General features: G+C 38.2%; 2 protein-coding genes and 1 long non-coding RNA gene across 9 annotated transcripts in view; 2 read left to right on the top strand and 1 right to left on the bottom strand.

The window, feature by feature from the left end:
* TMEM196 (transmembrane protein 196) overlaps positions 1–28,249 on the top strand; it is a 128,000-nt gene extending 99,751 nt beyond the window's left edge. For 3 of the 7 annotated variants that reach the window (XM_029957699.1, XM_029957684.1, XM_029957663.1), the window contains exons 2-5: positions 19,366–19,422; positions 23,661–23,915; positions 25,082–25,155; positions 28,087–28,155. In XM_029957699.1, the coding sequence (XP_029813559.1) occupies positions 23,661–23,915; positions 25,082–25,155; positions 28,087–28,093 (336 nt within the window). In that variant the 5' untranslated portion in view covers positions 19,366–19,422 and the 3' untranslated portion in view covers positions 28,094–28,155. Of the gene's footprint in view, positions 1–19,365; positions 19,423–23,660; positions 23,916–25,081; positions 25,156–28,086 lie in introns of all 7 variants that reach the window. The other 4 variants (XM_029957678.1, XM_029957673.1, XM_029957691.1 and 1 more) reach the window with 2 other exon arrangements.
* A 15,761-nt stretch (positions 28,250–44,010) lies between these two features.
* TWISTNB (TWIST neighbor) lies at positions 44,011–71,176 on the top strand. Its single transcript, XM_029929787.1, has 4 exons — positions 44,011–44,290; positions 64,454–64,595; positions 68,276–68,484; positions 69,468–71,176. The coding sequence occupies exons 1-4, from the start codon at positions 44,037–44,039 to the stop codon at positions 69,865–69,867; spliced, it is 1,005 nt and encodes a 334-aa protein (XP_029785647.1). The 5' UTR covers positions 44,011–44,036; the 3' UTR covers positions 69,868–71,176.
* LOC115283571 lies at positions 65,658–68,458 on the bottom strand. The gene is made up of 2 exons (XR_003905017.1): positions 68,166–68,458; positions 65,658–67,337 (listed from the first exon to the last, which is right to left on the bottom strand). It is a non-coding gene; the product is annotated as an uncharacterized LOC115283571 (long non-coding RNA).
* Positions 71,177–72,089: the final 913 nt, after the last annotated feature.

The raw sequence follows: 72,089 nt of genomic DNA, 5'->3' as shown, positions 1-72,089 counted from the left end.
TATGAAGTATGGGAATAAAAACTGCATGTATTGCTTTATACAACAAATAATTATTGAGAACCTACTGATTGATAAGTGCTGTGACCAAAGACCTCCCTCTTCCGTTCCAACAATGTAATAAGTAGGAACCATTCTAAGTATACCAGTTGGGAGTAGGGTACTGGTGGTAGTTATAAATAGGAAAAAAATAGTCCCTTCCTTAAAACACTTCACGTCTAGTGATACAGGTAATAAACACAAAAATACCTATGAGTCAGAATGTAGCAAAGTCCATAAAATGATGTACAAATGGTACTATGAGAAGTCCGAGAAAAAGATGAAATCACATCTGGTCAGAAAACTTGAGATGGGCCCTGGAGAATAGGTAAGAGTTAGAACAAGGTTTTGCAAATAGAGACGTGGATTTAAGGAAAGATGGTAAGCGGAGGGTGCACAATGACCATTAAGCCCACTTTGGCTGTAGAGTATCAGCAGGAGACCCGTTTGCAAACTGGATTGGAGCTATCCACCTAGGCTCTGACGGCAAGCCATGATACTTGTTGAGTCATTTTAAAAAAAGTGTATGAGGAAGTGAAGTATTAAAAATCATGCTTAGAATGAACTTCAAATGACATTAGAGAAACAGAAGGTAGAGACACTCTCTAGAAAGCTCTTAGATAATCCAGGGGATGGCTGTTGAGGGCCTGGATGAAATAAGAGGTTCACTTTGGATGTAGAATTAACAGCACACAGTAGTTGGATTAATAGGACTGAAATGGAAAGGGGAGGGGAATCAAAAGTGGCTCTGAGTTTTAAGAAAATAGTAATCAGTGATAGAAACAGGAAAGTGATACATGGAAGCAGATTTGAAAGTCATTTGTGAGTATATTAACCTGTTGGATCTCTTTTGTTGACTCCCATGCCTCTGGCTGTGAGCACTCTGAATTGTAAAATGATTGTGGGCTAAGCTAAAAATAGACAAAGCTTTCATGATGACCAACATCCTGTGTTATTCTCTGATCTCTTAGAACATGGACCCACTTTGGAAATGACATTTTGCTTTGAAATACCACATTCAGCGGCAAATATTATTGGCAACACTTAGAAGACTTCATTTGTATCAAATAGAAACTAATACATTTGATAATTACCTCTAAAAGGTAATCCACTTATAAGCCTTAAAGTCTTGTTCATTGCTCCTCAGTGTATCACAGCTGGAAGTTGGAGAGAATAATAGTGTCCACATCCTGAGTAAATATTGATTTGATATAGGACAATCCCCCTCCACGCAGGAGGGGACATGCGCAATATACACACGGTTTTGCCATAAGGCAAGATTCTGTGAATGAGAGACAAAACAAGGAATGAATGTCTAAAATATTTTTTATAATTCCTAATAGGAATTCAGACACTGGTCTTTACTCATCAGATACTAAAAAATATATATAATTTTATTAATAACCCCACTTGTTTATGGTTTACTGGGTAGTAAAAATTGTACCAAATGCATCATAAGCATTGTCTCAATAATCCTTTTAGTTGCACTGTAAGGTAAGTTTTAGGATACTTGTAGCAATGTGCCCATTTCACAGACGGGGAAGTTGAGATTCAGAGAACGTAAGTAGCTGCTGTGAGTCCCACTAATTTGTGGCATATCCACATTTAAAGCCCGTGTTTTCTTTACTCCAAACTCTGTACTCTTCATCATGATGCTATATTCCATCCATTTATTTTAAGCTCTGGTTGTAAAGGATAGTGCTGATTCCATATGCCAGGCCCCGGTGGGCAGTGCCCATCCACCAACCCTTTCCCAGAGTGAGAAATGTCCGGAAGCATACATACAGCTCCTCCAATGATTCAGAGGACCCAGCAGCTCGATATGGAACACTGTTGCAGATTCCTTCTGCCTGTTTATACTCTCATTCTGCTAGCTGTTGCACAACCAGCCTGTTGCATCTTGTCCGTGCAAAGGGACTGTTTTCTCTCCCAATATATGTGTTTCCTCGTCATGCCATTTAGTAGAAAAATCATGCCAACCTACTTCCTAGCTCGGCATTAGAAAACAAAATAACCATAATACCCTTTTGATATAATCAGATCCTTTCCTTGTTTCCCAAGAAATCAGGGTAAAACTTGAAATTGCATTACGGTTTTAACCATTCCCTTCATCATTTTCCAACTGTTACAGCTTTTCCTCACAGATAACTTTGGAAACAAAGCACTATTCAAGGAAATGCACATTGGGAAATTGTAATTTTAAAAATGATTTATTTATTTGTTTATAGAGCGAGAGCATGCATGAGCAGGGGTAGGGGGAGAGAGAGAGAGAGAAGAAGAGTGAGAGTGAGAGAGTGAGAGTAAGAAAGTGAGAGAGAGGGGGAGAGAGGGAGAATCCTAAGCAGGCTCCACTCTTGGTGTGGAGCATCACTTGGGGCTCCATTCCACACCCTTGGGATCATGACTGAGCCAAAATCAAGAGTCAATGCTCAACCGACTGAGCCACCAAGGTGTGCCTAAAAAATGTATTTTAAAAAGACATAAGACATGGCACCTGGGTAACTCTTTGGCTAAGCATCCGATTCTTGATTTTGGCTCAGGTCATGATCTCATGGTTCCTGAGTTCCAGCCCCACATCCAGCTTTTCCTGCTTGGGATTCTCTGTCCTTCCCCTGCTCATCCATGCTCTCTCTCTCTCAAAGTAAGTAAGTAAGTAAGTAAGTAAGTAAATAAATAAATAAATAAATAAATAAATAAAACTTTAAAATAAATTAAAAAATAAAAATATATAAAATATCATTGTTCCTCCTTCACGGATGCTGAAGCTACATTTTGGTTACAAATTGTGTAAGCCTCACTTCATTTCTGAGTGAATGATGTCATTTGTATTGAGTTCCACAAACTTGAGAACTATTCGTAAAGGAAAGGAATTGGATAATGGATGGAGTTTGTTTATAGACCTCTAAACATTGTAGAACCAATATATTTTACTGTCTCTTGTACTTTTTGAGAGTAGAAAATGGCCCCAAACTGGCAAAGATCCCCAGAGGGCCACTGCTTAAAATTACCTCCCACCAGACAGCAAACCTCCGTAGGTAAAGACTGATATGCGTTAACTTTTGAGAGATGCAAATACCTCTAGAGAGGGCAAATGTTATGAGCCAGATGTAATAATGATTAAGAACATTGACCTGGCAAGTTACTAGAAAGAGGTCTCCTGACTAAAAGAAGAAATTCTGCCAATTGATCGATTTGCTTACCAGGCAATTCCATGGTTGGCATTTTTTTTCTGAAAGAGACACAGAAAGACAAAAGAACGTTAGGAGAGAATGATTACAAAGATGGCTGAGAAACCAGGCTGTGTTTGCCCAGAGAAACCACAGGGTTAGTGGTGTGTATGCCACAAAATGTGGGCAAAAGGGTGCATATCACAGGGACAAAGGCTTCAGGCTTAATGAAAGAAAGAACTTTCTGGCAATCAGAATTATTTAAAGGTGAAAAAGCCTGCCTCTCTTGATGGAAGAGACTGATCCTAAACTGTGAAGATTCTTATCAAGTAAGAAATGCAAATAATATATTGATGTTGGGTGTGTTATGAGTCACTAACATTCTAGTTTCCACAGACTGAGCTTTGCCCCAGTAAGTAGAATTGTTTGTGAATGTTGTGTATTTGGAAGAAAGAGGATTAATGGTAGAGAGGAATCTGGAGGAGCTGTTAATGAATATAAGGTTAACTCACAAAAAGCCTTGACCTTCCCTTTCACTGAAACAGGATTTTCCAAGACAGTTAGCCCTGCTCTGGATTATTATCAAAGGTTCTCACATACTCATAAAGCAGGAAAATTGTGTTATTCCCACAGGGATACCAATGTTTTGTGTGTAAAACCCACCCAAGTTAAAGGATGGATTTTAATGGATGCCCTTTGGGGATTCTGTGACTTAATTCAAATAAATCATTCACATGGTGGGAATTAAAAGCCAGCAAGGAAAATATTTTAATGAGCTCTTTTCATAGCATATTTTATGAGTTGGTCTTCCTTCACTTCTAAGAAGGTTGCCTTTGCTGACTTATTTTCCAGCTTGTTATATTCATTAACTCTTCTAAATGTTAAAGCCATAGACCAATATGATGTAATGTGATCAGAAAAGAGAAGTTCTGTAAAGATTAAATGAAACATCCTATTATTTTATATAAGTTAACCTTAGAGAACTGGGAAAATACAAAAGAGCAAAAATGACATTAAAATGACCAGTGATCCCACCACTCAGAAGTAATCCCTATTTACATGTTGATATTATTGCCTTAGCTTTGCATGTATGAAAATAATAAATTTTGCAATATAAGGACAAAATATGCATAGTCCTACGGTTTTGTTAAAATAGTGTTATAAGCATTTCATCATGGCCTAACATATTCTAAAACAAAACATAAATTTAAGTCCTAAATTTTAGCACCTTAATTCTGTCTTTTGCTTTCAGATAGTTCCACAGAATAAGACTGATATTGTCAACACCTCCCAAAGAAAGATTTGCATTAGCTCACTTAGTAGGTGACTCCAACTTTCTACCTGACTTTAAAATTAAACAAAACGCATTTGTATCACTATAAACTCATTTCTTCTTCTTGTCTCTATGTTGGAGAGTTGAGCATCCTTAGAATTTTTGATACTACCTTTGAGCCTGAAAATTAGAAGTCTTTTGTGAGTGCTTTCTCCCTTAGAATAATAATGCCATTGTCAAAAAGACAGCAGGAGACAGTGGAGAATGCATATGCTTTGGTGTCAGAGTGATCTGGATTTGAATTCTGCTTCTGCCATTTGTTAGCTGTATACTCCATTCAAGTGTATCCTGCATGATCGCTTACACTTCTCTGCACCTCAGTTTATTCTTCTGTAAAATGAACGGTACACGTGGACTGAGAAAACATGCTTGAAGTTTCTTTATTATTATGAGCACATACTAAGTTAATACTCATTGATTGTATGTTCCCTTCTATTTACGGTTTGATAAGCCATCCTGTCTGTTATTTCTGAGCTCTGCCATTAGCCTATTTGGGCCAGCTACACAGTGGACACCTCTGAAGCTATAAGGCTGAAGGAGGAAACTGAAAAGTTTTTATTGTCATTATGTATGGTCTTCATTTAAAGGGAAATTCAAGGAACTGAATGATGTCCAAGACAATAATTAATAATAATAATAATAATAATAAATATGTTTGTTGGAAATAAATGTATTACATGAAAAGGCTAATTAACTGAAAGGAGAAAACTAGTCCCAAATAGAAATAAAGTCCATTACTTTAGTTAGATTGAAAAGCCACACTGGGAATTAATTGGTAGCTACTGCCACCAAGTGGTAGGAAAATACCTCTTTCGAGACTAGAATCTGGTAGCCTTTAGAGGGAAAAGCTCCCTTATCACAATTTAGTGATTACCTGTGGACGTGAATTTATTTCATCCCTTACCATGTGCATCATAGCCGTCCAAGATCTGATCTTCGTTCAATGGCAAATTACCTAGGATTTCTACGACCACACCACCGAAATGCCCACCTGTCAAAAGAGAAAGCTTGGGGTTTATGAGGATCTTTGTCCTGGAGCACCTTTACATACACAACGTAAAAGGAAATACACTGCGGTGAACACTGAAAAAGTTGGGGTAAAATTATTGTTGGGAAATCTTGTTAGTTCAGCCTATAAAGTTAGAAAGGTCAGTGTTTGAATACCAGTTCGGCCAAATGCCAGCGGTGTGGTGTGAAAAAAATTGTTTGAGGATCAGTTTTCTGATCAGTTGTCTCTTTTCAATAACGAGCCATTCTAACAGGCATGAGGTAGTATCTCATTATGGCTTTAATTTTCATTTCCCTAACGACATGGGGCTCAATCTCATAAACCAGAGATCATAACCTCAGCCAAAATCAAGGGTCAAGTTGCTTAACCGATTGAGCCACCTAGGCACTCCTGGGGTCTTTTTAGATGTCAGATGTGATATCTCTTCTTTCCATGTATAATTTATTTGAGTCCTTTCCCTTTTTTCCTCAGTTAGCCTAGCTAAGGGTTGTCTATTTTGTTTATCTTTTCAAAGAACCAGTGCATAGTTTGGCTCACTTTTCTATTGCTTTTCTGTTCTCTACTGCATGCCTTTCTGCTCTAATCTCTCTTATATCCTTTCTTCTGCTAACTTTGGTCTCCACACCTGGCACTGGCTTTGCTCTGGGGCAGTCGGCTCTGCCTGCCCGCTCTCTGCTGGAAGGTCACTGAGCCTTGCAGTGTCCGTGAGTTGTTACCAGCCCTCCTGGTCAGGTGGAGCCAGAAGACACTCTCCACAGCAGAGAGAGCTGTGATTCAGCTCGGCCTGGGCCTGGGCAAACTAGGCTCTCAGGCCTGCAAAACTCCTCAACTGAGTATCTGAATTGGGCATCTCTGCTCCCTGCCGAGTTCCCTGGTCAGAGTGTCCCCCTCACTTGGTTCTATAGATGTTCAGAGCTGCTGGTTGACACTTGGCACTTGGGCGCTGCAGGTACAAACTCGGTCTGCAGAGATCTGTGTGCTGGTGGTTGCAAACCTTCTCCATCACAGTCACTTCCCCAGTGGTTGAGTTTTATAGATTCCTCTGCAATCACCATGGTGTGAGGTCAGCGTAGGGGCTCCCACAGTATGACCCACAAAGCTGGTGGCGGTGGTTGTCCCTCTTGGGTTCTCTCTTCTCACTGGAGCAATGAGAGGCTCAGAGGGGACCTCACTGCATGGTCATGGGCTGGCCTGTGGGAGGGGCAGTGTGGGCAGTGAGTAGCTGCTTCTCTTACTCTTGGAGTAAGTGAGTCCTGGACCAGTGAGTCGTGGTCTCTGTGCTGCAGGGGGTGCCTCAGTCCCCCTCCCATGTCTCAGGGTCTTCTCGGCGGTGTCCTTGAACAGTTGTCAGTTGTTCTTCTCGTGAGGGGGAACACAATCAGGACACCCTGTGTCACCAGCTTGATTACATCGCTCTGAGTTTTCACTCTAGTTCTGGCTGTAGTTCCTTCCTGCTGAGGTTCCAGGCAAAGTGGGAAGTCCCCTCACTCCTGCAGATTAACTGGTGTTTTGGAAAGTGGCCTAAACCAGAAAGCCTGTATGTGGATGCCAGGTATAATTTTATACACTAGGAACCAGAAAGAGTCATCTATTATTAACCTTAAATAAAAAGAAAGGTAAAAATAGCATGGCTGTCTCTGCAGTTACAGTAAACCGTTGACCAGCGTTCTGTATCCAGTGGCATCAGTTAACCATACGTTTATACATTGTCTTGGCTAACTGATGTTCACAACAATAAATAGCCCGGGACACAGAGGAGCCTGAAAGGTCTTCTGTTTCATCAGAGATAGATTGCACAGAACCACTTCTGTCTCTGGATGCCAATTTTTTAAAAATTGATCTTGTAGTCATGTGGTAAATTAATCTCATTCAGAATGTCAGTATATTTCATAGAACCCTACTTCATTCCCTCATCAGACTTATACCAACCTGTTCTCTGCACCTTAAGGGTGGTCGCTCAGTCACTGTCCAAACATTTCCAAACCTCACTAATGTTATGAGGACATGAGAAAAATGTGTCCGGTAATGAGTGAAAATCTCCCTCGAGATAATTTCTCTCCATTATTCTTTATTATAACATTTAAATCCAGAAAGAATCGGTCATATTTTAAACTGCTCCCATTTCACAGATACACCAATGAACAGAATTTGGGGTGGTCATCATTTCACCCACTGAATATGCACCTTCTGCAGCACGAGAAGCACTTGTTTCTGTTGGGCTCAGGTAATCTCCTAGACAGGCATTTTTATGGTTTCAGCACTTTAAATAAATAAAAATAAACATTCTCAGAGTTATTTCATTTTTAAAAATCTGGATAGAAATCAGAATGAAATGCAAAAGAATCACCATTTTTAGCAAATCAAAATACTCAAAAGAATTATTCTAACTGGGAACAGAGGAACCCGTAGTGGCCCCTGACATGTTGTCTCTTAGGGTTTGGCTTCCTGTTGGAATCCCCAGTCCTGGGTCCTTCAGACGGGATGTGGGACGCACAGGGCTTGCGTGTTAGATGAGGTAGACATCGGGAAGGGGATCCTTGCCATTCATCTTACAATTTCTTTGTTCATTTTGCTCTTGTGCCATTTGGTTTTTTATCAAGTTCTTTGGAAAATGTCAGCTTGTTTCAGTTGTGTTGAGAAGATAAATAGACAGGTGGTTATCTTACTTCGATTCCAGAGGAAGGTTGAAGCTAAGGTGATAGTCATTCTTGTATAGCTGTCCTTCCCACCAGGAAGATTTCTCTCACAGGCTTTTCATTAGAAACATTTGATGACCTGGCTATTAGAAAGAATATCTTTGGAGGCACCTGGGTGGGTCAGTCAGTCAAGCATCTGACCAGAGTTCAGCTCAGGTCATGATCTCATGGTTCATGAGTGTGAGCCCCGCATCAGGCTCTGTGCTGACAGTCTGGAGCCTGCTTGAAATTCTCTCTCTCTCTCTGCCACTCCCCAGCTCTCTCACTCCCTCTCTCTCTTTCTTTCAAAGTAAAGAAATAAACTTAGAAAAAGAATATGTTTGACAGTGGATTGGAAACCCCAATATTCAGCTCTCGCTGAACTTCTGCCACTGACATGCCATATGATTTTTTTGGCTTCTTAATTCCTCTACCCACAAAGTGGAAATATTAAAGAGTGTTTTTTTAGTCTTCCCAGAAATATTGGAAGAGAGAACCCAAATAGTAAGTGTTGTGAACTCTTGAAAAAGTAAACTTTGGAAATTTGAGAATTTATCACAACAGAATACTTGAGAAAGTGTTTCCATTTGGGGTCCTTTAACAGGAACCAAATTAAAAGGACTGGAAGATGAGGGTAAAGGTCCATCTGCTAAGATATCTTGTAAACTTTCTTCCAGTAAGGTAAATAATCTTTGTGCTGAAGGATATTGATGGAGAGTGCAGTGTTTAATATTTTCTCCAAAGCCCCATTACCCAAGCGTGTCCTTTAATGTTCCGAAATTATTTCTTTTTGCTACATTATTATTTCTTCCTGTAAACTTTGTGGGTTTTTCAGTAAACCCACACCTTACCTCCAGGAAATAGAAAATCTGTCAGGCTTCATCTTTTTGCCTCATTAAGAGCTGGCACCTATTGTCTGGCTCTCCCGAATGTCTAACTTACTCTTTATTCACTGTAGTATCATGTTCTAATACTACGAAGGCAGGAAAGTGTCTGTGCAACTTCACCAGGATAATATAGTGGCTGAGTAGTGAAGAAATGAATTTGTGGGAGGCTGGAAGGAGGGCTCAAAATTATGTTAGGCTAGTCCTCTATCCAAAGAAAGCTGAAAGTCACCACATTAATAACATAAATCATTGAGACTCAGAAACCACCATTCAGAGCTGTTCTGAAACAATTCAGAAACTCGGCATCTTCCCTGGGCCCTTTATTAACTGAAGTTTATAAATCTTCTGCACCATTATTGCACTTTAATTACAATGATTCCTTCCAAAATTTAGTCCTCCAAAACCTCTCCAGATTCACTTCCCAGAATCTGATAGTTTTAACAGTTTAATTCAAGTTCTTAAAAGATCTTATTTTAGGTGTTTTAAGGCAATGAGAAATTTCTAATCAGTTCTCAATTTTGTACGTTTTCTGATGATCTCTTTGAGAACTGATTTACAAGTCTATTGACCTTGTCAAGGTTTTAGGGCTCTCTGGCAATCAAATTGAACCAGGTTACAGGAAAGATGTAATGCATGTTTGCCATCATTTAACCCCAGTTTGAAGTTAACTAAATAGGTAAGTGGAGAGAAAGTACACTTCACCCTTGAATTTCAGGTGTGTTACAAGTAGTGCTCTGCAACTCCACGGAGTTTGGAAACATATTATTCTAGATACTGTTTCCAACCTAATGGTTTTCACAGTCCAATTATGTATACTGACAGGCTTTGCCATAAATATATTCCAGAAGAAAACTGTAATTTCCTACCTGATCCAAAATATTCATTATGAAAGCTGTACCAGACTCAGAGACCTGGCTAAATAATATAAACTATAATACTAAACCACAGAGTGGGAGTAAAATTCTCTGTGTTTATTTTGCAAGGCCTTAATCAAGATTCCAGATTCTCTTAAAAAGAGGGTAGCCAGAAAACAATGGACAGAAAAAGTTGGGCAAGAAAACTTTCCTTTTATTAATGCCCTTTAAAGAAACAGTTCTGCCATTCCTTAGAGGCTCTATATGGAGCACTGATAGCCCCACCTTTGCTTCCATCTAGGTGTCCTGAACACCAGAAGTGATTTATCATCAAGGGAAACATGGGGGGCGGGGGGCGAAGGGGTGTATGTGGAGAAAAGCTTGAAAACCTTAAAAGCCTCCATTCTTTGATGGGGGAAATGAACCTGTCAAAGATAAGCCACTGAAAACTTGCCTTGCAAAGGCATAGAATGTCTACAATAGAATCCAGAGAAGGCAACATCAATTTCCTTCCCCATCCCACACGCTGTGGTTGATGGAGATAGGTCTGAAAAAAATCCCTTTACTTTTTCTGCTGGAGGGCTTCTGATAACTGTTTTAATACCTGCGAATGAAGAGACAAATATTGTCTATTAAATCCTAAAGGAAAGAGAATAAGCTTGGTTCATCACATAAGCCTAGGGAGTCTTTGAAGTCTGATATTGGACATCCATCCATTACTGCTCCCTTCAGGGCTACTACCCCCATGGTAGGGAGCCACATCTGGCCAGCTCCTGGTAGGGCCAGCTCACCAAAGGCAAGCTAGAAAACCAAATCAGTCTACAATTCTACAGCTAAGGTTCTCAAACTTTAAGGAGCAAAGCATTTATCTCAGAATTTATCCAAGATTCAGATTCTTGGATCCCATGCCACCAAAGTTTGATTCAATGGGGGCTCATAACTCTGCATGTACGGCAAGTATCCCCATGTCTCTCTGGTAAAAATGATTTATAAATGCCATTGCTTGAAAAATTTTTGTCAATGTTTTTAATCAAGGTCATTTGAGCCAAAGTAGGTTAAATCATTAAAGTAGCCAAAAGTGTATTCTCAGATTATCATGTAAGAACAAAAAGGAAAACAGCATGGGCAGCTCTTATACTCTGCTTAAATCTCAAGAATGTTAGGAGAAATCTTCCATGAAACTGGTTGGATACATATTCAGATGGAATTATTGTGTGAAACGTGTCCTCAAATGGGAAGAGATCCCTTCACTGTGAGATCTCACAAAGGATTTCAGTGAGGATTCATAAGGTCAGGATTACTATAATTGTGACATAAGCTTTAAAGTTTGATGAAGTTGTTTTTAGGGACACTTCTCTGCCTACCATAGTATTCTCTAAGGGAACACGTAAAGATGGTAGTTACCTACCTGTGGTCATGATCCTGCAGGACAGGCCATTGCTTATACTCATAAAATGAGGAAGGAGTCTCCTTCCTTTAGAATCTCTGCTTTCAGACAGAAAGTTTTGCCAGCTAGAGTACCTTGAGGGCTTGAAAGAACCCCAATATAAGAAATCAATTGATCCAATGTTTCAAAAAATTATGTTCTGATTTTTTAATGTCCTGAAGCTTTTCTGTGATACCTGTTGACTGTTTTGTTGTTTGTTTGTTTTTTTACAGTAATTGACCTTGACTAAATGAAAAGTATCTACTTTCTTCCAGGAGCAAATTTGAGAATCTTATTGGGCTAGTAGATGCATCAAGAGATGGTGTCTGTGTAAAGAATATTTAAGGTGGGGGTGGCACCTTGCTTGTTCAGTCAGTTAAGAGTCCAGCTCTTGGTTTCAGCTCAGGTCATGATGACACAGTTCATGAGTTCATGAGTTAGAGTCCCACCTCCGGCTCACTGATATCAGTGCAGAGCCCGCTTTGGACCTTCTGTCTCCCTCTCTCTCTGCCCCTCCCCTGTTCTTTCTCTTCTCTCTTCTCTCTCTCTCTCTCTCTCAAAAATAAATTTAAGAAACATTTTAAAAAATGATATTTAAAGTGATTGCACTCTAATCACTCGGACCCATTTACAGAACAGACTAGCCAATGGTAGGTAATAATATTCGGCTGCAAGCACTGACACACTGCTCAATTTCTAGTTTCACTAAGGAAAAACATCTCTACGGTGTCTGCTGAGAGAAAATAAGTCAACAGCTGGGATATATACTCAAAGGGTCCTTTCCCAAACCATGTTCTGTCTCACATAATTAAGAACACAAACCAATATAATGCTATATGACAATTACACATCAAAAAAAAACTTAAAAAGAATACAACCTTTTCTAGTTTGGGAAGTCACTTCTCATGTTGAAAAAGGATCTACTGGCGATTATCACTCAGTGTCAAGGAAATATCTTTTTCTATGACTTTTGTGTAGAAAAAGGACCACTAATGCTGACAGCTTGACATCTGAGGTTTGAGAAAGAAACTTTTGAAACCCACAAAGCTATGATTTAAAAGGTCACCACCATCCAAATTATTTTCAAATGTCACCATTGAGAAGAGAATTAACCCAATCTGACCAATCATGAGTGTTCCCGAAAAACAAAAAAGAAGTTAATCAGATTTGATTCAGTGAAAAGACTCATTGCACCCAGTTATGTGTCTTGGAATTGGCTAAATGTGATTAATTTCTTCCCCTCCCCACACATACTGTGATACATTCATCCATCCATCTACTAATTCATTCATTCGGTTTGAAATTCCATCATGTCATCCAGAAACTTCATCACAACAGCAGAGCTTTGTCTGAGGAGCTATGGCAAGGTTGGATATAAAAATAGATGATTCTCTCACCCCAACAGTACCAGTAATGGCAAATGAAATATTACATTCAATTCCATTTTTATGTACTGCGGTTCAAAACTTTGCTTCATATTTTTTTTTCTTCATTGACTTGCCCATCTTGAAGCAAAATCCCCCTTTTAAACACATTTTTTTTTTTGGCCAGGGAATTGAGAGACTATGAAAATGCTTTGCAACACAAAAGCTTTAGTTCAGCCACTATTATGAATATGTACAACTAAAATTTTTTTCTGAGTAAAAATGAAATACGGTGGTTGTTGAAGCTGCATCTATTTTAATATGTGGTAGCTTATGATTCATTATATTTAACTGAGAATAAAACCACCCATCCTGATGAGTCTAGCCAGGACATCATGTCAGAAAATCACAATCATGTCAGCAAAATATCAGGAAAAATATGAACTGTGTTGGCACACTAGCGTTTTGTGTGCAAAACTACAAAATAAGCCTTTAAGAGATTCCAGGTATCACTCTTTAACAGGTGATTGAAGTAGACTAAAATATTCAAGAACTGGTGGTAGAAAAGTAAATTATCAAACTTTTAATCCTTGTGCAAGGAGAAAGACACTGTTTAATCAGAAATAGACTTCTTTTGAATCATTCCCCCAACATTTAACATTTGTTTTCCTGGCAATTTTTCTATATATTTTAAAGAAATGCTAATTTTTGCAAAACTGTGTAAATCATTAATGATTATTAAAGTATTCAGTTCAGTTTTTAGGTCAGTTCATTATCCTGAGGGGGGAAAAGTAGCATTGTTTCTACTTTCTAGTATTCATATCTTCTGTAAGGCTAGTGAATTTCAGTGAAAATTGTTTCATCTGAGGTAGTTAAATGTTATGTGGCAAAAACTTTACTAAGCTGTTTTAAAACAAGATTGGCCATCTTTCATAATCTCATCACCCAACACTTGCTTGTTCTGGCCACTGTCTTTATCTGCTTCCATTACAACCATGGTTTCAACATTTTCCATTATATAATTTAAAATTGAGAAATTCTACAATAGCCTTTTTTACTTTTTAAAGTAAAATTAACTTTCTTGGACAGAAAAGAAATACTAATAAAGAACTCATTAACTAGCCTTTAGGTCAATTCTGAGAGAGAAACAGAGACAGAGAAAAGCAGAAGGAAAAAAGAAGTTTTCAATCATTTATTCATTTCAGGGATCTTTTATCAACCCATTCCTTCTTTACCTCATAGACTGTTTTTCCCTTCTAGTTTCCCTCTTATTAGGAAAATTGAATACATTCACATTTAGTCTGATTGCTTACACTATTGAAATTATTTATACTAACTTATTTTATAGTTTCACTTTATTTCCTTTCATTTTTTAAAAAGTTCCCAGACATCTATTGGTTCAATCTTTATTGTCAAATTATATTTTTCTCCTTATTTTTATTTTCCCAGTCTCCATATTTTAGTGTACAAATTTAAAGTTGTTCTTATCTGTCAAGATTTTTAACTCATTAGTTCCTCTCTTATTCTGGTAAATGATAAAAGTTTTAGAACACTACTTAACACCTTCTTTGTCCCCAGCTCACCATCTCTCACACCCAAGTCACCTGGGATACTCATTCTAAACAGATATGAATTTTTTCAACCAATACTTTTCAATCTAAACGATTTACTGTTCTTTATATTGTGCTTTTTCTACTACATTCCTCTCTTATCTCATATCTTTCTCAGTTTGTTTTCCTGAATGTCTAGTAATTCTTGTAGAGTGTCTCATGTGGAATAATGTTTTGGAGACTGTATTGGTTTCCTTTTGCTGCTGAAACAAATTGCCACAAACTTAGGGGCTTAAAGCAACTGAAATCAATTCTTTCATTTCTGGAGGCCAGAAATCTCAAATAGGTCTGCAGGACTAGATTCCTTCCGGAGGCCCCTGGGAGAATTCGTATCCAGCTCACAGAGACCTCCTGTATCCTGGGCCTCATGGCTCTCTCACTCACTCATCAAAGCCAGCAGTATGGACTCTTCAGAACTCTTCTTCTCTGTCTCTTTGTATCTTCTTTGAGCTTTCTTTCTCTTTTGACCTCCTTGTCTGCCTCTTAAATGACTTTGTGATTATATTTATGGCCTACCTGGACAATCCACAATAATCTCCTCATTTTCAGATTCTTAATTTAATCACATCTGCAAGTTTTTGTTGGTGGTGGTGGTGGTGGGTTTTTTTTGTTTTTTGTGGGTTTGTTTGTTTGTTTGGATGGTGTTTTTGGTTTTTGGGGGGGGGTTGCCATATAAGGTAACATTCATGGATTCTGAGGACTAGGACAAATCTTTGGAGAGCCATAAATCAGCCCACCACAGTGCGTTTGCCCATATACTCCTGTCTTTTTATTCTCTTGTGGTAATGAGAGTTTGACTATATGTACAGCTCAAAGTTCAAATGTTCTTTTTCTTTCTTTCTTTCTTTCTTTTTTCAAAATCTTGTATCTTAATATTCTTTTAGGCTGTTAGTACAAAAGGCAGAGTCATATTGGTGGGGAATTGATGTTACCATTATAGTGATTATCTTTGGCACAGATCTCTTTTTCTACTTTTCCTGGAGTTGTAGTTACAATCCATACTTGCACATACCCAGAAATGATAGGCTTTGCTACCCCTTTGCCAGGGGCTTACTTATGTGACAACCCATGTCCCCTCCTCCTGTCTCTGTAACAAATGGCATAGTTTGTGTATCCAGAGTTTTCTTCGAGAACCTTCTTCCTCTTTGAATTGCAGTTACTCCACTGCCTTGGACCTCAGCATTCTGATGGGCTTTCAAAGTTATCAATCTATATAGTTTTTCTGCTTTCTCATGTTGTTGAAGTGGGAATGGCATCATTGTTCTGTCTACATCTCAAGCAAAAGCAGAAGCCTCCCTGGACGTTCCATTAAGAAAATCCACTAAAATATGGAATGCTATTTCCATAATAGCTCCATTTCATCCTGCAATGATTCCCAACCCTAGTTATCTATTGAATTTAATCTAAATTGGAATTAAATGAATTCCACTTGGAGGGCTGACGGGTTTCATTACATAGTTGCACTTCCTATCAGTAGATCACTTCATTTATGTAACTTCAGAGTAAGAGCAAAGCAAGTGACTCTCCCTGGACTTCAACAGCCCATCTTCTCAGAAAGAAAATTATATTTTCCCTTGTAAAATTGCATATCTAATTTAGATATATTTCCAGGCATCAATTTTACTTTTTTTTAAAACAAAATTACTTTTTCACTTGTTTCATGTCCAGTGAGTGCTTTGCATTCTTAATAAAGTTCTGTTGAGCACAAACAGTATTTTGAAACATAACAAATTCCCTGTATTATAAGGTACACTTAATTTTAGACTTGTTTAGACTTTTAGACTTGAACGCTTAAATTTAAACACTTAAATTTTATAGAATTTTAGACCATTGATCATCTTGTGATCATTTTTATTATACCAAAAATTAACAATGGGTTGGGGGAGGGAAGCAATTATAGATGACCAGACGTTCACTGAACACTTCTGGTTGGACATAATGCACAGTGTACTAGCACTGAAAAATCCTTTTGAAAAGCATTCCATTGCATTTTTAGAAATAAACTTACTTAAGCCTTAGATTATATGTGTGATTTGTGACCTCCATGAGTGACATCAAGCAAGTTGCTAAGCCGGTCTGGACCTCTACTTCCCCAACCTGCAAACTGCAGAGGCTGAATTAAGTCATCTTTTAAGATCCCTTCCAGTGGTCTGACTTGGGCTACAGATAGCCAGTGAAATAAAAGATCCTTCAATGGTTTTTTTATGCATTCTTTATACTTCTTTATAAACTGTGATGACTACATTTCAGCTAAAATCCCTTAAATCCTCCTCATAAATTCCATGATTTTATATACTGCCCATTACATGGGTTTGTTTTTTCTCAGATTCCAGGTTACCTCCAGGGAATGTGGATTTTGGATACCCTGAAAGAAGTAATGATCAAGAAGTATTTACACTCCATCCCTGATTGAGAGTTCGAAAATACTGTTTGGTTCCCCTCATACTCTACCTTCCCTAGCCCTGAACTTCCTTTTCTTAGTGGACCATAGTAGGAAACAATTTTATTGCCACCTAGATCTTCTTTAAAATTTTTTTTAATATTTATTTATTTTTGATAGAGAGAGGGGAAGAGAGAGAGAGACAGATCATGAGCAAGGGTGGAGCAGAGAGAGAGGGAGACACAGAATTTGAAGCAGCTCCAGGCTCTGAGCTGTCAGCACAGAGTTTGTTGCAGGGCCTCAAACTCAGGAACTGGGACATCAGGACCTGAGCCGACACTTAACCTGCTGATCCACACAAGCACTCCTCCACCCAGATCTTCTAACCAAGTGGCTGGGTTGGAGAGCTCTGCCTAAGCCTCCTGAGGTCCCCTCAGGCTTGGCTGTGAATAAATAATGGCAATGTTTATAGATTTCAGAAGAGATCCAAGGAACACAAAACTGCACTGCTTTCAGATTATTTCAAGTATGAGTTCTGGGTGAATGGACTTTCAGGGTGAGTAATGGGTTAGCCAGGGAAGCAAGGAGAAGGGCATGCTGGGGCTTCGATCTGAAGCTTGGAAGCACTGAGAAGTACGGAATTGGTCCAAACCTAGAATGGTTTGAGCACAGCCTTGATAGATGTGAGACAGGATTATCAGTAAGAAAGAGACCACATGAGGACAAATTCATCTAGACCGAGGACACAACGGGGAGTGACAAATGGCTACTCAAAAGTGGAGGGTTTTTTTAATTAAAAAAATTTTTTTAATTTATTTTTGAGACAGAGAGAGACAGAGCATAAATGGGGAGGGGCAGAGAGAGAGGGGAGGACACAGAATCTGAAGCAGGCTCCAGGCTCTGAGCTGTCAACACAGAGCCCAACACGGGGCTCGAACCCACGAACCGTGAGATCATGACCTGAGCTGAAGTCAGACGCTTAACCGACTAAGCCACCCAGGCGCCCCAGAAGTAGCTTTTTAAAATTTCTGAAAAGCATGCAAGTATTAAGTTCTGAGCCTTTATCTTCTCATGGTTTTATAATATTAAAATCATTTTATTAGATCAATCAATTTATAGAGTATATTAACCCCTTGTCTTTCACATTCTTTCTAAATATAATCCCAATCTGTTTTAGGCCTTTGAGAAGGATGTTATTTTTTTACTCTCAAAAATATAATTTTGTATTAAGTATTTTTCATTTTGGTCTGTAACTTTGCTGTTATGTTTAGTGAATCCTTCCCACTCCTTTAAAATTACATAAATATTTAACTTTGGTGAATGTTACTATATTTTTTTATACACTTAAATATTCAAACTGTTTCCTAGACATGCTGGTGTATAATGTTAAGGACAGTTAATAAACTGTCGTAATCCCATTAGATCTTGATCTTTTTCCCATAATTTGAAATATAATCTATATAATAAGCAAATTCTTATGTATCCTTGTGTTCCCTGATCTGTCTTGCTGCCTCATTGCCTGTTTTATAATAATTTTGTTCCTTTATATAGAAAGTTCCCTACAAAGGGGAACTTCCCTTACTTATTATTTCTTTATCAAATTTTGTTGGTGTTTCTCACAAGCATATTATTAATTTCAGATAATTCTTAGAAAGTTTTATGTGTATTTTTAAATACCCATGTGTGAAACATTCAGTTGAAATATTTATGTTATTAGTTCAGGCTCAAAATGGCAAAATTTCAGCTTGCGAAAATCAAAAGGAAAACCTTAACTGCATTCAAAGCTTTCTTTGCTAGTCTGAAAGTCCTTAGCGGGATTATTATTTATTAACTACTGTATTATTTTATCTATATGAGTTGCTTCCAGCCAGATGTTATGTATAAATGTACATTCAAATTGCTCTAAATATTATAACCATTTAAATGATTTGCCATTTTCCAATAACCAAAATATCTAATAGTGTGTCACTGGTAGACAATTTCATGCAGTTGCTTTTGCAAAGCAATTATGTCACCAATGTGCACATTTGCAAGAAAAGAACATCCCACCTACAGTCTCCTTGACCTCTTCCAAATACCCACAATATTTCTGATAGAATGAGGGAGGTCACCATTTTACTGACATAGTTTGAGAGATACAAAAAATGTCTCTAAGGAAAAACATCTCCCTTCCTGATGCCTGTTCTTTTCATTTGGGTGGGATTCACTACCTGTAGTGATGTCTCATTGATGTCTAGTCGCTTAGAAATGAATGATGAATGAAGGCATCACACCACTTCTCTCCCTGAGAAAGTAGAAAGGACTAAGAAGACAGTGAAAGAAAACAGGAGCAACAAAACTCTAAATTTATTTATTTCCTAATTTTGCCTGGTGTAAAACTGATTTTGGTTTTGCTTAAGTCCCACAATTACCTCTATCAACCTTACAAAGAGAACATTTTCATTAAAGTTTGCATTTTTATCTCTTACTGTTCGAGAATGAGGCATTTTTCTTTCCAGCTTTTGATGGGAATGTAAAATTTTCCAAGCTTCCCTGGAACAAGTGTCATGAGTGAGCTATTTGCTAAAATCTGTAGGTTTTCTTATCTTTGAATGTGGAATAATTGTTACTCTTTTCCTTTTCAGTTTCTTCTTTGTGGCATATGTGGAATATTGTGCGCCAAAAAAAAATCTGGACTTGTCGTAAGTTTCTGCCTTGTTTGCATTGTGCATTGACATGTTTAAAATATAGGAACCTGAAAATGGAAATGATGATAAGCCAACTCACATAGTGAATGTTACTCATTTAGGATGAAAAGAAGAGTGACAAATAAATACTGGCTTTTTCATTTGCAAAAACAAAAAATGCCCAGCACCACAAAACAAAACCCATCAAGATTATTACAGACTATAACAAAAGAAAAAGAAAGGCTTTGATAGACTCTTTAAATGCATGAATGTGCAACCCGTAATGACTGCTCTGGTTGACAATCTCCACTTTTCCAGTTTATAGACTCCCAGACACACACGAATCCTTCAGTAAGCTAAAAAAGACGTGGCTTGAGTTCATGGGAACTTTAACTGTTTAAATGTGGAACTGGGTCTGCGATTACTGGCTTTGGCTGTCAAGTTAATTTTGCAATGCAGCAAAACATCTGTGTTGTCGTAGTTACCGTTAATTCCCAATGATATTTTATTTAACTGTATTTTATTACTGTGAATGTAATTGTAAGTGTTTTCAGCTGTTTTACGGTACGATCATGGCTTTCCGGGTTATGGAACATGCTCCCAGTTAACTCTGATAATGGCTGGAAGACAATTTCTGTATGCTGAAGTGTGGATTCCCCACATCCCTCCATGGTGTTTTTTTGAGGGTTCAAAAGAAGAAAAAAGTGTTGTTTATTTTATTGTGGCAAGGCGGAAGACTGTAGACTTTTATAAGCTGGAAAAATTAATACCATGCTTGGACCTTACAAAGTGGGCTTTGAGCCTGAAAAGAGTTTTCCAGGATGAGGCCAGTTACCTGAGGAGGAAGGACTGGGAGGATTACAGTTGTTTTTGTTTAACTACTTTTTCTAATCACATCTTTTTTTGTGTGAAAATATCTACTGTGACAAAAAAATATGAAGCACCCATTGTTTTAGACATGTGAGGTATGATTTTCTAAAACTACATAAAGGGAAACCTTTAGATACAAATTTTTGGAGGTTTTAAATTTGCATCTATGATTCTTCCATCACTTTTTAGATGTGGCCTTCATTCTCTCTATGCTTTTATTTTACCAGAGTCTTTATAACTATATAATAACAATTCCTTAGAACTTAGAAGAAAGAAAGAAAGAAAGAAAGAAAGAAAGAAAGAAAGAAAGAAAGAAAGAAAGAAAGAGGGAAAGAGAGAGAGAAAGGAAGGAAGGGAGGAAGGAAGGAAGGAGGGAAGGAAGGAAGGAAGAGAAAAAAGAAAAAGAAAGAAAAGGTGAAGAAAGAAAGAAAGAAAAGGTAAAGAAAGAAAGAATGAGAGAGGGAGGGGGAAGAAATAGAAAGAGGCAGAGAAGGAGAAAGGGAAGGGGGTAAGGGAAGGGAGGGGCCATGTCTTCATCTATTTGGGCTGTTATAACAAAGAATGATAGACTGAGTGGGTTATCAACAACAAATTCATTTCACACGGTGCTTGAGGCTGGACCTTGATTAGGGTCCCTGTGTAGTTGGGTTCTGGTATGGTTTTCTTCCAGGTTGCAAATTTTTGACTGTGATCTCATGTGGCACAAAGGGAAAGAGAGCTCTCTCAAAATCTCTTTTATATAGGTACTGACCCCATTTATGAGGGCTCTACTCTCCTGACCTAATTATCTTCCAAAAATTCACCTGCAAATACCATAGTATTGGGGCTTAGGTTTCAATATTTGTATTTAGAGGGACACAAATATTCAGTTCATAGAATGGCGAGAGAAGAATTTTTTTACTTTTAAAAATTTATTTATTTAATTAATTTTTTAATGTCTTTATTTTATTTTGAGAGATAGAGCATGAGCAGGGGAGGGGCAGAGAGAGAGGGGGAGACACAGAATCTGAAGCAAGCTCCAGGCTCTGAGCTGTCAGCACAGAGCCCGATATGGGGCTTGAACCCATGGACTGTGAGATCATGATCTGAGCCGACGTGGAACGCTTAACTGATTGAGCCACTCAGGCATTCCCCCCTTTTTTTTTGGAGGGGGAGGAATTTTTTAAAAGGCACTAGTGGCTTTTTCCTGTCTTTCTAATTCTCTTAAGAGTTATAAAAGAAAAAAATCATAAGAACTGAACTTTAACTTCTTTTACCCTCTGATATTCCCCAATGATGACACTTAGCTATCACGGATTCAAAGTACATGATAATTTCTCCACTCCAAATATCTCTGGAGTATAAATTCGGTAGTCTGGTGAAATTCAGAAATCATATATGGTTGTAAATGTGGGTATAGATTTAACATTTTAATTCCTAAGTGAGAATATTCTGTTTGCATATGTTAGATGAAGTGTCATGCCTTTAAAGAATACGAATAATATCAGAAGAGATACATTATTTTGTTATAATAGCCAAATAACTTACTTTCTTAATAGTAATCCATTACCTAAAGGCTAGAATGTAACATCGTTCCATGTTTTTGAGAGTAAGTAAACACCAAGAAACTGCACACCATCTGAATAAGGTCGTATATGGATTCTATGTGAAACTGGGAGCCACAAGGTTCCCACTGGGGATGACTCAGTTGTTGGGTAATTGATATTCAATATTATATTTAATTAACTATAAAAAGATACCCTCATCCATCATTGGATTTTCAGTCTTGGTAATAAATATTGTGAGACAGGCACAATTAGGATGCTGAATTAAGTGAGAGTAACAAAATGAAATACTTGGTACTCTTTCTGCCCGCCATGCTATTTCATACGTCCATGGCTTTGCCCTTTTCTGGGAGTGGCAGGTTTAGATGACATGTCATCAGGGAAGCCTTGTCTGAATCTCGAGGTGGTGCTAAGTTCTCCTTCCTACTCCGAGGGCAACCGATTCATCCCTCTTTCTTAATATCTGCTATGCCATGTTGAAATGTTGGATCTTCTCTCACACAAGACTGCCATGTAAGATGAGCTATTCTTGTTTGTAATGCCAATGGCTGCCCCACTCAGGGCCTATCAGATGCCAGGTATTGAATAAATGCTTACTAAAGTCAACTAATTGCAACAGCAAACAATTCCTAATGAAAAATTAAATGCTAAATTAAGTTAAATAGCTATTTGTTCTATGGAATTATGCCACGGAGGAGGTCAGTAAATCCAGGAAGGCTTTCTGAAGAAGATAAGGCACACTTTGAGTCTTCCATCTAGGAATTCAAGAAAAAAGCAAAATAATTTCCAAGAAATGGGAAACATCATTGAGGCAGAAATGCCTTTTGCCAATATGATTGGCAAAAGAGGTGACTGGAGTGGAGACCATGTTCTGGAGAAAAATGGAAATATATTTATAAAATTATGTTAGTATCACACTATAAAGTATAAAGGAAGTCCATAGGGGAACTTAGACAATGCAAATACAAAATAAAATTGTTAAAGCTTTTGGAGTATTCAGTTAAACGGATAACTCCCCAGCTCCCTTAATAGAGATCCAGAGCAATCCAATAATAGGATCAAAAGTAAGGCTGCATCCTGTGTTTCCCCCAAACAACCAGATAGTATTTTTGGAATGAGGATTGTGTATTCCTCATTGCAGTGCCAGAGCAAGAAAAGATTTGTAATATAAAAGGCCAATTTGCAGGGAATCCCTAACGTATCCTATGGGGGAAACAGATACGCAATAAAACTCTTATAAATGAAGAAAAGATGCTAACTAAATTCTCTAAGCTCACTTAGCAGAGGAGTGTAAACATTTGAAGTTTGTTGGAACTAATGACAATTCAATGAGAAGATACTTAGATATTTTAGGGAGATTAACATAGTGAAACTGGATTTAAACTCAGAAAATCTAGATTCAGTTTCTAACCTTGAGTTTCACCTGTTCATTATTCATTTTCCTAAGTGTGTACGGCGATTTCTCTCAGAAGTTTTCTGGTAGGTTAATTGAGATGATAATTTGTTCAGGTTCCTAGCATGGTAAGCACATGATAGAGAGTAAATATTATTTAAGTCTGAATTTGCCTTGAAGACAAATTTTGCTTGCTTCAGGGTTTTCAAAAGATGTATCCCGTTACACAGTCAGCTATTAATTCTGAAACACTGGTCTGCGCTCTCTGACTGTGTCCGGTGTCCTGGCTACTCAGTGAAACCATAGCCCTGGTCCTCTGATCAGGAAGACCCCAAGCTCGTTCTCTGTATTGTAGCTCAGTCCTCCTGGAGGCGTGGCAGGACCTGCGCTGTGTTCCATTGGCTTTGCTTCCTCACCTTTGACATTTCCTTCCCTCTTCCTATCAGATGATCCTTTTTTCTGCCTGCTGCATCTGTGGACTCATTGGGGGCATCCTGAACTTTCAGTTCCTTCGGGCAGTGACGAGGAAGACCTCTTCCCTCTACCCTCTGCATCTCGCCTCCATGTCTCTCGCGTGCATTGGGATCGGTGGCTGCACCCTGTCTTCCTGGCTCACCTGCCGACTGGCCAGCTACGAGCAGAGGAGGATGTTCTCCGAAAGGGAGCATTCGCTGCACCACTCTCACGAAATGGCCGAGAAAGTGAGTTTTATACCTTATCTGCTCACTGCGAGCATGGGATGAAGACGGTCGTCAGCCTTGGTGAACCAGCGTGCAGCTTAGATGAGAATTTGAGGAATTGGATTTATAAGTTTGGCCCTGTTGGACTAAGAATAGGAATTTTCTGTTATTTTTTTCTCTGCTATTTTGGGTCTACCTATTTTCAACAATTTCATAGCTATCTATCTATACAAAAACCCTGTTGCTAAAATAGCATTTCATAAAATATTGAACGCCTTATAAATATGGATTTGTAGATATTGTACTGAGGGAAAGCACATAAACTAAATACACTTGCAACTCAATAATGCCAGTTTTAGAAATCTGATGAATTCCCCTTTCTAGCTCACCTCTTGTGCTTGTAAGTAGATGCATTTGATTATGTAAATTAGATTTTCAACCATAAAAGGACCTTTTAATAAAGCCACAAAAGCCTTGCCTATCAGTGCTCATATTACAATCCACATAATGCTTCATTAAATTCTCATCTAAAGTTCATGCATATTTGGGTAGCTTTGCCTGTGTTTTAAGTAAGCTTCTTGCATAATTGTTTCATGAAGCCCATTCAAACAGGAAGCAACATTTATTGCTTAAAGCACAAATGATATAGTGAGCTGTCTGTGTTTCTATTACATTTTGCACATATTTCTTAATTCAGTTCCTGTTACTGGACCTATGAAGGAAAAGATAAAACATCTGTAAAATAAGCTTGCTAAGATAATGGCCACATCATATTTCACTTGGTATCATGGAAATAAAACTGCATAACCACAGAATAGAAAAGAGTAGCAAGAATTACTACTGGGTATTCCTTTATACTGTTATTTTGAAGAAACAAATATATATTCTATAGTTTTATGTGTTTCCATTTTGGATGCAATCGATACATTCAAATAAGGGAAGTAGATATTCTTAAATTGTTCCATGAAAAAAAGCAATTTTAAACAGATGTACATGTGTTCTTCAAAGGAAATTTTGTAGTACAACTAGCAGGACTGGTAATTTAAAGAAATGGGTTGTTAAAAATAGATTATTATTATGTATTTGGATAGTGGCTGTTTTGTGCTCTGTTTTTATACTAGTGTGATTTAGTTTTCTGTGTATATGTTTGTGCAATATTTATTATATGATTGTTATATTTATATTAGAGATTGAGGGCTATTGAAATAACCGACTTGCCCAGCTGCCCGGTGGTGCCCCCGACACCAGAGTTACCTACAAGGTACGCTGACTTTTAGGGAGTTACCATGTTGTAATGTCACTGCAGGATCCACCGCCTCTTCTAGGATGCCATGATGTCAGCAGACCGATCTGCTGTAATGTCTGTTGTTCCTCAAAGTATCGCTTTCATGAAAACTACTTTGAGGACCCAACATAAACCTACATGGCAGAGTCTTGCAGCTTCAAAGACTCCTAACTGAGTATTTAAAATATTCAGCCTCCTCTAAGCATCCAAACACATTTCTGTTTGGATGATTCATGACTCCTTTATTTTCTGTTACATCATGATTCTGACTTAATACCATCATTTACAGACCAGAGTTTTGTTTTTAATAATAGGTGGGTTTGATAAAGATAAACTGTATCTCCATTGTGCCAAAAATGCATGAGCAGATAACCTGTTTGACACTAATACAGTAAAAATGCTGTATGAAAGCCATCTTTTCGTAAAATTATCTGATTTGATACATATCCAATTTATTTCCTATATTGTGGGTTGCTAAAAATAAATAGTCACCCACCATTCTTGCTTTGGTTAAACAATAGAATTGTAGAAAGCTACCAAGATACTTTGGCCCCATTGCAGAAAGTATATCTATTTGCAAATAGTCCCATTCTATCCTGCCCAAATTTTGAGCATATTTTTCTTGTTAAGCTGGACATGCCTGTTTGCAAATAAACTGAAGATTCTAATACATTTAAAACCTAATTTTTGCTGTATTCTCTTATCAGTGATTTTACTTTGTCCATATTAATGTGAATTTAGTTAGAAAAACTTTTTTCTTTTGTAAGATTTTTAAACACTGGATTTTTTTTCTTCGTCTTGTAATAAAGTACTAAACATTAGATTAGTTTTTATGAGCTTTAAGCCAATTTTTTAAAAATTTTATTGATTTTGAGAGAGAGAGTGAGAGTACGTGAATGCCTGAGCAGTGGAGGGGCAGAGAGAGAAGGAGAGAAAGAATCCCAAGCAGGCTCTGTGCTGTCAGCATGGAGTCCGACATGGGGCTTGATCCCATAAACCATGAGATCATGACCTGAACCAAAACCAGGATTTGGCCACTTAACTGACTTAGGTGTCCCTGAAGCAACTTTTTGAATGCAAAGTCATTTTAAGAGAATAAGCATCTAAGATTCTCATTACTATAAATTCATTAGGTAGTTGTTTTTAGACTAATGGAAGAGATAGAGAAAGCTGAATAAGTTTTGTAAAAGATCATTTTTGAACAATCATTTCTATTTTATCTTGCCACCCACAGTGAGTTAGTGAATGAAGCCTCAAATCAGGCTTCTTATCTATAAACTTAACCTCAGCCCAACGACCTCACTGCATTTCCACACCTAATTTTACCATGTACATGTCTTGCAGGGCCATTCACTCAGTTAGACTGAGCCACTGTCAGGCCACAGAAGCAGATGGCAAGCATCAAAGGACCTTCACTTTCCCTCAGTCTTTGCCTCCAAAGAATATGAGTTTCTAGGATTTTTACCCTGTAATTCCTCGGCACCTTATTGAGGGAGTATGTTGGATACCTAGGTATAAGACAGCTTCCTAGGGCGTGGAAGGGGCCGGGTACATTGTATAGAGAGACAAATCTTGATGTAAGAAGACGATAAGTCTCCTATGCATATTGTCTCTTTCTCAGAATTTTCTTATAAGGAATTCTACCAAATCTTTAAAAGACAACAAAGTTTTCAAAAGCGAAGTTCTAGCAACCAGGTCAATTGCTACCTTCCAGTCCTTCATGGATCCTCCTAAGTAACTTTCCAAACCACCCAATACAAAAAGCATGAATCTTTATTCTATTTCATCTTCTATATTGAATACTCAAAGAGAAGTGATTTAAAATAAGGTATGGATACCCTTTCATTTTTCATATAAATATTGGAAACATTTCTAAAGTTTACAAAAGCAAAGACATTAACTCTTAATGTGCTTAAAGGGTGAATTTAAGTGGTAAATTTCTAATTCACCCAAATAGAAATTAGATATAAACTTATGGTCTAGAGATAAATGAGCAAATAATTTTTATTTGAATTTTCTTTACTATATACTTTTGCAAATAGGCTTGTTCAAGTGTGAAAAGATTTTTAGATATTTTTTGCCTAAATATTCTTTATAATATGGTGTACTAACATTATAAATGTCAATGGGCTTCATATCTCCTTATTATCCTTTAATGTTTAGGGAAGTGTTTAATGTCCAATAAAACATAAGAATTCAAAACATCTAATTTTTTTCTTAAATTAACATTTTCTAAAATTGCAAATGGGACTTATGTCAATTCATCCTGTATATCTAAATTTTCATTTGCCTTCCATGTAGCTTTCCTTATTAACATCTTAGTAGTTGATACCTTAAAAAACATGTTAAGAGGTTTTACTGTTTGGTTGGGTTTTTAGTCTATAGTATTATTGATAATGTCATGAAAAGCAATCTTTCCCATTGTGGTTTATTAGTAATCCACCATCATGTATTAGTAATGATTCCCTTGTGGGCCTAAAAGGCCACCCATTTTTCTATAGAATAAGGTAACCCCTAGGATATATTGGCACTTTATTGACATACTCAGCAGAGAAGCATGTGCAATGGAGAAAAAAATGTAGGCATTTAATCATCCTCTTTCTAGGTGAGGTCTTTCCAAAATAAAGTTGAGGAATAAAAGGAAAGACTCAGGACACTGGGGACAGATTAAACTGTTTTTGTGTGTAGAAGACTTTGGTCTAATAGACTATCATTTCAGCATTTTCATGTGCTCCAAGATGCCATGAAATTTCATTTTCTCAAATGCAACAGTATCAATCCTTGTCCTACCCCAAAACTCAACAAGTTTTTCAGTGGCTTGAAATTTCTGTTTTGCAAATTCATTAACCAAATCAACATCGTCCACTGGAAGTAAACTGCAACTAATTCATCTTGTTTTCCTAACAGGAAATGACAGACAACATGAGCAATGGAGGACCACAACTGATATTTAATGGAAGAGTATAATCAATGTTTGAAAGAACTGAACATTTTTTAGGATTTTCATGAGGAAAGGAAATACCAAAGGACTAGGAGATAAAATTAAAACAGTTCTTGGCATTTGTTGTTATCTCTCTTGAGCACCGACTGCAATTATTCTCCCAGTTTTGCCTCACTTATTTCTTAAGCTTTTTTATTGGGTGAAAACCTTCCAGAAATGTTCTAGTGCAGTAATTTTAGCAGAGTTTCCAGATTGTTCTAAAGACTTTTCAGGAAAAAAAAAGAGGAATAAGCAGATTCATATTCTACAAAGACATTATTTGACTAGCATGAGTATTAGATTCGTAATGATCTATTTCATATAAATAATCAAAAGTACAAATATCAAGAAGTAACAATAACCCACTGATGTCTTTGTTTTGAAAGACAATGGTTTCAAGAATACCACAATTCAAAACCTCAGCAATGCCTTCTTGTAAAAAACATAATTATTTCCAATTTGTGAATGAATTATATTTCATAATTTATTTGTAAATGACAAAAAACCTCTAAAGCATAAAAAAGAATTTTTTAGAGAGAGAAAATACTAATCTGTATGATATTTTTGCATTTTTGCACGAGTGAAAAATTATAAATGAGTATCATTTAAGGAGAATAAATATGTTTTCATCATATCATGCAGATTGATCTGCATGTTCATGAATGAGGCTAAGAATAAAATAAAGTGTGTGTATGTGTGTGTATATATACTGTAAATATGGAAAATATATACAGCATATATTTATAGCATTCATGAATGTAAATAGGTAGTCAAAAAGAAATTACAATGCTGTTGAGATATTATCAAGATTCTATCCCCAAAGATACGGGAAAGCAATTTTTCAAGGCTTTTCTATGCCCACAAAATCACACATTTGATTTCTACTAAATTTGTTCATTTTTATTCTTTTTATTATGTCTGCTGTGTGGAAATATCATTGTGACTAATATTTATAGAGTTGAAATATCTGAATAGGGTAGTGTACAGATAGATTGCTTATTTGACTATTTTACTGATAGGGTATTTATGTAATAACAATGATTAATAATGATTTATAAGTATAACAACTTTAAATCACATACTTCCACATTTATTAGTATAGACATAACGACTTGTGATTATTCATGATACTTCTATTTCAGCACCTTACAGCCCAGATGATGTATGCCCAAAAGGTAAAGTTACAGTTCGCTTTGCTAGAACTTAATTTATTTATTTTTAACTCTATAATTTACATGAAACAATACAGACTATTTTTAACAATACATTTATTGAAGGAACTGGAAAGAGTTCTTTGTACAAGGAAATAGGCCTACATTTATATAGCTAGATTCAATTCTTCTCTTCCATAATGGAATGTTAAAATAGAAATCTATGACAATATGAATAGGCAAGAAATGGCATGGTCTCTGAAAAATATTTATGAGAAGACAACCTCTGGTAACAGGTTAAAAATCTAATATTTCAAAATATGTAATTCTCACTGTATTATATACTTTTATTTTTCCCCAAAGCTAGGTAAGCCATTTTTATGAGTTACTTATTGAACCACAGGTAAATTCAACCTTTAATTTTCAGGATGAGAACATGCTATAAATTAGAAAAAAATATGGGTTTTAATTATGATAACAAAATAATAATTTCAGCTAATGGAAATCTGAAGGTCCTTTAGTTTTAGAGCAACACGATCATCACCTGCCCTATTTAAGTCAACTCATAAAAACATCCCGGCTGGATGTAGTCAAAAGAAATGGCTGGACTATGGTTGTTGAGTGTAATGTTGAGTCTCCTAACTCATATGAATAACTTCATTATCCAGCACATAGAGTAGTCGCCCATAAATGCAACCTCACTAGTGAATCAACATTATCACTCTTCTTTTGATGCCACAAATAGACATAATCATGGTCACCGGAAAGCTAAACGAGACAGTGCCGATATTTTGGCTCTACTGAATTTATGCAGGGATGTAGTTTTGTACTGACGGAGTAACCACTGACTCTAATTTTAGGTGGCATTTCTTTGTAGACATGTTTGTATAATACAGAGATAATAACGTCAGTAAGATGTTTTAATGCCTTTTGAAATAATTTATAAAATCACCCATCAAAGGACAAAAGTAGGCATATCATTGCTTTTATATAGAGTTAAGAAGAGATGCAATCATTACAATTATCCAAATAGTCTACAGTGTATATAACCAAGTATAAATACATCTTGAAATGTAGTTATTTTAACCCAATATTTTCAGGGCTCAGCTATCTAGAGGGATGTATCTGTGATGTTTAGCGATTCTTTCTGAACTAAGCAGGGGAAGTTAGGAAGACATTGTTCAAGTACTTGAAAATTTAATTTTCACAATAAAGTGAACTATGAACTAGGGTATTTTAAGTGACTGCATTACAGTTTTAGTGTGAACTTACTCTTGGGAGAGGGTAAATTAGGAAAATATATGTGAAACTAGTGTGATGGTGTGACAGAGACTAGCTACAAAAAGGTACAGTTATTATAAGCATAAGAGAATAAAAGGGGACTCTGCTTGGAAAATTTTAAACATATGTGTGTATGTATATATAAATACACACACATATATACGGTTGTTTACAAGTGGAACATGGTATGATGACTCTATTGATATGACTATGTAATAAAATGGTGTGCTTTGAAACTACATATGGTGTGAACTTTCTTTTCATCATGAAAAAAATAGTTTCTCCCAATAGGTTCTGAGATTGGCAGAGAACAGGACGCTGTGAATGAGGAGGCAAAGAGGGTCTCAGTAGTGGATATGGAATTCAGAAAAGAGATTTCCTGTGATAGGAGACACTGAAATCTGCTCAAATGTAGAGAGGGAGGGGTTGAAGATACAGGACAAAATGAACATAAGAAAGTGAGGTCCAGAGAAGGCAGGAGTTAATAAGATACACATTATAGGAGATAGATTTAGCTATAAATAGGACTGAAGTTGTAGGGGATCTCACAAATGAAACCACAATATTCAAAGAAATCTGTTGACCTGTGTTTGTCAAATTGTTACTATTGGCATGTGGTATAGACAGTAATTCATTGCAAAGACTGTCCTATGCACTTTAGGTCATTAAGCATCTCTGGTCCCCATCCACTAAATGTCAGGAGGATACCCCAGTCATAATAACCAAAAATGTCCTAACACATTTTCACCTATCTTTTTGGCAGGTAAGTATAGCCCCCTAGTTTAGAACCACTGAGGAAAACCCTTTAATACGATCCAGAGCAGCCAATGTCAATGCTACTTACAAATGTAGACTTGATTTGCTCAGGGTCGTAAATTCACTGTTCTAAGCTCTACCTATGTTATCTAATAGAGTAGCCACTAATCTAACCACATGTGATTAAATATATTTATAAATTAATCAAAGCAAAGTTAAATATTAAGTTTCTCAGTTGAACTAGCCACATTCTAAGTGCTTGGAGAGTCACATATGGACAACAGTTGAACATTTCCATCATCTCAGAAAGTTCTAATGGAAAATGCTAATCAAAAGCACATAGAGGGGAACTGTCCCTAAGCCTCAGTCAACCAATTATCATAATAATAAAATGTGTGAAAAGAATCAGTAAAGCATCCATGGAATTTGAAGTTGATGGACCAGTCAGATCCATAGACTGAAAAAAAAACTGTCAAAAATACAGTGTAGGCCAAACCCATAATAAAGTCTAAAAGTTGCTATAGATATTTTGTGTTTTATAAAAAATTCTATTCATGAAAATTCCACTAAATAACTAAATATTTTATATTTGACAGGTAAAATGAGATGTGTAACTCCTATTTTTGAAGAAATTTACTCAGCCTATTACCATGCACAATAAAAAGTTCTTCATTCCTTATGCTTGGGAAGGTGAGAAAATGATGCTGTCCTCCACTTTTTTCATTGACTTAGCTCAAAAGTGGCATGTTCAGAAACCGTATGTCCAAGGCTACATTTTCCAAGATTATTTAGCAAACACATTTTAGAAATTCAGAGAGAGCATCTTAAGTACCATTTGGTTAGAACACAGTTTCCAAATAAAATTTCAGAACTTGGCATCACTTCACTCTTGTCTTCCTTAAATCATTTTCTGGAAACATATGTTATATTTTTTATTCAAAGTATATGACAGCCAAGTAATTCAATTATTCCAAAACCATAAATTATAGGTTGTAGGTTACTCAGAGCAGAGAAAACCAATTCAAAAATTTCTGGAAATGTGGATGCCTAGTAAAATTTTACAAAATGTTTTTTTATTTGCTCTTTGTGCCAGGAAAATTATTTGCTGAATACAAAAGTCTTTTACTATGAATGTAAATATACAGAAACATATTTTAAAAAATCAAACCCTAGATCTAAACAAATTTATTTAAAAAATTAATTGTTCAATATTATCTACATTAACTAGTTATAGGTATATAGCCTTCATTTAACTGGAAATCTTTAAGAACTAGGATTCATCTTTACTTTCCTTCACATCAACTAGGGACTTTTGATTTCAAAGTTTTATCTTCATTACACCCAAGGACTCTACTCTCTTAACCACACAGTACATTGCAAGCCCCTCCCTAAAAGCTATAATGTGTTGTGTTACTGAAAATTGCCAGAGAGACTTTAGAAGACTGTCTGAGCCTCACAGAAAATCCTAAGATCCTGTCAAATGTGCATCAAGTGTTTGATTAACCTCACGGAATCAGGACACATGACTGCTCCTTGTATTAATTAATCAGGATATTTGCCCTCACCTACTCTCTAAGACAGAGGCCCTTGAATGTCATTTCACAGCATCCTAATGGAGGGCTGGAAGATATCTCTTAGGCTCTCCAAGATCATTGCTCTGGAAAGAAAAGCTGCAGATTCCTTTGGGGAGGTCCTCTATCATCCCTTGCTCTGTCCCTCATGGTCAACCAGCCAAGGAAGGAAGTAACACTCAGTTTTATTCATATAGATGTACTCGAAGGGCCCTATGCTGTCTATATGTACACTCTCCCTCATTACTATCTGAAAAGTCTTTTGAGATCTGGACTTCTATGTCTTTTCTTTTATATTAATAACTTCTATATCAATCTCTGAGAAAAAGATTAAAATTTAAAATTTAATTTAATTTAAAGTGGCTCTAAGTCTCTTATAATAAAAAAATCATTGGAAAGGATTTTTTTTCAAATCATAATAAATAGTTGTGATACTTTTTAGCTTATTGCTGTTTATCAACCTTATTGCTAAAGGTTGGTCGTGCAGCAGGTGAAAGATAGTCATTTGTCAAGTGCTGTATAATGTACATTGTCTATAAATGTGAATATTTGTCCAGCATATTAATATAACTTAATATGAAATATGGGTAAAGTGGTAAGACATTTATACTTCACCTGAAAGGTAAGATCATTTCTGGGTGTAGCCATGAATCTTAAAGCTATTCAATGAAATCATGCAATTTGTACACCCTCTCATCTATAAAACAAACCACAACTCCATCTCCTCAGATCCACTGCTCTTTATTTGTTCTGTTTCTTTTGATTTCAGATCCAAATTTCTGGATCTGTGACAGTGCTTTGATTTCAGTTTTTAGTTCCTGCACTTGCACCTGAAACTTTATCTCCTTAGTTGTCAGTCAAGTTTTGACCATGACCGCTACTGACCTCACTCAGGCACCCGGGTTTGCTTACCAGGACTCCCTACTCCTGAATCAGCTGGCAGAATCCAGCCACCAGCAGGAGTGACGGAAGCGGCTTCAACAAAAATGCTTGTCACCTGGTAAACAGATATGTGCTCCAATTGGAAATGAGAATTCAAAAGAAGGATTCCAGATAACTTCCGAGAAAACGTGAACTCTCCACACCTTGAATGTAAGAAGGTTGGAAAATCTAGGAGGCCAATGGAAACAGGCAGGGAGTTGTAAGTGGGAAATCATTCCTTTCCTGGGTTTTGTCAGAGGATTAAATCAGTAAGCTAGAGAGGAAATTAGTTTCGTCCTAAACAGAAGTTTGCCTTTATATATCAGATATGTTCTTTTCCTGTATATCTTTTCCTTCTTTTAAATCTCTAGCTTAGCCTGTTCACTTGTGACAAAGAACATCAGAAGAAGAGGTTTTATTCAGGGCAGCTGACACTGTAGGTGTCATTTGAAAGCCAATATGGCGCATGCCCCCAGGAATCACAGGATACATCAAGGGAAAGTGAGACACAAGGCCTGCTTTCATTAGTCACTGATCCTTCTCAACCAGAAATGCCCCTGGTGGTGTGAATCTTGGAGTTGTAGATTTTTATTTTACTGACAAATTGTGGCTTTTATGCAGTGTCTTCCCTTGTAAAGTTCTGCTTGCTATCATGTTCTTTCACAACTGGGAAAGTCCCTTTGCCACTGGATAAATTCATTATTGTAATTCAAACATAGAAGTTTTAAGAGCACCCAGTGACCATAAGAGGGAGGCTCGAGGATGCTCCATTCATATGCACGTTGTTTAATGACTTGAGAGTAAATTATGTATCAAAATGCACTGTCCAAATTTCATTTTTATCTACTTTCTACCTCCAAACTTTCCATATCACATTCTTTGGAATGTATTTAATGTCAAAGATCTGTGAGTTCACCCCACACAAACTCTGCAGGCAACTGATGGTTTTTTAAACTACAGCTTTAAGATAATAGTAAAAAAAAAAAAAAAAAAAAAGTGGTTTTCCCTTTTTGTTCTGTAGTCAGCTAAAGGGAGGTGGAAGTCCATGAGAAGGCCTGTAGGTACTCTTGCAAGCACCAGGCATAATTTTACCAGCCACATTCCTTGGATTTGAGAATCTTTAAAAGGATATGGAAACTCTGCTGCAGTAAAGTCTAGTTGGGAAGGAACCAGGACCTTAGAAGAAATACCAACCCAAGCTTTCGTAAGAGAGCAGTAAATTAGATAAAGATGACGTCATATCCTTAGAAAGTGCCCCCACCCCTATCTATACCTCCTTCACTCCTTCCCAACCAACATTAGTTCTCAAGGCTACACACATAAACTCACATACACACCCCAAATTATTTTTATTATTCTTTTCTTTCTTTTTTAAAAAATGTTAATTCCAGGTCAGTTAACATACAGCTTTATATCACCTTCAGGTATAAAGTCAGCGATTCAACAATTTCATACATCGCTCAGGGCTCATTGCGGCCAGTGCACTCTTGAAGCCCCGTCACCTGTCTCAGCCATCCCTCACCTCTGGCAACCATCAGTTTGTTCCCCATAGCGAAGAGTCCGTTGTTTTGGCTTCTCTCTCTCTCTCTCCTTACCTCCTTGCTCATTTGTTTTCTTTCTTATTCTACATAAGAGTGAAATCATATGTATTTGTCTTTCTCTTCTTATAAAATTTTTAATGTTTATTTATGAGAGAGAGAGAGAGAGAGAGCATGAGCAGAGCACAAGAGCAGAGCACAGGAGAGACACAGACTCTGAAGCAGGCTCCGGGCTCTGAGCTGACAGCACAGAGCCCGACGTGGGGCTCAGGCTCACGAGCCATGAGATCATGACCTGAGCCAGAGTCGGACACTTAACCAACGGAGCTGGCCAGGCTCCCCAGTATTTGTCTCTTATTTCACTAATTGTGTTATTGGGTATTTACACAAAAACTACAAAAACTCTAATTCAAAGGGATACCTGAATCTCATGTTTATAGAAGTATTATTTACAATAGCCAAATTATAGAAGCAACCCAAGTGTACACCAACAGATGAATGAATAGGGGCACCTGGGTTGTTCAATTGTTTTTATATGTATATATACACACACACACACACACACACACACATACATACACACACAATGTATATACACTATATATATATTATAAATACTATGTACTATATATATGTATATATAGTGAAATATTATTCAGCCATCAAAAAGAATGAAATCTTGTTATTTGCAACAACATGGATGGAGCTAGAGAGTATAATCTTTATTTTACTATTTAAACCAATCCTTTTTAACTAGAATCTTTCATTCAAATGGTATGTAGTTGCCTTCCTGTTAATAACTGATACCTTCGTAGATACTTGCAACCTCAGGGAACTAGAGCTAAAAATTAGTATGATTTTATCAAAATCCATATTTTAAAGTTCATCTTTAAATTATATATGTATATATCTAGATCTTTCTATTCAATTATAACACACTCATTCTTAGGTAATAATCAGTGAATCTCAACTACAGCCAAGAGATAACATCCAAGCACAAAGGTCAGGGTGTTTGAACAGTATTGTATGTGGTTACCACAGAAGCAAGAGAGACACACAAATAATTCCATTGTTAGCGAGTGAGAAGCAATGATTATTTGTTTTTTGCTCTTATTGTTACCCTCATAGCACCTAGTGTGATTTACAAATAATCCATTTATTAAAACTGTAAAAATTGTGTTTATGGACAAGAAGAAAGGTTGCCTTTGGACTGCAGAAGTTGAATAAACATGGCCTCTTCATGGGAACCAGAAGTTTATGTGTTCTTTGAGAAATTCAGAATTAACACAAAAATTAATAAAAATTTTCAGGTAGGAAGGTAGTTGAGGCAAAGCAGTGTTTACAATAAAATTATCATAGTGATAAACAATGTTTGCATAACTTCTCTTTTTTACAAATGAAAACATGGCCTGTGTCTATTTGTTGCCAATTAATTATTTTATTTCTTTGAGAGAGAGAGAATGTGAGCAGAGGAGGGGCAGAGAGAGACGGAAACACAGGATCTGAAGCAGGCTCCAAGGTCTGAGCTGTCAGCACAGAGCTAACTGCAGGCTCGAATTTGTGAAACAGGAGATCATGACCTGAGCAGAAATAGGCCACTGAACCAACTGAGCCACGCAGGCACCCCATTTGTTGTTAATTTAAATGATTGTGCCTCTTATTTCAACAACAGAATTGCAGGAGGAATTATACCTGAGAGAGCACGGAACTTACACACGTGTGTATACAAATTCCCTTTTCCAGGGGATTCTTTTCCTTCCTTCCTGAAGATTGTTCTATACTTCTTGGAAATAATCATATTTTGACTTAAGTTTAATTTGTTAGTTTAGTTAGGTTCCAATGCACAATTTACCATAACTTATCCCTTTTAGTACAGTCTAGAAAGGAACATAAATGTTTCATTCAGTATAAGAAATGTGTGGAAATTAGGCAATGGCCGTCCATGTCTCTGAGTCTAGGTAAATTGTGTACCATTTTATCTATTGCAAACTTACCTTGTCTGAAATCACATGAAAGAAATAATCAACTACACTGCTAATTATTACTGCATTTATATCAATTTCATCTGAATAAAAATGATCAGTTCAGAGCCTCTCCCGTAATTCAAGTTTCCTTCGAGGCCCTGGTTCTCAAACTTCGGCAGGTATTACAATCACCTGGAGGCTTGGTCGACAGCTTCCCCAGCTCCCTCCCCAGAGCTCTAATTCAGGAAGCCTAAGGTGAGGCCTGAGAACTCGCATTTCTACCCACATTTCAGGTGCTGCTGCTGACGGGCAGGGCTAGCGGAACCGAACCCAAATCCATCTTCCTGATGGTGCACAGCAAGGCCACCCGCTGAGACATCAGGGGTGTAGCAAGGAAAGGGTTTATTCGAGAGGCAGCCAGACCCAGAGACCTGAAGACAAGTCTCAAATCCACCCCCCTGAAGGGGAAAAGAACACGACTTTTATAATCACAAGGATTGAGATTACATACATTTTGATGAAAAGGGCAGGAAAAGGTATGACTGTTCATGAGGAAAGATAGGGCATGTGCACTGAGCCAATATCCGTAATATACATCCCACGTTCACTTTGCAGTGGCTCTCCGCTGATGTCCGGAGGTTATTCTAGAACGAGGAGAAGGGACTATGGGCCGCTCCCAGAGAGCCGAGAGCTGCTATCAGCTGGATGGGGGCTTGGACTCCTTATCTCTGGTAAGGAACGCAGGGCCCTGCTGAGTCATAGTCTGGAGCTTTATCAATTGACCTTGGGTCCAGGTTTCTGCAGCAACAGCTAATGAATTTGTTAGTAGGATCTGAAAAAACACAATAACTTATTAGGGGAAATTAGCTCTCTGAAAAACAAGCTTTAAGCTTCTAGTTTCAACCTCATTAATCCTCTGGAGTATGGTTTCACTACCAATAAAACATAACATTATTAAAGCAGTTAGATCTTAAACTTACAGACAGATACATCTGAATTACTTCATGTCTATGTATTTTTAGCAACAGCTGAATATAGTTTCAGCAATGGCTGAAAATAGTTTGCAAAATGTAAAATCTAGCATGTTCAATAAAACATAATGTATTGTTTTTTTCCCTAAGTGTAAGCACAGTGTACACTCGTCAGTTCAGCAATCTAATAAGAAAATAGAAAGAGCTTTCAGAGTTTAAAGTTTATGCCAGGTCCTTTTTTAAGGATTGTAGGTTAAAAACAAGCCATCAATAAATAGTTGCCTTGATTCTTGCAGTGCTTTGGGGCTAAAGCTAAACTTTACAAATTTAAAGCTCACGTATGCCATCTGCTGACACATTTTGTGAATTACAAGCAGTGGACATCAACCAATAGCTAATTGATACATTAGTATCTGTTCAGACTTTGGTTGTTTGTTTCTGCATTTCCAAAACCCATTAGGTAAATCTCAAACATGTAATTCTCCCCAAAGCACTGTATGTTTCAATTTATTTAACTACTAAAAAATACCTGTTTCCCCCAAAACATTTATTTCAAACAGTTTATACTGAAGCTTTTTTATTCCTACTGACAAAGGAAATTGCAAATTGGTATCTAAGTAAACGTAGTTCATATCTAGAGCGAATTTTATCAATAAAACATTTTAAGAGGATATCATCTTGAAGTCTTCGACTGTTGTGAGCTGATTCAAATGTTTTTGTATATAAATTCTTAGTAAGGGTGAGTACATTGATAAGGAGCTGAAGCTAATCATGCTAATAACACCAAAGCAAAACAAAAACTTCAGTCATGGAGATGGGGCCAAGTTACTCTCCAGGTTTATTCATACAGTTATATGAATTTTCCTCTTAGGTCCAGGACTCTGCCTCACTCCTCATCCAAACTCGGCTTCACAGCCTTAATCAGGCTGAACCAGGCATATTTTGCCTGAAGTGTTGCTCACGGACTCCAAAAAGCCTATATTATTAAGTGCTTACTATAGGCCGGTCACTGTGCTCAGTATCACACTGTCGTCAACTTACTTACTCCTTGCAGCTTCTCCCTGTCATTATACTTCTACACACAGCAGATTGGAAAGTTGAAGTTTTAAAAAAGCAGGCAAGCTGTCCAGGGTGACAGAGCCACAACTAAGACCCACACCCCTGGACTCTTGCACCGGCTCCTCCCCGCCATGCCATGTCACCTGAGTCACTGTCTGCAAGACCGCTAGCACTCCTCCTCTGGCCCCAAACAGAGCTGCTTTGACATCTCGCCAAGTCTGTTAAAAAGGTATTGTTGACCAGTTTGATCTGATTCCCACTTTACTGTTTGTTTTTAGGCAGAGGCTTACCAAAATCAGCCACCCATTTTCTGGACTCTTAAAATGTCTTCCTTTATCATCTTTGGCCCCATGTATTGGAAAAGTGAGGATTTTTAGGGATTCAAAGCCCGAGCTTTGCCTGGAATGAGTCACGCCTAGGTTAGATTCCTTGATTAGCAGCTGTGTATCCTTGGAAAACTTATTCATTTGCTCACTCAAGAAATATGCGTGAGGCGCTAGCCCTTCGGCTTTTAACAGTACAGACAGGATTGCAACCTTCATGGGGCCAACATCTTGAAATCTTCTCTAGATTATAGTCTCCTCATCTGTAAAAACATTTAATAATAGTAATAAGTGTGTAAAGATTCTGTGCCGGTGATTTGCTAGGGCACTTAGCTCGGGGCCAGCTCTTTTGTGATAAAGTTTAGCTGTGGTGACGACGATCATGGCGGCCGCGGTGAGGTTGATGGAATCATCATTCATTCTAACAGTCTGATAAAATCAACGCATAAGGGTGATGAAACTCTTCTTGTCAGGACTGTTACCATCACTTTTAGGGTCTGTTGGTGCACACCTGGTATATGAGAGAAGTAGCCCCGGATCCTTTCTTAGGCAAAGGACTAAGTACTTGAGATCATAAGTATCTCACGCGTGGCATTGCCTTGTGCAGGAGGCCGTGTTTGGTCCGGTGCTCCCTTCCACGCTCCTCTGCTCAGCACGGGCCGCAGCTGCCAGGCAGGCAAGCCTACCCCAGCCTCTGCTGGAGAAGGAGACACGTGGACCCCCCACACCGACTCCAGACGCTGGAGTGAGTCCAGCAGAGTCCAGCCCGAATTTGTACTCACAGAATTATAAACTGAATTAATGATTGGTTTTAAAGCCACCCAATTTGAGGATGGTTTGTTTTGCAGCAAAAGCCAATTGATGGCATGGCATTTTTATGTGCATTGCCCTTTATGTAAACCTTTACACGTAGTTCGAATTTACTAATTCCATTTCTTCATTAAAGTCTATTCTAATAATTTCATATTTTTATTAAAAAAGAAAACGTGGCCAATGCCACACATCTAGTAAGCGGCAGAGCCAGGATTCCAACAATGTAACTTTAGCACCCAAGTCTTCTTGCCTTGCACTGTATTAAGCTGTTTAAAAATTGAGTTGTAATAACCAAAATCGTCAACAATGGGAACCCTTTCTTGATTATGTTTCTGCTTTTTAAAAATATAAGACAATGTTGGGGCGCCTGGGTGGCTCAGTCGGTTAAGCATCCGGCTTCGTCTCAGGTCATGATCTCACAGTTCGTGGGTTGGAGCCCCGCGTCAGGCTCTGTGCTAACAGCTAGCTCAGAGCCTGGAGCCTATCTTGAGATTCTGTGTCTCCCTCTCTCTGACCCTCCCCTATTCCCACTGTCTCTCCCTGTCTCTCAAAAATAAATAAAAGAACATAAAAACATTTTTAAAATATATAAGACAATGCACACTCATTACAATAACATGTGAAAGTTGACACAATTTTAAAAAGCAACCCACCCTCAAAATAACTAACACATAGAATGTATACATCCAGATTCTTTTCTAATCATAAAAATGCATATTTTCTACAAAAATCAGAATATGGAACAAATTACATTGTAATTTACTTCAGCAAACTACCAATTATTGCACACGTATATTGCTCCAGGGATTCTTGACTTTGAGAAGAAGAAACACACTAACACAATATAGAGTGTGTGTGCAAGTTGGAAAGGAAGTGGTAAAATGAGACACAGAGAGTTGCAGAGACACTTTTCTCTTTTTCTTTGGGGTCAGTCCACATGGAGTCAAAGTCACATCTAACGTCTTATACAAGAGAGGTTTTCTTAGCACATGCTTGACTGTGACTTGATGGGGCTTCTCATAAAACAGGGAACACCAATGCCTGGCTTCCTGCACCAGTTTGATTAAATTTTAGACCAAAAAACAATGGTACAGTCTAACTACAGGCCGTTGATGAAATAAAGTTTGTGAATTTGAGTTGGGAGACAGGTGGGAGGAATCTCATTGTACTTGTTTACTCCTTCCCTGTGTGGCAGGTGAAACAGGTTAATTTGGTAAAGTCGCTCCAAAATGGTGAACATTTATTTACACGTAGGCTAAATCACCTTTTCCCTCTTTCAAATCATGCAGATTGTGGGCAGCAACCAACAATCAAGACAGAACTTAAAAAAACTAAGGAGTAGAAAACAATTTTCAGATTCAAACAAGCAAATGTCTTATGAGCATGCCAAGGGTTACAAAACTACCCCCTATTTAAAATTCATGAAAAATCCTTTCTGGGGTAGTTGATTTCAGGTAAGTTTGTTTTGACTGAATTGTCCTGAAGTCCAGCATACTGCTTTTACTAAATTGCTTTGTACAAATTGTTTTCATTCAATTCACCTGCAGAGAATCTACACAACTTTTCACTGCAGGGAGAAGTTTTGCTTTAACGGGCCTGGGGATGCTGGTAAGGCAACAGATTTTCTGGCTCCTCTGGTGATTTTAATATTTAGCCAAAGCTGAGAAGGCTAAACAAAAGGGTATGTATGGGGCCTTTTCAGAACTTTGCTGTCAAATCCAGGTGAAGCAGGTTAATATTTCCCATTCGAGGCTTATGTTTTTCCCTGGGATTTGGGAACAGTTTCATCCCATTGTCATCTCATGCTGAATTTTCAAATTAAGGAATACTGGACAAAAATTTTTTTTATTTATCTTATTTTAACCTCTTACCATTTCTATAGTAAGTAGGGTAAGTACATTATTATTCTTATTTTACAGGCATGAAAACAGGTTGAGAAAGGTTTAAAAGAGAGGTGAAAGTATGTTAAAACACCACTAAAGGCCATGCATTTCTCTTGGCACTTACTTAATGTAATCTGGTTTATGTATATTTATGTTTAGATTCTGTTTCCTCACTTAGAACGTGACCTCTTTGTGACCTCTTTATGGCCTGATGTTTCATTCATTGATCCATTTCCATGCTTTCGCTGTTTTGAGTCACAGGGGAGTTGCAGTGGTGAAAAAAGGTATCACGGTTCCTGCCTTAGTGAGCCTGGAGTCTTTGAAGGAAGGCCAACAGGCAACTGACAAAAAATTAACATAAAAACAAGTGCCTGAAGGTAGTAATTTACAAAGATGGGGGCACCAACTAATCCTCATGGGGGTGGGGGGGAGAGGTAGGGTGGTAGTAAACTGCAGAGGAACAAAATGCAGGATCTAAGCTGAAGTAGAGTTTGCGCATCCGAGAGAAACTGCTCTGTTCCCACCAGGGTGGTGGCTAGCAGATACTGTTCAGTGGGGAGTGTGAGAAATCGAACCGGCCGGCTGACAACAGATCCTCCTGTGGTCTTGTAAGTAACTTAAGAACTATATTAAGGAGTTGTTATTATCCTGAGAAAAATGGGCATGTATTTGGACAAGTCATGGTTATATTTTCCTTTCGGAGAAGGTGCTCTGAGTGTCCTCTCGGCCATCCACAGGCGCTTCAGTACTTTTGGAAGCGGGAACAGAAAGACGTATCCCAGTAGACTGATGTTTCCACTTTGAACCCCACAGTCTTGGGGCTGATTTGATATTTGAGGGTACAAGAGAGGTTACAAGGATGACAGTTGGACTGGGCCATGTGGAAAGTGGTGGTAAGATTTCCTGAATTAGTTATTAAGAATGAAGAGAGAAGCAGGATGGGAGGGATGATGGGTTTATTATCAGATGTATTTGAGGCATCTGGGCTGCTTTTTGGATTGGGTTTCCTGCAGAAAATACACTCCGTGAATATTTTAAGAAGTATTACTGTACTGTCCACGCTTGTAAAATTTACTGAACCACATTACTATGGGAAATTATGAAAGGATGAACTCCTGTTAAATCCACATACTAAATCCATTGAAGGCGTTGGCGAAAATAAAAGTTTGTCATCCCTTTTAAAAAGAGAGGTGGTCTTCAGATAGCTGTGAAATTAGGTGATTAGTTGTTACTTAGCCTTCTAATTTCTGTATAAGTCTAATTACATGAAATAGAAGTTGGGGTTTTGATCTTTTACTTTGCTTTTCTGTTTGGAGTGTCATTGTAACTACTGTATTGTAAATGATGGAAAATAATTGCATATGTTAAAAAAATAAATTGTGTTATACTAAAAAAAACCCTGAAAAATGAAAAAAATAAAAATAAAAAGAGGTGGTGGTTGGCCTTGAGCGTGTTTACACTCAGGCTCTTGGCTCCCCAGTTGAGAAAGCGGTTGCCCTCTGCTGGTCATAAGTGAGTACTGCAGCTGAAGGAGAGCACTCTCCGAGGGGCCGCCCGCCGGGTGGATGACGGAGAAACCCTGCGTCCGGAGACAGGCGGTTTTGCCTGCGTCATCGGCCCGCGCCGCGGGAAACCTGACGGGCCGCATGGCTGCGGGTTGTTCAGAGGCTCCGCCGCCGAAGGCGGCCTCTGAGGGCCCGGTGGTGGGACCGGCCGGCGTCCTGCCCTGCCTAGAGCTGCCAACCTACGCTGCCGCGTGTGCGCTGGTGAACAGCCGCTACTCGTGTTTGGTGGCTGGGCCCCACCGCAGACACATCGCACTCTCGCCGCGCTACCTTAACAGGAAGCGCACCGGTATCCGGGAACAGCTCGACGCGGAACTCCTGCGCTATTCCGAGAGGTAGCCGTCTCTCCGTGTTTGTCCGCGGAGCGGATGAAGCCATAATGTAGCTTCCCACCCCTTCTTTTAGCCACGCGAGGGGGCGGCGGGTGGACGCGCTGATGGCGTAGCAGGAAAGGGAGAGGACGCGCCGGCCGCCTCGAGCTTAGCCTCGAGGCGTTGTGGAGTTTGCAACCAGCGGGAAAATCCAGCATTTCTCTAGTCGGTATCTGTTCTAACCGTTTCTTAGGCGAGAAGGGGAGCGTAACGGTGAAGTGAATTGTGCGGGCGGAGGGGTGGAGAAGCTAGTTTTAGAACTGGCGCGTATAGGTTAAGAATAGATCAAGGGTCTGGAGACCAGGTGAGGCCGGTTCTGGGTTTTCCATTTGCCAGTGGAAGTTTTGAATGCGTTACTTCAACAGATTGTTTCTCGTTCCACAGAAAATTGCACGGAAAGCCATGGTACCGTCTTTGTAAACCGTGTCAGGGTTTCTGTTGTTTATTTTGGCCCTGGTACTTTCCCTAGGTTTTCTTGGCCCGGTTCAGGGACGAGAGAAGCCCTATTTCTGTTTTGTTTTTAAGAGCACTTTATTAAGTCTTCATTGGAGTGCAGAAGACTTTGTGGTGCATTTAGTATATTCAGTAGTAACTTGGAGACTCTTGGGGTTGCAAGAGTGGAGGGTCAGAGCGAGGGGGCGTGTGTACCTTAATACTAGTCAAGACTACTTTGTCTCAAAAGCGTGGGTTTTCAAACAAAAGTGAGTGGAATCCCCAGGGATTCCTTGTTTGCTCTTCAGGAATTCCATGGCCCTCCCTCAACCCCTTTGGGAAATTTCCTTTCAGTTTTCTTGGGCGAAGTATCCAAAGTGTTCACTTTCTCAAGGGATCTTGAACAAGTTAAGAATCAAGGAGGTCTTGGGGCGCCTGGGTGGCTCAGTCGGTTAAGCGTCTGACTTCGACTCCGGTCATGATCTCACAGCCCGTGGGTTTGAGCCCCTCATCGGGCTCTGTGCTGACAGCTCAGAGCCTGGAGTTTCCTTCGGATTCTGGGTCTCTCTGTCTCTCTGCACCTCCCGCAGTCACGTTCTGTTTCTGTCTCAATAAATAAAAACATAAAAGAAAAAACAAATCAAGGAGGTCTAGGCTGTACAGCTTATCCAAACACTAACACACACCTATGTGCCTATGTTGTGTATTAGGGACTTGGGATTAAAAAACAAAAGTTCCTGTTTTAAGAAACTGTAAGCTGTAGTAAAGATATAAATGTAAGTCAGATAAATCCAATGAAGTGTTAAAATAAGCCAGAAATCTAAAGTAAGGTATACTGAAAGAGTAATGAATTTGATATTAGGACCTTCTTTGAGAACAATCTAATAGAAGAAGGGCTCTTTGAGATGGTAGTATTCAAGGCAAAAAAAAGTGTGGCATAAACAAATGGATAGTAGATCTAAATTAGACTGCTTTGGTCAAAGAATTGCAAGTACTCCATAACTTGAGTAAGGTTTATTTTAGGGGAAGGACATTGCTGCAGCTGGAGAGGAGGGCCAAGACAGCTTGGGGGACAACTCAGGATGACCGTTTTGCTCTTTCTTTTCTTCCTGTCTGCTAGGTTTTTTTGTTTTTTGTTTTTGAAACCTTTTTCTGTTTGCTTAAGCAGACTTAGCCCATGATCCTTAAAGTGCGCCCTCCAACTCTGAATCTTCGTGCACTCTGGAGACAGTAGTGTGAATCTGTGATCTCTGGGACATAGACACACATTTTGAGAAACTAATGCTACCACAGTTGGTAGCATTAGCTGGTGGCTTAAGGAGGGTGAGACTGTAGACGTGGAGACCAACTAAGAGATGGTTACAGTTGTTCAAGAGAAGAATGATAAGAGAGTATTGATTTGGGAGATTTAAGGATATAAATGTGATCATAAAATCTGGGAAGAGGCAGCTGTTTGATGTCTCCTGCCAGTTAACTGTGACCCATCTTGTGCCTCCGCTTGATAGGCGAGGGGGAGCCACCTGAAGTGTCTCCAGTCAGGGCCGTTATAGCAGAGACGTAAGGAACTATTGGAACAATAATTTTTGCGACTGAATGATACAGTGTCACTGTGTGGAGCAGCTTGCACTGGGAACAGATCAGGACTGCCCACTCTGCACCCTCCTCGCCCCCACGCCACCGTTACTTGTGGGGCGTGGTAAAGACTCAGTCTTATTTAGTGCTGATAAAGCAGCACGCCTGTGCATGTCTAATTAGGGACAAAACGTTGCACATAGCAAGAATTGTAATGTCAGTCCCTTATTATGTATGATTAGGTTTACAGACTTCAGGGCCATCCTGGAGAATCAGGAGGACTTGATTCCCTTTTTTTAAGAAACAGGGAAAAGGCAGTGTTGGAAGGTGGAGGCTGGACAGTAAATTGTCCCCAAACTGAGGAGGCACTTTGAGATTGGAACAGTTCACACTGTTATTCAGGGTGACTTACTGACTGGGGGGATTGGGCAGGTGATGATCCAGGTGGCTACAGCTGTTCTTCACCAAGTCTGGATCTCAGCCCACAGATTTTATAGAGTGTGACAGGATGTGCAGAGGGCACCGTGCTGAGGTCACAGGGTCTAACACTTAACAGACCCTGTGGCGCCACCTGCACTCTAGAAGATGGGGGAGGAAAGTATATTATCTCAACTACTGATCTCAGCAACTGAGGAGTGATCACAATAAGCCTTCCCGAATTCTGGTCAGGGCATACATTAACCTCCAGGGGGCCCAAGAACACACAGCCTGGAGGGAGGTGATGGCCTGGACATGAACAAGATGGAGGGCCAAACATGGAGTCAGTACTGTCAGCATTGGCCAACATGTTCATGGCCCGTATGGTCTTTATGTGACATTCTTCAGTGGGCCCTGGAGCAAGATACTGGGATTATTTGGCTTGCATACCTATGTCACAGCAGTAATATACATGGCTACATGAGGTTAATCTACCTGTAACAGAAAACACTTAGAAGTATAGTTCCCCAGTGACCTGGTAAGGAGGTGAGTCATTGAGTGAAGCTAACAGCAAAAGAGATCCTTTCCAGAGACCAGCCTCAAAGTGCTTGTGAATTTGACCTTAAGTCAAGGCTCACAACAGGGAGACGCTTCCTGAGGCAACAGGGACAGAGGGACATCAACTGTGCCAGTCTGGGGCAGTAAGACAGATATTTCAGAGTGAGTAGACGTGGCAGATCTTCCTGTTGCAACAACACAGTAGCTGTTTGGTCTCCAGATCAACCTGACTTTTCTTCATTCCTCATTCTTCAGTGACAGGGACGACTCCAGCTACTTCCTGCTGGAAAGGGGCATAGGTCAGGATTCAAGCAGTGAAACTGCCTTTCCTCCAGTTGTAGATAGCCCCTAGTATTAGGCTGAGCTCTTATCCTTCATAGAGCCATTTTTTGGCTCTAACGTATAGTCTTAGCTTCATATTCCACATTCCATAATGAGGTGAATCAGGTCAGTTCCGGTGAAAAGTGGTCTCTTTTCAGAAGGCAGCCCTATAGGGCGTAAGTGGTCAGGTAGAAAATTAGCCAGTTAATCAAGGAAATCATTAGCATTCAGGATCCAGCCAGTATGGTAAACAATAAACGTACAAGGTCAATTAATCAGAACTAGAATCTCACCACCCATAGAGATATGTTTCTAAAACATAATTTTTTTTCTCCAAAATCAGCCTCACTTCCATCAACAGTAGCCAAAATGAGACTAATTTGTTTGTAAAACAAGTTCCATTTTTAACAGATTTGGCCCAAATATTTGTGGAAGTATAGCAAGAACAGTGACTGACCTTACATGTTCTCTCAGATCTGCTTTGCTGGAACGTTTCATAAGGAATTTCAGATCGAGCTTTTAAAAGCCTTTTGAGGCTAAGAGCCAAGCCAAATACTTGCCAGTAGATTCACTTGTAATACCTAAAGAAATGAAATACTATCTTGCTTCTTGGGGTCCCCCAAATATCCTGAGGTCCCTAAGCCTGCCAGGAAGTGACTTTCCTTACTTAATCTGGTAAGGCTCCCAGGAACCTAGTAAGCAAGCCACCAACCAGGCTAGTTATTCTAGGGGCTTCCCTGGCACCATAAAGTCAACCTTAGTTCCCTAAAGCTTTCTGGTCATACCTGAGCCTACGAATGTCTTCCTCAAATATGACATTCTAGTCAAAGCCATGGTAGTACAATGGGTTTTACATGGGGTGACCCCTTACATGGAGAGATTATTGCTGAATTTATGCGCATAACTTCCATGAAGGTAAGAGTGCTCACTGAGAGTTTCTGAATTCAGGAGGGATCAGGTAGGGGGGAAAAGATAAAATGTTTTTTAAAATCCTGAAGAGCAAACATTAGATAACCAGTGATGTTTCAAACGAATCATAAACACTGTAGTCATCTTCCTTGACTCCTTTAATCATGTTGTTCTTGTTCAATTTGAATGTGGTTTTTCTATTCCCAGAAATTTTTATTCGGCTTAGTTTTAATATCTTAAGTGTATCACAAATCTTTGTCAGAAGTCCTCTCTGTGAATGTCCTTGAAGATGAAACACATTTGTAGGAGTACAAATCAGAATAACGAAAGACTTATGGTTGACAAGGAAATTTGGTTACTTTTGGGATAGACAGTATTTCAATACTTAGAATTATAAGTAATGATATTTTGGAATTTCACATCATTTACTTAGGCAATAGAACCTTAAAAGGTTTATCATCACTTTTCTGACAATGCTTCCTGTGTAACTTAACATACCAAACAAATAAGCCTATCAGTTTAAAAAAAAAGACTTAATTTAGAATTAGAATTTTGGGAAGATTGTTACAAATATCAGAAAGTTTTAAAGCACATACCTATGGGGCACCTGAGTGGCTCAGTGGGTTAAGTGTCTGACTATGGCTCAGGTCATGATCTCATGGTTTGTGAGTTCAAGCACCGCATCACGCTCTGTGCTAACAGCTCAGAGCCTGGAGCCTGCTTCAGATTCTGTGTCTCCCTCTCTCTCTCTGCCCTTCCCCCACTCATACTCTGTCTCTCTGTGTCTCTCAAAATAAATAAACCGGGGTGCCTGGGTGGCTCAGTTGGTTAAGAGTCCAACTTTGGCTCAGGTCGTGATCTCACGGTTCATGGGTTCGGGCCCTGTGTTGGGCTCTGTGCTGACAGCTCGGAGCCTGGAACTTGCTTCCAATTCTGTGTGTGTCTCTCCCTCTCTCTGCCCTCCCCACTCATGCTCTCTCTTTCTCTCAAAAATGAATAAATGTTTTAAAAAAATTTTTAAAGCACTCACTTTGTAGAAACACAAATCATTACAAACCTTAACATTTAATTACTTATTTAACCTGGATGATATTAAGAGATTCTAAAGACAAATAAACAAGGTTACATAGTGTTTACAAAACTTAGCTCTTTTAGTATTGGTAAAATTTAAATTTATTAAGTAAAGACCTGATAGCAAGCTTTGTTTTTTCAGGGCACATAAAGGAAAAACCTTGTACTTTTTAATGTCAAAAACAGACCAATATTCCAGGAAAAGCCTGTCATTTCAACAGAGAGAAAACCAAGCTCCAGTTTTGAACCACTATACTTTTAAAACTTATTAATTCCAGTCTTTGTCCTGACCACACATTCTTTTGCAAAGAATCCTTTTTCACAGATTTTCTACATCTTTTTCTTTTCTTTTCTAACATTCATATTTTTCTCCTGTTTTCCCTTTCTAAACCAGTCTCATTTTAGGTCACATTCCTTGCTTTTCCCTCAACAAAAATGTATTCCCACTTCTCAAAACTTTAACAAAAACACCTATTTTATTTTCCTTACAGAGTGCTTCCTTCATTATTTCCAATAGTCTTAAACATTGTTAGAATTCTTAAGGCTTAGACACTACTTTCTAGTGAAAACTAAATAGTAAGCAATATTAGTTTCTGGTTTACAATAGTGATTTGAGAATTCTACATACTACTGAGTACTCATCATGATAAATTCACTCTTAATCCCGTTTATCTACTTCACCTGCCCCCTTCACCCACCTCCCCTCTGGTAACCGTCAGTTTTTTGTAGTTAAGAAGCTGTGGGGGGCACCTGGGTGGCTCAGTCGGTTAAGCCTCCAACTTCGGCTCAGGTCAGATCTCACGTTCGTGGGTTCGAGCCCCGCGTCAGGCTCTGTGCTGACAGCTAGCTCAGAGCTTGGAGCCTGCTTCCGGTTCTGTGTCTTCTTCTCTCTCTGCCCCTCCCCCTCTCATGCTCTGTCTCTCTCTGTATCAAAAATAAATAAAAACATTAAAAAATTAAAAAAAAAAGCTGTGGGGTTTTTTTGTTTGGTTGGTTGGTTGGTCTCTTTGCTTCTTCATTTGTTTTGTTTCTTAAACTTCACATATGAATGAAATCATATGGTATTTGTCTCTCTTACTTATTTCACTTACCATTATATGCTCTCGATCTATCCATGTTGTTGGAAATGGCAAGATTTCGTTCTGCTTCATGGCTGAACAACACTCCATTGTTTATTTGTACCACTTCTTTAATAGTTCATCTATTGGTGAACACTCTGATACTTGGATAATTTGGCTGTCATCAGTCATGATGCACTAAACATAGTGGTGCATATATCTTTTGAATTCCTGCTTTCGTATTCTTTGGGTAAACATCCAGTAGTAGAAATCATAGACATATGGTAACTGTTTTAAATTTTTGAGGAACTACCATACTATTTTCTTTTTTGTAAATAAATTTATTTATTTTAATAGTTTATTGTCAAATTGGTTTCCATATAACACCCAGTGCTCCTCCCCACAAGTGCCCTCCTCCATCACCACCACCTCTTTTCCCCCCGCCCCCTTCAGCCCTCCGTTCATTTTCAGTATTCAACAGTCTCTCAAGTTTTGCGTCCCTCTCTCTCCCCAACTCTCTTTCCCTCTTCCCCTCCCCCTGGTCCTCCATTAGGTTTCTCCTCTTCTCCTGTTAGACCTATGAGTGCAAACATATGCTATCTGTCCTTCTCTGCCTGACTTTTTTCACTTAGCATGACACCCTCGAGGTCCATCTACTTTGCTGCAAATGGCCATATTTCATTCTTTCTCATTGCCATGTATGTGTATGTGTGTGTATATGTATTATTTATCACAGTGGCTGTACCAGTTTGATTTCAAACAAAAGTGCATGAGGGTTCCTTTTCTTCCACATCCTTGCCCACACTTGTTTCCTGTATGTTTTATTATGGCCATTGGGATGACGGGTGAAGTGATATGCTATTGTGGTTTTGATTTGCAGTCCCTTGATGATGAGTGATGTTGGGCATATTTCATGTGTCTGTTGGCCATCTCTGTGTCTTCTTTGGGAAAATGTCTGTTCATACCTTCTTCCCATTTTTTAATTGGAATATTTGTGTTTTTTGGTGTTGTTACATAAATTCTTTATGTATTTTAAATATGAACCCTTCATCTGATATGTCATTAGCAAATATTTTTTCTCATTCCATAGGTTGTCCTTCAGTTGTGTTAATTGTTTCCCTTGCTCTGCAGAAGCTTTTGATTTTGATGTAGTCCCAGTAGTTTATTTTTGCTTTTGTTTGTCTTGCCTCAGGAGACTATCAAGAAAAATGTTGCTAAGGTTGATGTCAGAAAAATGACTACCTCTGCACTTATCTAGGATTTTTATGGTTTACTCTCAGATTTAGGTCCTTAATCTATTTTGAGTTAATTTGTGTGTATGGTTTAAGAAAGTGGACCAATTTCATTGTTTCACATATAGTTGTCTGGTTTTCCCAACAATTTGTTGAAGAGACTGTCTTTTTTCCCATTATATATTCTTAATTCCTTTATTGAAGATTAATTGGCCATATTATTGTGGGTTTGTTTCTGGGGTATCTGTTCTATTCCATTGGTCTTATATGTCTGTTTTTTTGTGTCACTACCATACTGTTTTGATTATTATACTTTTGTAGTGTAACTTTAAATCTGGGATTGTGGTACTTCCAGTTGTGTTCTTCTTTTTTAAGATTGCTTTGGCTGTTTGGGATCTTTTGTGGTTCCATAGAGGTTTTAGAATTGTTTGTTCTAGTTCTGTGAGAAATTCTGTTGGGATTTTGATAGGGATTGCATTAAATTTTATAGATTGCTTTGCATAGTATGGACATTTTAACAGTATTGATTCTTCTAGTCCATGATCATGGAATGTCTTTCCATTTGTGTTGCCTTTAATTTATTTCATCAATTAAAAAAAATTTTTTAAGGTTTATTTTTGATAGAAGCAGAGTGCGAGCGACAGGGGCAGAGAGAGAGGGAGACTGAATTGAAAGCAAGCTCTAGGCTCTGAGTTGTCAGCACAGAGCCTGACACAGGGCTCAAACTCATGAGCTATGAGTTCATAACCTGAGCCAAAATCAGACACTTAAGCGACTGAGCTACCCAGGCTCCCCTTTCATCAATGTTTGATAGTCTTTAGACTATATTTCACCTTCTTGGTTAAGTTTATTCCTAGGCATTTCATTATTTTTGGTGCAGTCATAAATAGGATTGTTTTTTTAATGTCTTTCTGCTACTTCATCGTTAGTGTATGGAAACAAAACAGGTTTCTGTATATTGATTTGTAGACTGTGACCTTACTGAATTTTTCATCAGTTCTAGTAGGTGGAGTACTTCAGGGTTTTTTTTGTATAGTATAATGTCGTACAAATGGTGAACTTTTTCTTTCTTCCTTACCAGTTTGGATGCCTTTTATTTATTTTCATTGTCTGACAGCTGTGGCTATCACTTCCAGTACACAATAGCGATAGCAGACATCTTTGTCTTGTTCCTGATCTTAGTGGGAAAGTTCTTGGTTTTTCACCATGAGTATGATGTTGTTAGCTGTGGGTTTTTCTTATATGACTTTTGTTATGTAAAAGTATGTTCCTTCTAACCTACTTGTTCAGGGTGTTCCTCATGCATGGACGTAGCACTTTGTTATGTGCCTTTTCTGCATTATTTGAAACCATACCATTTTTATCCTTCCTCTTTTTGATATGGATATCACATTGATTTGCAAATACTGAATCTCTTGATCATGGCAAATAATTTTTTTAATGTATTGGTGTATTTAGTTTGCTAATATTTTGTTGAGAAATTTTGCGTTTAAGTCTTTAAGTGTTTGATAGAATTCACCTGTGAAGCCTTATGGTCCTGGACTTTTGTTTGTTGGGGAGTTTTTAGATTACTCATTTAATTTCATTGCTGGTAATCAGTCTGTTCACATTTTCTACTTCCTTACAGCGTTTTGGGAGGTTATATGTTTCTATGATGTTATCTGTTTCTTTGTTGGCATATAATTTTAAGTAATCTCTTAAAATCTTGTGTATTTCTGTGATGTTGGTTATTTTTCAATTCTGATTTTTGTTTGGATTCTCTGTCTCCCTGTTGATGAGTGTGGCTAAAGGATTATCAATTTTGTTGATCCTATTAATGAACCAGGTCTTGGTTTCATCTGTTCCATTGTTTTTTAATTTCTATGTATTTATGCTCTAAATTTTATCATTTCCTTCCTCATAACAGTTTGGGGTTTTGCTTGTTCTTTTTCTAGCTCCTTTGAGTTTAAGATTAGGTTCTTTGAGATTTTTTTCTTCTTTCTGGAGGTAGGTGTATATTTCTGTAAACTTCCCTCTTAGAACAGCTTTTACTGCATCCCATAAACATTTTGATCCGTTGTATTTTCATTTTCATTTATCTCCATGTATTTTTTTTATTTCTTTGTTTTCTTGGCTGATACATTCATGATTTAGTAGTCTCTTACTTAACCTACATGCATTTGTGTTCTTTTTAGATTTTTTCTTGTAGTTAGTTAATTTCTAGTTTGATAGCATTAAGTTTGGAAAAGATTCATAATATGTCAGTCTTTTTGAATTTAATCAAAACTTGTTTTGTGGGCTAACGTATCTTTTGGAGAACATTCGTGTTTGTTTGAAAAGAATGTGTATTCCCTGTCATAGGATTGAATGTTTGAATAGATCTGTAAGATCCATCTGTTCTAATGTGTCATTCAGAGTCACTATTTTGTTTTTGATTTTCTGTTTGGATAATGGAAATGGGGTGTTAAAGACCTCTACTATTACTGCTGTTGATTATTATTGATTTCTTCCTTGACGTTGGTTATTATGCTTAGTGGTAATGAATTTCTTTCACTGTAGTTTGGGGAAGTCTATCTCTCCTTTTCTTCTGAACCATTGCCTTGCTGGATAGAGTATCCTTGTTGCAGGTTTTTTCTTAACAGCACTTTTAATGTATCAAGCTACTCCCTTCTGCCCTAAAGTGTTTCTGCTGAAAAATCCTCTGATAGCCTCATCAGGTTTCTTGTATATAACTTTTTTCTTACTGCTTTTCAGATTCTCTCTTTATCACTGCTTTTTACCATCTTAATTACTACATGTCTTGGTATCAATGTCTTTGGTTTGCTTTTGTTAGGACCTGTCACTGCCTTCTGGATTTGGTTGCCTGTTTCCGTCCTCAGATTCAGAAAGTTTTCAACTATTACTTCTTCTTTCTGCTCCCTGTGTCACTTCCTCTTCTGGGATCCTTATAATGCAAATGTTCTTATACCTCATAGTATCCTGAGTTCTTTTCATCTATTTTCATTTTTATTATTCATTTCTTTCCTATACATCTTGATGGCTTTCCATCATCCTCTCTTGTAGGTCATTGACCTATTCTACTTTCTCTAGCTGTTATTTGTTCCCTGTAGTGTATTTTTAATTTCATTTATTTAGTTCTTCATGTATAATTGTTTTTTATGCCTTTTTAAATATAATTTATTGTCAAATTGGGTTACATACAGCACCCAGTGTTCATCCCAACAAGTGCCCTCCTTAGTGCCCATCACCCACTTTCCCCTCTCCTACTCCCCATCAACCCTCAGTTTGTTTTACGTATTTAAGACTCTCTTATGGTTTGCCTCCCTGCCTCTCTCTCTGTAACTATTTTTTCCCCTTCCCTTCCCCCATTGTCTTCAGATAAGTTTCTTAAGATCCACAAATGAGTGAAAACATAAGATTAACTGTCTTCCTCTGACTTATTTCACTTGGCATAATACCATCCAGTTCCATCTATATTGCTGTAAATGGCTTGATTTTATTTTTCATTGCCAAGTAGTATTTCATTGTATATATAAACCACATCTTGTTTACCCATTCATAAGTTATTGGATGTTTAGGCTCCTTCCATAATTTGGCAATTGTTGAAAGTGCTGCCATAAACACGGTACATGTGCCCCTATGGATCAGAACTCCTGTATCCCTTGGGTAAAATTCCTAGCAGTGCTATTGCTGAGTCATAGGGGAGTTCTATTGTTAATTTTTTTGAGGAACCTCCACACTGTTTTCCAGAGCGGCTGCACCAGTTTGCATTGCCACCAACAGTGCAAGAGGGTCCCTGTTTCTCAACATCCTTGCCAGCATCTATAGTCTCTTGATTTGTTCATTTTAGCCATTTTGACCAGTGTGAGGTGGTATCTCATTGTGTATTTGATTTGTATTTCCCTGATGATGAGTGACATTGAGCATCGGTTCATGTGTCTGTTGGCCATCTGGAAGTTTTCTTTGGAAAAGTGTCTCTTCCTGTCTTCTGCCCATTTATTGATTAGATTATTTGTTTTTTAGGTATACAGTTCTTTATAGATTTTGGATACTAACCCTTTATCCAATATGTCATTTGCAAATATCTTTTCCTGTTCCCTCGGTTGTCTTCTAGTTTTGTTGATTGTTTTGCTTTTTGTTTTGTTTTGTTTGTAGTGCAGAGCTTTTTATCTTGATTAGGTCCCAGTAGTTCATGTTTGCTTTTAATTCCTTTGCCTTTGGAGATGTGTCAAACCAGAAACTGCTGTGGCTGAGGTTAAAGAGGTTGTTCTCTTTTAGGGTTTTGATGGTTTCCTGTCTCACATTTAGGTCTTTCATCCATTTTGAGTGTATTTTTGTGTATGGTGTAAGAAAGTGGTCTAGTTTCATTCTTCTGCATGTTGCTGCCCAGTTCTAGCACTATGTGCTAAAGAGACTGGTTTTTTTTTTCCCCCATTGGATACTCTTTTCCTGCTTTGTCAAAGATTAGTTGCCCATACATTTGAAGGTCCAGTTTTGTGTTCTCTACTTTATTCCATTGGTCTATGTCTCTTTTTTTGTGCCAGTACCATACTGTCTTGATGATGACAGCTTTGTAGGAGAGGCCTCCCACTTTGGTTTTCTTCTTTAATATTACTTTGGCTATTCAGGGTCTTTTGTGATTCCATTCAAATTTTAGGATTGTTTGTTCTAGCTTTGAGAAGAATGCTGGTGCAATTTTGATTGAGATTGCATTGAATGTATAGATTGCTTTGGGTAGTATTGACATTTTAACAATATTCTTCCGATCCATGAGCATGGAATGTTTTTCCATTTCTTTGTGTCTTCTTCAACTTCCTTCACAAGATTTCTATAGTTTTTGGCACACAGATTTTTTACATCTCTGCTTAGGTTTATTCCTGTGGCTCTTGGTGAAATCATAAATGGGATCAGTTTCTTGATTTCTTTTTCTGTTGCTTCATTACTGGTATATAAAAATGCAACTCACTTCGGTACATTGATTTTGTATCCTGCAACTATGCTGAATTCATATATCAGTTCTAGCAGTCCTTTGGTGGAGTCTTTCTGGTTTTCCATGTAGAGAATCAGTATCATCATCTGTAAAAAGTGAAAGTTTGCCAATTTTGATGCCTTTTATTTCATTGTTGTTATCTGATTGCCGATGCTAAGACTTCCAACATTGTGTTAAACAAGAGTGGTGAGAATGGATATCCTGTCGTGTTCCTGATCTCAGAGGGAAAGCTCTCAGTTTTTTCCCATTGAGCCTGATATTGGCAGTGGGTGTATCATACATGGCTTTTATGATGTTTAAGTATGTTCCTTCTATTGCAGCTTTCTTGAGGGATTTTATTTAAAAACCATGCTATATTTTGTCAAATGCTTTTTTTTTTTTTTGCATCTAGTGACAGGATCATATTGTTCTTATCTTTTCTTCTGTTAATGTGATGTATCACATTGATTGATTTGTGAATTTTGAACCAGCCCTGTAATCCAGGAATGAATCCCATCTGATCATGGTGAATAAAGCTTTTTATATGTTGTTGCATTCAATTTGCTAGTATATTGAGAATTTTTGAATCCGTGCTGATCAGGGATATTGGCCTGTAGTTCTTTCTAGTGGGGTCTCTGTATGGTTTGGGAATCAAAGTAATGCTGGCTTTCTAGAATGAGTCTGGAAGTTTTCTTTCCATTTCCAGTTTTTGGAATAGTTTGAGAAGGATAGGTATTAGCTCTGCTTTAAATGTCTGGTTGAGAATTCCCCTGGGAAGGCATCTGGTCCAGGGCTCTATTTGTTGATAACTGATTCAATTTCTATACAAGTTATGAGTCTTCAAACTTCCTATATCTTCTCATTTGAGTTTTAGTAGTGTGTTGCTGTCTGGGAATTTGTCAATTTCTTCCAGGTTGTCCATTTTGTTGGCATACAATTTTTCATAGTATTCTCTGATAATTGTTTGTATTTCTGAGGGATTGTTTGTAATCATTTTCATTCATGACTTTATCTGTTTTTCAAAAAACCAACTCTTTGTTTCAATGATCTGTTCTACCGATTTTGGGGGGAAATTCTATACTGTTTATTTCTGCTCTGATCTTTATTATTTCTCTTCCTTTGGGTTTGGGGTTTCTTTACTGTTCTGCTTCTAGTTCTGTTAGGTGTGCTGCTAGATTTTGTATTGGGGGGTTTTCTAGTTACTTGAGATAGGCCTGGATTGCTATGTATTTTCCTCTTAGGACTGCCTTTGCTGCATCCCAAAGGGTTTGGACTATTGTGTCATTTTCATTTGTTTCCATATATTTTTTTAATTTTTTCTTTATTGCCTGGTTGACCCATTCTTTTTTAAGTACTATGTTCTTTGACCTCCATGCATTTGGAGGTTTTGCAAACTTTTTCCTGTGGTTGATTTCAAGTTTCATAGCACTGTGATCCTAAAGTGTGCATGGTATGATCTCACTTCTTTTGTATATATTGAGGGCTGTTTTGTGACCCAGTATGTGATCTATCTTGGAGAATGTTCCATGTGCACTCTAGCAGAATATATATTTTGCTGCTTTAGGACCAAAAGTTCTAAATATATCTGTCGAGTCCATTTGGTCCAATGTATCATTCAGAGCTGTTGTTTCTTTACTGCTTTTCTGTATAGATGATCTCACCATTACTGTTAAGTGGAGTATTGAAGTCTTCTGCAGTTATCACATTCTTACCAATAAGATTGCCTATGTTTGTGATTGTTTTATATATTTGGGTGCTTCCAAATTCAGCACATAGACCTTTATAATTGTTAGCTTTCTTGATGGATAGACCCTGTAATTCTTATGTAATGCTCTTCTTCATCTCTTGTCACAGCCTTTAATTTAAAATCTAGTTCATTTGTTACAAGTATGGCTACTCCAGCATTCTTTTGACTTCCGGTAGATGATAGTGATAGATGTCTCTCCAACTCTTCATTTTCAACCTGAACGTGTCCTCAGGTCTAAAATGGGGGTCTCATAGACTGCAGATAGGTAGGTCTTCTTTTTTTATCCATTCTGATCCCATGTGTCTTGATTCTAACATTTAGCCCATTTACATTCAATGTTATTATTGAAAGATACCGATTTAGAGTCATTGTGTTATCTGTAGGTTTCATGTTTGTAGTGATGTCTCTGCTTTTTGTGGTCCTTGCAACATTTCACTCATAGAGTCCCCTTTAGGATCTCGTGTAGGGTTGGTTTATTGGTCATGAATTTATTCAGTTTTTGTTTGGGAAAATCTTTTTCTCTCCTTCTCCTCTGAATGACAGGCTTGCTAGATAATGGATTCTTGGCTCCATATTTTTACTGTTTATCACATTGAAAAATTCCTGCCACTCCTTTCTGGCCTTCCAGGTTTTCGTAGATAGGTCTCCTACTACCTTTATGTGTCTCCCCTTGTAAGTTAAGACCCGTTTATCCATAGCTGCTTTCAGAATTTTCTGTTTATCTTTGTATTTTGCCAGTTTCACTATAATATGTCATGCAGAAGACCATTTCAAGTTAATGTCTGAAGGGAGTTCTCTGTGCCTCCTGGATTTCAATGTCTTTTTCCTTTCCCAGATTGGGGACTTGAACAAGTACCCCTTTAGTCCCTTTCTCTCTTTCTTGTTCTTCTGGAATTCCTATGATGCAGTATTGTTCCATTTGACTGAATCACTTAGTTCTCTAATTCTCCCCCCTGTGATTCAGAATTTATCTTTTTCTCAGTTTCCTCTTTTTCCATAATTTTATCTTCTATTTCACCTATTCTCCCCTCTGCCTCTTCATTCCTTGCTGTGACCTCCTCTATTTTATTTCGCACCCTATTTATAGCATTTTTAAATTCATCATTATATTAGCTGTCATTTTTTTCCTGGAATTTCTTTTGAAGAGAAGTCTTCTGTTTCATCATTTTGGCTAGTTTTCTGTCCCTTATGTGTTTTAAAAGCTTGTTATGTGCCCTGCACCTTCAAGCATTAGTGTATTAAAGAGTGTATATTATACACTGTCTAAGGCCTGGCCCTTCAGGAGGCATTTTTTGGAGAATGCTACTTCCTCTGTTTTTGTGACTCTGGTTACTTTATCCACTAGTAGTGGTGTTTTGGATGCTTGGCCACTTGTCTTTTGGTTTGTTCCTTGAAGTAGCCCTGGAAGGAAAAAACAAAATTGAACAGAAAACACAAACACACAAAACAAAAAACCAGAAACACAAGCTACAAGTAAACAACAGGGTGGAGGCGGTGCTGGTGGAAAAGGCCTTAAGCCATACAAAGAGAGAAATGACAGAGGTGGGAAAACAATAAAAATTGACCAGAGAAACTATAAGGCTTAATGCAGAGAGAGAGAATGTAAAATAAAGAAGGAGGTGTGGAACATGTATGAAGAGAATGGATTAAACAAATCGTCAATCAGTAACCAGACTAGAGGAGAGAAGAGAGAAGAATGAGAAAAAGAAGGCAGAGTGTATCTATATAACAGGAATTGTCAGACAATCAATCCAGGCATTGCACCAGTGCTGGTCTGGAGGAGGGGCAGTCTGGTCCTCCGTATCTATCCTGCTCGGGTAGATATGCAGTTACCAGGCGAGAAGGGGCAGGGTTTGGTATAGGCGGTCCCACCAACGCCAGGTGGGCCCCTCCTCCCTCCCCCTTCCCCGCTGTCGAATCCTTTGTAGTGGTGGGGAGAAAAATGCCCCCCCCCCAAGACCTGGTGTTCCAAACTACTCTGTTCCAGCAGTCCTCACTGTGCCGAGGGTACAAACGAGGCGATTTGTCTTGCTCCGAGGATTCTTGTGCATGGCGTTTGGCTGGGATTTAAATTCTCACTCCGCCCACTCCAGTACTGGGGAAGCGCTGTTTCCCCACCGCCTGATATGTGGTCCTAGCTGGTGGACACAGGAGGGCTTTGTCCTGTCCCATAGCACTCCAGGGAGGGGGATCACGTTTTCCTACTGTGGACTGCGCCCCTGACCTAGGCACCGAGCCCCAAGCTGGCTCCACTCCTCCCTAGGTGCGCGATCGGGGCAGTTTAGCCCCAGTCGGGAGAAATCCCCCCCCAATTTGAGATTGGAATTTTCTCCGACCTCCTGACTTCCTCTGAGGTTTTCTCTTGCGCAGATACAGCCCTATGCTTCCCAAGCTTCTCTTTCTCTCCCTTTGACTCTCTGCAGATGGGGATCCCTCCTTTCTGTTCATTTTATTTCTCCCAGTTTATAGTCAGGCACTTAGAGCCAGTCTGGTTGTCCGGTGGTACCTGGAAGCGTGACTGTCTCCTTTCCTCCCCTATTCATGGGGCTCAAAATCCTTTGGCTTCAATGCTTCTCCTCTTTTTTATGTTTCTTTCTCTTTGTTTCTAGTTCCTTTGAGTGTAAACTAAGGAGATAATCCTAAGAATGTCCTCCATTCATCTCAAATCCAGTGATTATCTTTATGATTGTTAGTTTCTTTATTAAGTATATTACTTAACTCCATTTTGTTTAGCTGTCTTCTTTTGAATTTGTACTGTTTTTAATTTGGGACATATTCCTTCTCATTTTGTCTAATAGTGCCTTTTTCTAAAGTGTGTTAGGGAAGTCACATGCTTTGAAAGTAGTGCCTTTATGAACAAGAGGTCTTGTGATGCCCTGCAGTGCAATATATCCTATTACCATAGCCTGGCCCTTCAGGGGTGTGTCCCAAGTGTTTTGCATGTGCTCTGATTTTGTGGCTGAGCCACGTTTTCCTTCAGTCCAGTTATCTGCAATGGCTCCCTTTGCTGTTGTGAGCAGGGTTTGGTCCTTTCATTGTTATCAGGGCAGTCTGGGGCTACCTTAGGTTTAAAGTGAACCAGAACAGGCATTCCCCAGAGCTGTGGTAGCACCAAACTCAAGGGTGCTTTTGCAAGTGACAACTGGAGAAACTTGGTGCGCAGGCCTGCAGTTCGACCAGATGTCTGTGCCCAGCCCCTTGCCGGGACTGTAGTTGGGCTCACCGCACTGCTTGGAATAGCCTCTAGCCAAGGTCTGCACTGGGGTGCTGTGGGAAGGGCGCTGGAGCAGCCTGGGACAGCTCCTGCTCAGGCACAGGTTTGAAGGGAGTGGATCCACTTCAGTATGTGGCTGGGGTGCACCTTTAGCAAGTGAGGTGGAGATCATTGCACTGTGCTGGTTCCCCCAGGTGTCTACACTGGGAATGGGGAGTGGGGGAGGGAAATGGTACCCACCAGTTGTTTTGTTCTTGGAGGAATCTCTGAGATTTCCCTGCCTCTCAAGCAGATTGAGAGCAGTAAATAAATCTCTTTCCTGCACACCTCATGCATTTTTCAAACTTGCTTCTGTGTGGTACTATCTCAGTGGAGCTGTTTGTTTTGATGTCTCTTTAAGGGCAAAAACTTAGTTTTCTGTCACCCTCCTGCCTCTTTCATCTGTTGAGTCTGTTGATTTTCTCAGTTCAAGGTGTGATGGTGTGATGTCCTTCTGATGGTGGGTAGGGCTATTCTGGCCCTCTGGTGTCAAAGCCAAATGTTATTAGGAATTTGTCTTTTCAGGGAACCTCCCAACCTGGAGTGCCTGGGGCAGGGGCCTCTCCTCGCCCCTCTCTGTGCCTGTGGAGTCCCTCCCTCTCATGGACAGCCCCACTTTATGATGCAGTCTTTCAGTAAGCATAAAACATGTTTATGAACAGGTCCACATTTATCTTTACTTTTTCAAGACAAAAGTAGATAAAACCTCTATTTTGTCATCAGTGTTTTGGGATTTTATTTGGAAAACAATTTGATACCAATGAAGGGTTTCTCGGGTTTGATGGATTTACATAAATCCGTTTGGGTGTAGGCTTGTTACATTCCCTACTTACCAATTTTGAACCCTACTGAGCCCAATACCTCTTTCCCTTTTTAAAAAAAATTTTTTAAATGTTTATTTTTGAGAGAAAGAGAGACAGAGTATGAGCAGAGAAGGGGCTGAGAGCAAGGGAGAGACAGCAAGGTCCAGGCTCTGAGAGGTCAGCACAGAGGCTGACGCCAGGCTCGAACTCACGAGCTGTGAGATCGTGACCTAAGCCAAAGTCAGATGGGAAAGGTGTTGCAGCACTAAAATATATTTCAGTGTGAGAATCCTCCAGCATGACTACCTGGGAAGACGGAAGTAGTTGGAAGACTTCTGCACTGATACCTACAATCATGAATGTGTATAGAAATACAGGTTGACACAGGGGTTTTGAGTTGACAACTCAGAGAACACAGTGGCAAAATGCTGAAGTAATGAGTACATCTCAGTAAAGTTCCATACTTAATAATCTACCCTTGACCTTTATTTTGAGTGAGAGCAAGCAGGGTTGGGGGAAGGGAAGAGAAAGAATGTCTGGTAGGATCACCACATCAGCAGTGTGGATCCGACTCAGGAAACCTAGAGTTGGACACCTAATCAGGTGCCCATTCTGGAAATTTTTATGTACACTGACACCATGCAAACATGATTTTTTGCTGATATGTATATATATTTGTGTGTGTGTGTGTGTGTGTGTGTGTGTGTGTGTATAGAACAAGATTTTGTGTCCAGCTGTTTATAAATAGATTTGTTTCCTCATTCAGAAGTCAGGTGGACTCCTGGGTTTTCTGTGATGGTGTGGTTCCTGCTTGGGAAAACACATGTACAAATTACTGTTCAGAAAGGGCATTCTAGATTAAAGTTTAGAATCTTCTTGGTTTGAGAGGTATTAAAGTTCCTTTCCAGTGGCTCCTGGCTGTTTTATAGAGCAACAGTTATTAGGGACAAATTCTTTCTCTTATAGTATGAGTTCTACAGAAAATGTTCTGTGCTCTCGGGCTTTTGAGTAGTGTGTGGAATGCAAACATGCACACAGCCAGAGTCCGTCAAAGGAGCACAGTTGTGAGGCTGCTGCTGTGCCTTGGGGTCTGTCTCGTAGGCGTGACCTCCACCCTTCCTGGGGACTCAGAAGTTTTCTTGAGTAAGTAGTGGGAGTGCGAGTGAAGCGACCAGGTCTGCCTCCTCAGTGGTTAAAATTCCTTAAGTACTTGGAAATGACCTTGTGAAACAGTAGTTACCCCATAATCCTTCCATACTATGTAGACTAAATTGGCAAAATCAGTTTTGTTTTTGAGAGAGAGATTATGAGTGGGTACATGTATGCACACACACAAGTGCACAAGCAGGGTAGGGACAGAAGGATTGGGTAAGAGAATCTTAAACAGGCTTCAGGCCTAGTATGAGCCTGATAGGGGACTTGATCTCTCCACTTTGAGATAATGACCTGAGCCGCTCAGTTCTCCCTTAAGTCATTGGCTTCGTTAATATTCAGGGCCTTCACCTTTAATACTGATCTTGCTATGGGCCATGTAGTACAAAAATCTAGTAATGGTGGGTAATATACCATTTTTTTTGGACAATGACCATAATTCCAATGCATAGCTAATAGAGAATCATTTAACTTAGTATATTGAAATCTTTAGGTCAAGTTGAATTATTCAAGTCGTTTTGGACTAATAATGCTAATGTGTTTTGAATGTGTGCTTATATTTAAAAGGTGTATAATTTTTGGACTTGAATATTCGATTGGGACAATGGACTAGTTTAAAAGAGGATAAACTATATCTTTTTTTTCTATTAACAGCCTTTTAGGTGTCCCCATTGCATATGACAACATCAAAGTGGTGGGTGAGCTGGGAGATATTTATGATGATCAAGGACACATTCATCTTAACATTGAAGCCGATTTTGTTATTTTCTGCCCTGAACCCGGGCAGAAGCTTATGGTATGTATATATTTTTAAAGCTTTCTTTGTTTAGTTGTATAATGATGTAATTTGAAAGATTTTTTAAGAGTATATACCTTAAGAAGTAAATGACTTGCTATTGTGGGTAACTAAAAATTACTATTTTTTTAAAATGTTTATTTTTGACAGAGAAAGCAGGGAAGGGGCAGAGAGAAGGGGACAGAGGATCTAAAGCAGGTTCTGCTTAGAAAACAGTCAATTCATCCTTGGTTAAGTTTTTAAACTCCATTCTTCTAGAACTCACCCATATATGCAGAGTATGTGTATCATACAATTTATTCTCTTCTTTGTATAGCACTAGAATGATCTTAAGTGATTATAAAGAAACTATTTGTATATAATTGAGAAATAAGCTAATTTTTTTAAAGGATTCAAACAGGGGCGCCTGGGTGGCTCAGTCAGTTGAGCTTCCTACTTCAGCTTAGGTCATGATCTCACAGTTTGTGAGTTCAAGCCCTGTGTTGGCTCTGTGCTAACAGGTCAGAGCCTGGAGCCTTCCTGCTTCTGATTCTGTTTCTTTTCCTCTCTCTGCTTGCTTGTTCTGTCTCAAATATTTTAAAAAATTATAAAAAAAAAAAAGGGATTCAAACTGTATGGTAGTGTTTCAATTAGGAGTTGAAAATTCAAATAGTTGTGGGATCAGGCTGGTAATGGTAATGAAAGTGAATGGAGGTTAGGGCACCCGTAAGGTGACAGGGTAATGAAGGCCCTGTTGGGAAGGTCTTTTAATACCAATAATTTTGTATTTGTTGATGTGTGTGTGTATTCATACATATGTTAGTACTTTTTTTTAAGCACTTCTGATAAAATCTTTTGTTAATAAATCTTAAAAGATTAACCTTTTTTTAATGAAAATCCTGGTCAAATTTCACTGACATAATATAAGGCATTTCTAAATTAAAAAATTTTAAACTGGAAGACAGTGTCCTGGGCCTGCCAAACTCGGATCATACAGCCGCCTCCAGACTATTCCGGTCCCACACTTACCTGCTTTGTGCAAGTTATCATAAATGCAAACATGGAAACAATATACTCTACAGAAAGAGTAAAAGGAGTAATTTTATTTCTCCTTTCATACTATTACCTAAATGAGATCCAGTCTTCAAATGCATTTGGGGAGTTTTTCAATTTTAATGCAGCATATAATTTACATACAATAAAATAGGTCTAAATTATATACAACAAAATACACAGACCATAGAGTGCAGGTCAGTGAATTCTGACAAGTGCATATTTACCATTTTATTTTTAAAATGACCCTCCTGCCCTTTCCTGGTCAATCCTCTTTATTCCAGATATAACCACTGTTCTGCTTCATACATTAGTTTTTGCTTAGCTTATCATTTTATATTAGTGGAATTTTTTTTTTATACACTCTTTGATGAAACCTCTTTTGCTCACATCCATGCTGTTTGGTGGTGTCTTGCTAGTTTTATTCATTTTGTTTTTTGTAGAATTCAGTTATATGAGCATATTACCATTTGATTGTTCATCTTCATTGATGGACATTTTGGTGTCTATCTGGAGCTATTGTGAGTAAAGCTGTGTGAATGTATATTTTCATTTCTCCTAGGTAGGAACTAGAAATGGTATTAAGTCAAAGGGTAGGTGTTTGAGAAATTAGCTTTTTTTCCATAAAATTAAATATTCAACACTATTAGTTGCTTTGTGTCCTTGCCAGCATTTGGTTTTGTTAGTCTTTTTTAATTAAACAGGCCTTTCTTATTGAAACACATGAAAAAGAGCTCATGAAGGAAATGTAAATTAAGGAGAATCTAGTATTTATCCATCAGTTTAACTGCTTTGCCCAGTTTTAGTTGGGCTTTTGTGTTACTGAGGTTGAGTAGTTCTGTTTACTTGAAAAGGATTTATAGGACATTTATAAACAGATTATGAATATTTGTTAACATTAATGAGGTCCACTTGGTCATATTTTACTTTTATGGTTATTGCTTTCTGGATCCTGTCTAAGAATGTGAATTCTAGAAGCTTATAGAAAGTATTTCGTTTTATCTTTTCCATTTAGCTCTATGGCCAGTCTTTAATATGAGAGGTAGACCCTTAAAATCTGTGTTCTTATTCATATGGTTATTTAGTTGCTCCAGAACCATATATTGAAAAGACTTTTCTTTTCCTATTATTTCTTGGATAAGCTTTATAGCAGTTTGAGATCTACAGAAAAAAGGAATGGAAAATACCACCTCTTCACTCCCCCAGCTCAGCACATATAAGCAGTTTCTCCTATTATTGACATCTTAATGTGATAAATTTGTTATACTTGTTAAGCCAGAATTAATACATTATTAAATAAAGTCTTGAATTGGGGTTTACTCTGTGTTGTACATTCTAAATCCCGTGGAATGTAGAACATAACAACAGATGTCCACCATTACTGTATCCTGCAGAATAATTGGGGACTGCTCTGAAAATCCTGTTTTACTTATTCACCCCTCACTCTGCTTCCTTCTCTTGAAATCCTGGCCACTATTCATGTTTTTAATGTCTCTCTAGTTTACCTTATCCGGTTGGATCCCAATATATGTAGGCTTTCAGATTGGTTTCTTTCGCTGGGCAGCATGTATTTAGTCTTAAGGTTCCTCCTCCATGTCTTTTCATGCCTTGATAGTTCATTGTTTTGCATTGCTGACTAGTACTCCGTTGTAGAGAGGCACTGCAGCTTGTCCATACCGTCCAGAATGTACCACTGGGAACACCAGACTCCTGATAAGGACAGCCAAGAAATTTTGTAAGGAGTTGCTAATATTAAATAGTGCTGGATAAAGAAGTAGTTCAGATTTTTATTCATAGCTTATATGGATTAAGTCTTAGGGGGAAAATACAGAAAACTAAGATTTTTTATTGAAAACTTTCATTTTTACCTTAAAATCATATAGAACATACTTTTTAGTTTTAAAGCTTTTAAAAATAGTTTTGTGATTCAGAGTAGCCATGCTCAAGATCTACTGAGGTAAGCTGTCTTCTAATACAGTACTTATACATACTAATGTTAATTGTTAAGCATAATTTTTTTTTTTTAATTCTTTATTCTTGAGAGAGAGGGTGACAGAATCCGAAGCAGGCTCTAGGCTCCGAGCTGTCAGCACAGAGCTCAATGTGTGGCTCAAACCCACGAACCAAGAAATCATGACCTGAGCTGAAGTCAGACACTTAACTGACAGCGCCATCCAAGAATGCATTTTAAGCTTTGAAATTCAGACTGTTTTTGAAAATATAATATGAATCCTAGATATAAAAAGCATATGCTTCCTGCCTTTGAGGTCTTTTCACATTTAGGGCATATCAAAGAGTATTTTCTGCTTGGTCTCAATATAGGGATACTCTACTTCCCAGGGAGTCCTTTAGCAGGAGCTAAGGTAGGTTGTGGTGTTTGATTTTAGGGGTGGGAAGAGTAGTTATTTATCCAGTTAGGCACTTGATAGGCAATTACTTAGCCCAGTTCCAGCTTTCTAAAAACTATACAGGGTTTTAAAATGGTTTAGTATAACATGTAAATTTTAATTGAAAAACTTTTTCCATATTAAGTCATACCATTATTTTGATGTTTTCTCTGTGAAGATCAGTTTAAAGCATATAAAGTTTTATTTGCCTTTTAAACTCTTTAGAGAGCTTGAGGTTTTGTTTTCTTTCTGTCTTCCCAGGGTACAGTTAATAAGGTGTCTTCTAGCCACATTGGCTGTTTAGTACACGGGTGTTTCAATGCATCCATCCCTAAACCCGAGCAGATGCCGGCTGAGCAGTGGCAGATCCTGGAGGTAAACGTGGGTGATGAACTAGAATTTGAAGTATTTCGTCTGGACTCCGATGCTGCTGGAGTATTCTGCATTCGGGGAAAATTAAATATCAGTAGGTCAGTTCCTAATCCCATTATTTTAATTTTGATAGAGAACATAAGCTGGTCTTTCAAAAAGTAATTTTATTAGAATATTGATGCCATAAAATCTAAGTTGGAATCTTAAGTGTTTTGACAATACATTGAATTTTCTATCAGTCTGCACATCTAGCTAATGGGTCTGTAGTTTACTAACTCAGTCTTATTTTAAATAGTTGATCCCTAAGCTTGAAGCTGCTGAAAGCTTAATCATATTAAATTGTCACTATGCCAGCTAGATAATTTCTTTATTTTTCTGTATTCAAATTCTTCTGAGAACTGTTATGATCTTGAACTTGGTTCCATGGGAGGCAAGATTAATGGAGTGAAGAGGAAAAAAAACTTTTCTAGATTTTGTCTTGATAATCAACAGAACTTTCTGGGATAGGAATGTGTTGTATTTGTGTAATATATTAGCCTCTGTACTTACAGTGGGACTAGTACAACTGAGAACTTTAAAAATTTATCTCATTGGGTGTAGCTAGTGCTAATGTATGAGACTCTGTGGTTCCAGAGAGAGGGCTACCTCACTGATCCTTAAAAAAAATAAATAATAATAATAATTTGAAACAAGGATTCAGAGTGCAGATGGGAACCTCCATTAATTTTGATAGAGTGAAACTGTATTTTCTGTCACTGGTCAGTTTGGCTTATGAGCCTGAGCGTTGTGATGTTTCATGCACTTTGAGCAAATGTTTCCAAAAACAGAATTTATAAGCTGTTTTGATAAAATTTTTATGTCATTTTTATGTATGTAAACAATCTAGAGGAAGGACTTTGGAAAAATTTTAACTTTTCCAAGATATTTTAAAGGGCTGAGGGATAAGAGATTAGAATGTTTGCATTTATGCCGTACTTCTGTATCTTGTACGACTGTTACTATTTAGAAAAAAGATGGGGAGATTCTTGATCTCATTTTATTCTTCTTTGTTTATTGCTCTGCAAATTTTTTCAACTGTTAGTTTACAAGCCAAGTGCTCTACAGTTTCTGAAGAGGTAACAGACACCGGCACTGAAGAAATTGTAGAAAAGCCTCTGAAGAAGAAAAAGAAAAAGAAGAAAGACGCAGAGCCCTGTGAAGTGGAGGCGGGCAGCAGAGAGCTGGCAGATCTCGCAGACGGCCCTGTGAGGGAGGAGACAGACCAGGTTACTAATGAGAATGGCCTCCAGAAGGAAGAGCCGAAGAAGAAGAAGAAGAGAAGGCACCAGGAAGATCAGGACCAGGATCCTGTTTTCCAAGGTAGTGACTCCAGTGGTTACCAGAGTGACCATAAAAAGAAAAAAAAGAAAAGAAAACACAGTGAGGAAGCCGAATTTACCCCACTTTTGGAACACACATCTAAAAAGAAAAGGAAAAAGTAATTTCTTTAGTGCATTTTCAATACTTTGATTTACATGCAGTCCATGAACAGATCTGGGAATGATGTGTATTCCCATAGTCTGCAAGACAGGAAACATGTTCTCAGTAGGAGGTTTTGGTGCTAAAGTGATGAACACAAAATAGCCGTATTATTAAACTGCCATTTTACGGTGTACAGAATAGGAGGACAAGAGCTGCTCTCTCCAGTCTTGCTACATAAAATCACTGCTGTCATATGAAGACTGGCCACAGCTTTGTAATACAGTGTTACTCGTATCCTTGCTGTATTTTTTTTTTTTTAGTAGGTTTGACCTTGAGTCATAATCACAGCTACTATGCTATTTCACTTCAAAATGCCAAAGGAGCTTTAATGTCCAGAGCTCATCAGAACCATGCCCCCATTGATGGTGGTAGGAAATATTGTTCATTATTCTTCACTTCTGGATGCGTGTTAATTTCTTTTTTATGTAAGAGGTTGATGTAGAGGGCTGCTCTCTTGTACTTATTTATGCCTCAGCTGTAAATGCCATTCTTACTAGTAGGAAATTTCTAACTAAAGAATAATTTTTAGTACCTTAACCCAATTACTACACAGAAAAAATTCCACTGAGAAATGTGGACTGTGTCTTAGCGACTGGAAAACACTGAGTGATGAAATGACAAGCTGGTTCAGGCTGATACTGTTAAAACATTCTACTAAGGCAGACCTACGGTGACAGACAAGGAGGTAGATGTAGTTCCTTCTCTTATGTAGGGTCATAGGAGAGACAGATGCATACAGTATACATAAGTACAGAAAATTAGTAATTCTGATAAGTGCCAAAAACAAGACTACTGAATGTTAATTGTGTTAATATCTGTAAATGGATTAATGGTTGAAATAATTTTATTGCTACTTACCTAGTATCAGATGTAGTACTGGTCTCACACTGTTTAGTTTTATTAATATATAAATTCTGCTATATATAAATTCTGCTAAAAGTATATCTTGATCCAAATCTATAATAATAGACTACAGAGTTTGGAGAGTACCCTATATTCACATGCTTGTTCTCAAATTAAGAAGACCAGACAATGGAAGAATACAGGCCAATTTCTTTTCCTACAATATACTGAGCTCTTAAAATATGGCTAATGCAAATTGACTTGCTATCAATTTATACAAATACAAGTTTCTGAAGATGTACAAAGAATGTAAATTATCTCAATTTTTGTATTGGTGAAATTCTATTTTTGGTATAGTGTGTTAAATAAATGTTATATCCAGCCTTTTTCATATTCTGGCTAAAACATTAAAAATTGTAGGTGAAGTTATTAATTTGTTGAGGATTTCTGCATTTAGGGTCCTTAGAGATACTGGCCTATAGTGTTCTGGGTCTTTATATGATTTTGGTATTAGGGTAATTTTCAATAAAATATTGTCAAAAAAAGAAATCCAACAATACATTAAAACATTATTCACCACAATCAAAGGATTTGTTCTAGGTATGTGTTTTAATGTGATGTACAATGCAACTGACTTGCATATATTGAGAGAAAGGATAAAAACCGTATGATCTCAATGGGTGCAGAAAAGTCACTTTATAGTTTCTAAACCTACAATGTTAAGAGTTTTTATTATAAAGACCATCTGTGAAAACCCACAGCTAACATCATACTCAGTGAAAAGGTAAGGAACAAGACAAGGATGTCCCCTTTCACCATTTCTATTAAAAATAGTACTGAAGACCTCACTTTCTTGCACCATACACAAATTCAAGATGGTTTATTAAAGACCTAAATTTGGGACCTAAACCCATAAAACTCCTGGGAGAAAACATAGGACTTAATTTTTGATACTGATCACAGTAACTGTTTTCTAGGGATGCCTCCTTAGGCAAGGGAAAACAAGCAAAATTAAATGACTACATGAAAATGAAAAGCTTTTGTAAAGCAAAGGAAATCAATAAAACAAGGCAAGCTAGGGCATGAGAGAAGGTATTTGCAGGGGATATTTCTGATAAGGAGTTTATCCAAAATATATAAATAAAAAATGGGGAGAGCACCTGAATAGACATTTTTTCAAAGAAAACATGCGGATGGCCAACATCAGTAATCATTAGGGAAATGCACATCAAACCCATGAGATCTCCCTGTACACTGGTTAGATTTTTTTTTTTTTATGTTTCGTTTCTTTATTTTTGAGAGACAGAGAGAGACAGCTGGAGCAGGGGAGGGTCAGAGA

Source organism: Suricata suricatta, chromosome 2, assembly GCF_006229205.1.
Source record: "Suricata suricatta isolate VVHF042 chromosome 2, meerkat_22Aug2017_6uvM2_HiC, whole genome shotgun sequence".
In the NCBI taxonomy this organism is placed as follows: Eukaryota; Metazoa; Chordata; class Mammalia; order Carnivora; family Herpestidae; genus Suricata; species Suricata suricatta.
Note: the sequence above shows the minus strand (reverse complement) of the source record. Positions and strands in the feature narration are given on the sequence as shown.

Bases quoted from the DNA above. Each gene is read 5' to 3' on its own strand.
- TWISTNB (XM_029929787.1), top strand. From the start codon at position 44,037: ATGGCTGCGGGTTGTTCAGAGGCTCCGCCGCCGAAGGCGGCCTCTGAG. The intron at 44,291-64,453 runs GTAGCCGTCTCT...TTCTATTAACAG, and splicing joins CTCCTGCGCTATTCCGAGAG to CCTTTTAGGTGTCCCCATTG. The intron at 68,485-69,467 runs GTCAGTTCCTAA...TTCAACTGTTAG, and splicing joins GGAAAATTAAATATCAGTAG to TTTACAAGCCAAGTGCTCTA.